This window comes from Sphaerodactylus townsendi, linkage group LG11 (assembly GCF_021028975.2).
Source record: "Sphaerodactylus townsendi isolate TG3544 linkage group LG11, MPM_Stown_v2.3, whole genome shotgun sequence".
Taxonomy (NCBI): Eukaryota; Metazoa; Chordata; class Lepidosauria; order Squamata; family Sphaerodactylidae; genus Sphaerodactylus; species Sphaerodactylus townsendi.
In genome coordinates this window covers 63,881,223-63,953,311 of record NC_059435.1, presented here as the reverse complement: position 1 = coordinate 63,953,311, position 72,089 = coordinate 63,881,223, and positions in this window count along the sequence as shown.

Below are 72,089 nucleotides of genomic sequence, written 5' to 3'. Positions count from 1 at the left end.
AAGCAACAGCCAATCAGAACAATCACTTGGTCTATTTTCCTCAGTACAAGTTTTATTTTAAATCAATTAGCAGACCTAGTCATTAGTTTTCTCCCTCTGACAGCAAAATCTTATTTTAAATTATTAAAAACTCAGATCAATTTCTTCCCTTCCCACAGCACATACACAAAAACACCAACTGGGGGCAGACCAAGTGTATTGTTCCTGCAAATACAGAAGTCCAGGTAATGCGGAGCAAACTGGAGACACAAGTCGCAGCTGACTTATGACCACTCCAAAGAGTTTTCAAGGAACATAATTAAATAGAGATGATTTGCCATCACCTTCTTCTGCAGACTCTTCCTTGGTGGTCTTCCATCTAATTAGCTTCTGAGGTCCGACAAGATGAGGCTACACTATACTAGAATGTATTTTAAATGTGATGAAGGGACAGCTTAGTAGAGGAAGTCCCAGACTTAGCAGAAACTGTACTGGGTCCTCCGCCACAAGCATTCCCCTTTACTTCTCCTGTTCCAGCTCAGCTACCCTACAAATCTCCTGAGCCGTTTAGCAGTCTATATTTTTAAAAAGTCCTTTAAAGGGCTAGAACAAGGGGAGGAACTGTGGACTTTAGCTCTTTCCCCTCTCCCTGTATCAGCTGTGAGTTGAGCATCTACATGGGTATTCCTGTCATTGTTATCCTACAGTTCCCCCTATAAGCCAAATCAAAGGAGGGCCCAAGAAGTCCTCAGGTCACGCTCAGGAGGAACATGATGTGATGCAGATATTCTTGTTTAAATTGGGGGCTTCCAGAATTCCATGTGGAGGGATATCTCCCATGTGGAAGCAGGCATATAGTCCCTTTCACAGCCTGGTTTTACATGTGATAATGTTAAACTGTTACCAGAATGATATATAGTGTCTGATCTTAGAAGTGAAGGGCAGAAGAGACAGACAGACGGAGATAGAGAATGCATCAGTCTCCTATCAATCTCATGCAGTTAGCAAGTCTGGTATTAAATTTGAGGTACCCAACAATTTAATTGTGACAGCAAACAGTCCTACCTTTGACATATGAATCTAAGCAGTAATTTGGATCTGCTTCTTCTCTAAGGATTGGAAGGCATGTAACCAACTAAAAGAAAATTCCTCCTGCCTAAATGAAAAGCCCAGTTTGTAGTGGTGAAAGTCCCATGAGGTTTTCAATTGGACTCTACATTAAAAAGAAGAGGAGGAGGAGGAGGAGTCTGGATTTATACCCCACATTCCCCTCCTGTAAAGAGACTCAAAGTGGCTTTAACTCCTTTCTTTTCCTCTGCTCAAAACAGACACCTTGGCCCTTTTCGCACGGGCGGAATACAGAGTCCCAGGGACGGCAAAAACGCCATCCCTGGGGAAGCGGTCGCACAGGAGCGCCGTGAAACCGCTGGTTTAAACCTCACTTGTTGAGCGAGGTTTTTGAAAAGCAGCGGCTTCCCACCGGCGCAGTGCAAAATGCACCAGCGGGACGGAGCTGCTTTTCCTGTCGCCTCCACTCACCTCTTCGCTCTGGAGGGCTGGAGGGACATGCCCACACTGCCCTCTGACCCCTGGAGGTCGGAGGGTAGCATGGGCATGTCCCTCCAGCCCTCCAGAGCGATGCTGGAAGAAGAGGTAAGTGGAGGGGACCAGAGGAGAGGTGGCTTTGGCTGGGGAGGAAGTTGGGGCTGCTCGCACACTATGGTGCAAACAGTCCCCAAGCCTCCACCAGCATAATTTATGCCGGTGGAGGTTCGTTTTCACCACTGTGCGGAAAGGGCCAAGCGCGGTAGGTGGGGCTTGAGAGAGTTCCCAAGAACTGTGAATGTAGGAGTGGGGAAACAAATCCATTTCACCAGATAAGACTGTTAGAATTAGACTGGAGGAGCTCTCCAAAGGAGCATGTTGTTAATTTCATGTTTTCACTCAAGTCCCATCATAGGAATATAAGAGATACCTTGCTGGATCAGACTAATGGTTCATCTAGTTCAGTATCCTGTTTCATACAGTGGCCAACCCTGGAGGGCTGACCCAGTGATGTAGCTATCATGGGACCAGGTGGGGAAAGGCGCCCCAGGCAGACGGCATTAGGGTCACATGGGGGGTGGAAAATCACCCCAAACCCCTCCTCCTCCTACCTTGCTCCTCCTCACCAGGCCCAGCAGAGGCCGCTGCTGGGCCAGCCTCATCCGACCAGACTTGGTGGAGGCCACTGCTGGGCACCCCTGCCCAGCCTTGCCACACCAGGCCCGGCGGAGGCCACTGCATACGCCCCACTGCTGCCTCACCAGGCCCTACCACCAGCTAAGGTAAGTGAGGTGTGGGGGTGCAGGGGGCGACGTGGGGGCCCATGTTGGGGGAGGAGAAAGCTCGGAGTCTGTCCTGAGCTCCATTTTCCCTAGCTACACCCCTGGACTGACAAGCAGGACAGAGAGGCCCGACAGTCCCTCCTAACACTGGTGCACAGATGTTTACTGACTGTGGAAACACCAGACTGATACAGTTGCTCCAAGAATGCTTCATAAAAAGAGTTTCTTTCCAGATCTTGGAGTTCTGAATTAACTGGTTTTCTTTCTTAAATGGAAAGAATGTATTAGGGATCCTGCACGGGTACTTTTGGGGTACTTTTTGTAAGGATCTCAGCCGTTCTTGTTTCCCTTACAGCCTAACCTGACCTTGACGGAGATTCTTTTGGCCGGGCGTCTGGCCAGGACCTGCACCAACCTTGTGAGAATGCTTATCTTGCTTTTGCATAGTAGAATTCCGTTCTCATGAGAGCGGAGACAGGGGATGGGTTAGTCCAACATTATAACCTACCTGTTGTTTGAGCGGGTTGCTCACATTTCCTGCCATGTGGATTAGTATTATGTGTGCTTTCCAGGATGTCTGGAAATAAAAGCGGACTTATAATCAAAAGCCTTTTATTTCTGCTCTTTGGAATTCCTTCCATTTTGGCAGGAATCCACCTAGCATTTTTTCTTTCTTTGACTGTGTTTGGATCTCTGGTGTTCTAACATGCAGAGATTGAGTACTCTTGACCATGTGGAGCCGCGAGTAGCCCCCATAGCTATAGGGGTTCGAGCCTTCCTTCAAGACTCCGAGGGGATCAGAGGATGATCCGGTTTAAACTGGTGCCTCTCTCCCGGCCTCGGTCCAGTTAAGTCTGCCTCTCTTCCCTTGGCGAAAATGGCTGATCGACATACGGTTCGCAGACCGTAGAGGGAGATGCATGAGACTTTGGGGATGCCATCTATGGATCGAAAGCGCCTGTTGACCGTTCATTTCCACCCGGCAACGTGGATTACAAAACCCAGATGGCAGCCAGTCCCTGAGAAGGAGTTTTGGATTATCTACCATTCACATACTGGCTTTAGAATCCATTGAAAGGTTCCTGGACAAATACCCGAGGACATTCCCAAGAGATCCAGCAATTGGCATAGCGCACGGAGCTTCGTCCCAAAGTTACAAGCGGAAGCAGGGGCGATGGCGAGGGTTGAATCGATGATAGGAAGAGGGTTCCACACCACCTGCAAAGCAGTACCAAACCGAAGGCCAGTGGCCGAATGGGTGAAATCCTTGGAGCAGTTGGAAGCGTGGAGGAAAAAACCATCAGAGGAGGGAACTGGATCCCGATCCCGAATCGTTACCCATATGCCCTCGAAAGAATTGGAAGGACAATGCAGTGGGCATGCTGCGGGGCCCGCCAAACTTACCTGGGGCCTTGGCCTTGAACACTATGGGAGGAGAATGAAATCTACAGCAAGGGACCGTGGTCTGCAAGCGGGACCGTGAAAACAACATAAAGGAAATCCAAATGGAGTTGGACCATTGAAGAGAAGCGTTGCGTCCAACAGTATCAACAGAATCTAACGATTCATGACAAAGTGCTGGATCAGTCCAAACTGGATTTACAAGCGCCAATGACGACAACATCAAAACCATCCAAACCCAGAGATAGACGGCTTTTAGCGTTCCCGCGGGCAGAAAGAGCTAAATTGGATGTCGAGAGAGGGGCAACACGCAGCGCGCAAGATGCCTTAACACGCAGGGGAAAGGGAATTGGCTGAGCGGGGGCAAACTCTCTGACCGGCTGGCATTGAGGCGTTGGTTAGAGCCCAGTTGGTGCCTACACCTTCACCCCGCGCGTGACCCTCCCTCACCTGCGGTGCCAACCCTCATGACCCGGTTCCAACTTTTTTCCAACCTGGGGCACCTCCTCAACCCAGCTCCTCCAGTTGCCCCTACCCTATCCAGTACAACAACCAGGTTACATGCAGCCTTTAACCAACATGCACCTAGGCGATTGAAGAGGGTTCTACAGACCCCCATCAGCTTCGTTTGGAGCATTTTTATCCAAACTTCCTTACTTTATTCTGCAACTCGATGCTCATATGCAAGAATTTCATGATCTATATGTCGTTCTGAAGCGAAAAAAATCACGAGACATTGGGTCCGGTGTTGGATAGGAGTAGCCGCTGAGTGGTTGTTTCTCTTTATGAATTGCAGGGCCGATACCCATACGGTAGCGGAGCTTCCTCAGCGTTGCGCATTGATTAAGATCCCAATGCTGAAAACGATACCCATCCGATACCAGTAAAAACCATCCAACAGGGCAGCAGCTCCTTTGCTGATTTGCCATTGAATTCAGCGCGGCAACCAGTAAACTTCCACCCGGTTTAGCCCGGCGCGCGCGTAATCACTGAGTATTTTTAGTAATGGATATTAAACCGTGAAACAGTGATCATATTGGCGGGATCCATAAGCGCTTGCCGGATTGGATGAGCTTCGGCTCGCAGGTTGCTACCCGTCTTGCCTATGCCGTGGAGGCGCATACGCCGAAACCAGCCAACATGCGGCGCCGTGCTAAACCAAGCCCGGCCGTGGCGGCCGAGATACCGTCGAGCGCCCATTAGCCGTTTGGGGTGTGCCTCTATTGCGGAGGTCCTGGCCACCTGGCTGCCAACTGCCGAAGAAGCCTCCCTCCGGGGGGCCAGCACTCCGATCTGCACCAAGCCTCCCGCATAAATCCAACCTGCACCAACTCAAGGATGGTCCAAAGCTACTTTTGATGGGATGAAGGGAAGAAACTGCGGCTTAGTCTTTCCAGCGGCACCCGTGGATCTTAATCCTTCTCCTGATCCAGTGAGTGAAGGCAGCGCCGGTACGGCTTCCTTAGCCAACCCCGAGTAAACATCTGGCGCATTTTGGCCTCTGCGCGGCGGACTCAGGTTGCTCCACTGTCTTATGAAACGCAAGTGGCGAACTGGTTTAGACCGAGTTCCCTTGGTGAAACCCATTCCTTTCACCCAAATGGGCCGGTAGCCCACTGGGTGGTGAGGTCGGCCGGTTCAAACCAACCCGGTTACTTCTCCGTTGCAATGATCATTGGGAAAAGATTAGTTTCATTCCTTGCTCCAGTTGCAAAACGCCATTGTTTTAGGTATGCCATGGCTACTTACACGAACCAACCTTCGTTTGGAAGGGCGATCCTTCAATTCTCAGATCCCCCTGCGGAATCACATGGATGGGGGAAGATCCCTTCGGTAGAGGGGAAGCAACCATCGCTACAGCTTTCAATGTACTGTAAAACCACTTGCTGGCGAAATCCCAAAAATATCTCAAATTATCGTCAGTAAATTAATGCAAACACTAATCAATGGTCTCCAACAAATATCCCTTTGCCCTTAGCCAAAGGGACCTCTTGGATGCCTAGGCAAAGGCGGTTACCAAATTGGATTGCGGAAGGAAGCTTATTATGCGTGTCATGTGAGAGAGTGCGAACATTTAACGGCTTTTAATACAAAATTCGGGCAATATGAATATTTAATAATGCCCTTGGTTAGCTGGGGCCCCAGGGGCTTTCATGGCCCTCATAAGCGAAGTATTACATGATTTGTACAAGGGGTAGTGGTATATTTGGATTGATGTTTTGATTTACTCACAGACCCTGGAAGAGCATGAGGCTTTAGTCCGGGAAGTTTAGCGTTTACCTGATAACTCTCCTCTTTGCCAAGTTGTCAAAATGCTGTTTTCCGCAAACCTTCACTTAGACTACCTGGGCTGCTCGAATATCCTCTAATGACGGTCTAGAAATGGACCGGCTAAAATTAGCCGCATTGGTTGACTGGCCTGCCCCCACCAATAGAAGGGGAATTGCAATCTTTTCTTGGAAACTGCTAACTTCTATGCATTGACTTCATTCCCATTTTGCCAAACTTGCCTTACCATCACTGATCTTTTATGCACTTCTAAAGGAAAGGGCCGTAGCGGCCAAACCGAGCCCCTTCCCTGAGAATTACGCGGGAATGCCAATTAGCGTTCCAGCAGCTGAAAACAACTTTCACAACTGAGCCAATTCTGACACATCCTGACCCTGAGCTTCCCTTTCATGGATTCGCGTGGATAGCCGGACCAGGCTGAAGCTGCCACTCTTACTTGAAAAATAAAGAACCAATGAGGAAGTGGTACCGTGTGTGCTTATTTATCCAAAAAAATTTCTGGTTCCGAACTAAACTGGACTGTCGGAGATAGGAAACGTACCATCAAACTGCGTTGAGCACTTAAGCCATTGGTTAGAAGGGCAGCACCCCTTTCAAAGTCTGGTCGGATCATAAAGAGATTTGGCTGCGCTTTCCACACCCTCGAAATGTCGCTAAACAATTACATTGGGCTGATTTTTTCTCTCGCTTTTCCTTTACGGTCCATTTTTTGGTAAAAGCAATAAGCTGGCTGATGCATTGTCCCGCTCCCGGGGAGGCCTTATCCCCAGGATATTCCGCACCCGTTCTCTCTCCCCTCCAACCCAGGATTGGCTGTCACCCGCTCACAATCCTCTACATCACCCCGCCCATCCAGCCATCGTCTCCCCTTCCTTCAAGGAACTCAAGGGAAGTGAGTTCGCGGTACCAACAGAGGAAAAAAAGATGCACAGCTTGGGGATGGTGTCTGGAAAAGGGGTGTTGAGAATCTGATCCCTACTCCCCCTCCAGCAGGTTCTTCAAGCATGCCATACGATGCTCATCAGGCGCTGGAGCGCCGGGTTTGTAGAAAACCGCTTCATCCTTCCCGCCGCCAGTTTTGGTCAGCTCTATGCTCAGGCGTTGAGTCTTACATTAAAGGGTGTTCCTTATGCGGGCAAGTCAATGCGGAAAGCCTCATGGGTTACTGAAACCTATCCCGTTGCCTCGACCTGGCAGGTTATTTCCAATGGATTTTTATCACTGACTTGCCGAACCAGTCAGGAAACACTGTTTTGTGGGTGGTGGTGGATCTCTTCTCAAACGAAGCATTTCATTCCATACCACCATACCTTCAGCTCCCAAACTAGCCGGTTTGTTCATTCAACACATCTACCGCCTACATTTCCTCTCCTGAGAAGGTGGTATCGGATCGTGGCCCTCAATTCATTTCGATTTTGGAAGGCTTTCCTGGAGTTGTTTGGAACCACACCAGCGAGTCGCGCCCCTACCGCGTTCAAAGTGGCGGGCAAGGCGGTGGAACGACATAGAGCAATATTTACGTTGTTATACAAACTACCATCAGGACAACTGGTGTAGATTGCTTCCGCCATGAGTATGCTTACAATAATGCAATTCACTTGGTACGCGAAAACCCATTGAGAAGTAGTCTCTGGCCGATCCTTCCGCCGTTGCCCCAGCTGCGGCGGAGGTAATGCAACCACCAGGAATTCAATCAATGGATTTTTTTGTCACTAACAGAGGCTGGAAGTCAGTTCAGTCTACTTCAGAAACAGGCTCAAAGAAACCCAAAGTTTCCAGGCAGAATAAACACACATCCAAATTCCCTTACGTGTTGGAGCTTGGGTTTTGTTGTCCACTAAAAACCTTCAGGCGTGCATAAATGCTCAAAGCTTGGCAAGAAATTTGTGGGTCCCTTTCAGATTACAAAGAGTGATCCAATGATGTTACTGCTTTCGCTTAGATCTGCCTAATTCACTAAGTAACATTCATCCCGTCTTCGATTCCAGCTTGCTCAAAGGAGGCTCAGCTTCCAGATGCAAGCGACCCTCGGAACACCCCCGCCAGTTATAATTGATGGACGCATAAGCATTATAGAATAGAGCCTTGTATCCCTGGACTCGCTTCACAGCGTCTACAATATCTGGTGTCATGGGGTTGGCTATTCTTCACAATACATAATCAATGGTGTATAGGAGAATGTCGATGCCCCTCTTTAGTGCTGCATTTCACCAAGCTTTTCCGGACAAACGAGGAGGGGAGATTTCTTTTAGGAGGCAGAGTGTAAGGATCTCAACCCGTTCTTGTTCCCTTACAGCCCTAACCTGACCTTGGCGGAGATTCTTTTGGCGAGTCTGTGGGACCAACCTTGTGAGAATGCTTATCTTGCTTTTGCATAGTAGAACTCCGTTCTCATGAGAGCGGGCGCAGGGGATGGGTTAGTCAACATTATAACCACCTGTTGTTTGGTGAGCGGGGTTGCTCATTTCCTGCCATGTGGAGTATTATTATTGTGCTTTCCAGGATGTCTGAATAAAAGCGGACTTATAATCAAAGCCTTTTTATTTGTGCTCGTTGGAATTCCTTACAGTTTGTAAGGATCTCCGGCCGTTCTTGTTTCTACATACAGCCTAACCTGACCTTGGCGGAGATTCTTTTGGCGAGGCGTCTAGCCAGGACCTGCATGGTAGGGCTGAGGGCAGGGAGGGATGGTTGGTGATGACAGACCTAAACACAACATTTTCATTTCTTGGGATATGGACAGAACAGACTTTTGTAATCAAAAGACTGTTTCATTAGTCTTTGGGTTGACCCATGGCAGGACCAGCACTAGTGACGTTTGGATCTCTGAATTGTTCTAACATGCAGAGATTGAGTACTCTTGACCATGTGGAGAGGCACGATAGCCCCCACTTAGAGGGTTTGAGCCTTCTTCCTTCAAACTCCCGAGGATCGGGGGATGATCCGGTTTAGCCTGGTGCCTCTCTCCCGACCCTCGGTCCAGTTCGAAGTCTCTGCCTCTCTTCCCGCTTGGGGCCCGATACGAGCATGGTTCAGATCGTGGGGAGATGCATGAAGACTTTAGGGGCTATCTATGGATCAGCGCCTGTTGACCCGATTTCATTTCCACCCGGCAGCGGTAGTGGATTACAAACCAGATGCAGCCAAGTCCCTGAGGAGTTTGGATTATCTACCATTCATGCTGACACCCAGAATCCATTGAAAGGTTCCTGGACAAATGCTTGCCGAGGACATTCCCAAGAGATCCAGCAGTTGGCATAGCACGGAGCTTCGTCCATAAAGTTACAAGCGGAAGCAGGGGCGATGGCGAGGGTTGGATCGATGATGGGAAGAGGGTTCCACACCACCTGGCAGTACCAAAGCCGGGAAGCGAGAGCGGCGAATGGGTAGAAATCCTTGCAGAGCAGTTGGGCGTGGAGGAAAAACCATCAGGAGGAGGAACTGGATCCCGATCCGGAATGCGTTACCCATGCCCTCGAAGAAGAAAATTGGGACAATGCGAGGTGGGCATGCTCGCGGGAACTTAAACTTGCCTACAGGGGCCTTGGCCTTGAACTGTATGGGAGGAGGAAGGCGCTGAAAATCTGCAGCAAGGGACCGTGAAAGTCTGCAAGCGGGACCGTGAAAATAGCATAAGGGAAATCCAAATGGAGTTGGACCCGTTGAGAAGAGAAGGCGTTGCGTCCAACAGTATCCAACAGAATCCTAGCGATTCACGTGACAAAGTGCTGGATCAGTCCAAAACTGGATTTACAAGCGCCAATGACGACAACATCAAAACCATCCAAACCCAGAGATGAACTGACTTTAGCAGGTTCCCGCGAGGCAGAAAGAGCTAAATTGGATGTCGAGAGAGAGGGGCAGCTTTGCAGCAGCGCCAAGATGCCTTAATACGCCAAGGAAAGGGGAATTGGCTGAGCGGGAGCAAACTCTCACGCCCGGCAGCGCATTGAGGCGTTGGTTTAGAGCTAGTTGGTGCTACTACACCTTCACCCCCCCCTTTGGCACGTGACCCTCCCTCACCTGCCCGGTGCGCAATCCTCAGCGGCCCGGTTCCAACTTTTTTCCAACCTGGGGGGCACCTCCTCAACCCCCGCTCCTAAGTGCCCCTACCCTATCCCAGTACAACCCAACCAGGTTACATGCAGCAGCCCAACCTGCTTATGCACCTAGAGCGATTGAAGAGGGTTCTGAACAGACCCCCCATCCCAGCTTCGTTTTACGATGGTGCAGCGTTATCCAAAACTTCCCTTACTTTATTCTGCAACTTCGATGCTCATATGCAAGAATTTCATGATCTATATATCGTTCTGAAGCGAAAAAATGTCTGAGACATTTAGATTGGTGTTGGATGGGAGTAGCCCGCTGAGTGGTTGTTTCTCTTTATGAATTGCAGGGGCCTGATACCGCCGCGATGGCGGAGCTTCCTCCAAAGCGTTAGCATTAGATTCAAGCAGAATCCCAATGCTGAAAGCGATGCCCATCCGATACAAAGTAAAAACCATCCAACAGGGCAACAGGCTCCTTTGCTGATTTTGCCCGTGAATTCCAGCGCGGCAACCAGTAAACTTCCACCCGGATGGCTGGCGCATGAAATCACTGAGTATTTTTTTCGAAGCAATGGATATTAAACGCCCCGTGAAAGCAGTGATCCTTATTCCCGGGATCCATAAGCGCTTGCCAGATTGGATCGAGCTTCGAAGCTCGCGGGTTGCTAACCCGTCTTTGCCTATTACTTGCGGCTGGAGGCGCATACGCCGAAACCAGCCAACATGCGAGCGCCGCGGCGCTTTCGAAAACCAAGCCCGACCGTGGCGGCCGAGACCCGCGTCGAGCGCCCATTAAGCCCGTTTGGGGATTGTACTTGCCTCTATTGCGGAGGTCCTGGCCACCTGGCTGCCAACTGCCCGAAGAAGCAAGCCTCCCCTCCGGGGGGCGCAGCACTCCGATCATGCACAAAGCCTCCGCGCCAAATCCATACCTGCACCAACTCAAAGGATGGTCCAAAGCTACTTTTGATGAGGATAGCCGAGAGAGGAAGAAACTGCGGCTTAGTCTTTCCAGCTGGCACCCGTGGATCTTAATCCTTCCCCTGATCCAGTGAGTGAAGGCAGCGCGCCCATTACTATTTTGACTTCCTTAGCCCAGCGCTACAGTAAACATCTTATCACCGCGCGCATTTTGGCCTCTGCACTTGTGGACTCAGGTTGCTCCACTGTCTTATGAAACCGCAAGTGGCGAGGAACTTAGTTGGAGCCGAGTTCCCTTGGTGGAAGCCATTCCTTTCACCCAAATGGACCGGTAGCCCACTGGGTGGTGAGGGTCGGCCGGTTCTAAAAGAAACCAAGCGGTACTTCTCCGTTGCAATGATCATTGGGGAAAAAAGATTAGTTTCATTTCCTTTGCTCCAGTTGCAAAGCACTCCATTGTTTTAGGTATGCCATGGCTACTTTTACTGCGAACCAACCTTAGTTTGGAAGAGGCGAATCAGCTTCAATTCTCAGATCCCCTCTTGCGGAGATCACATGGATGGGGGGAAGATCCATTCGGTAGGGGAGGGAAGCAACCATCGCTACAGCTTTCCAATGTACTGTGGCTCCCCTTGCTGTAGAAATCCCCAAAGTATCAAGACCTATCTAGGGGCTTTCCAGGAACAGGAGTCGCGATCAGCTTCCCCATAGAGATACCGATTGCGAAGATCCTGCTACAACCGGGCCCAATTACCTAAGGGGTAGGATCTGCTCATTATGAGTCCCACCCGAAGAAAAGGCTCAGCGCCTTCTTAGATAAAAAAATTTAGCCAGTCAGTTCATCACGGCCGAGCCACAAAACTTTACTACCCATGCAGCCCTGTTTTGTTTGTTAAGAAAGGGCCGGTTCGTTAAAGACTTTGTACTGATTGTCGTGGACTAAATGCTGTTTCCATCTCCAACAAATATCCCTTTGCCCTTAATACAAAGGGACCTCTTGGATGCCTAGGCAAAGGCGAGGATTTTCTTACCAAATTGGATTCTGCGGAAGGAAGCTTATTATGCGTGTCCGCGCGTCGAGTGCGAATCCTGTTTGAACATTTAACGGCTTTTTAATACAAAATTCGGGCCAATATGAATATTTAATAATGCCCTTCAGGATTAGCTGGGGCCCCAGGGGCTTTCACTGGCCCTCATAAACGAAGTATGTACATGATTTATTGTACAAGGGGTAGTAATTAGGTATATTTGGATTGATGTTTTGATTTACTCACCAGACCCTGGAAGAGCATGAGGCTTTAGTCCGGGAAGTTTTACAAAGTTTACCTGATAACTCTCCCTCTTTGCCAAGTTGTCAAAGGAAATGCTGTTTCACGCAAAGCCTTCATAGAGCTACCTGGGCTGCTCGAATATCCTCTAATGGCCGGTCTAGAAATGGATGACCCGGCTAAAGTTAGCGCCAGTGGTTTGACTGGCGGCCTGCCCCCACCAATAGAGGAGGGGATACCGCAATCTTTCTTAGGCTTTGCTAACTTCTCGCATTGACTTCATTCCCCATTTTGCCAAACTTGCCTTACACGGCTCACTGATCTTTTATGCACTTCTAAAGGAAAGGGCGCTAGCGGCCAAGCCGAGACCCCCCCCTTCCCTGAGTATTACGCGGGGAATGCCAATTAAGCGTTCCAGCAGCTGAAGCAACTTTCACAACTGAGCCAATTCTGACATCTGACCCTGAGCTTCCCTTTCGCCGATTCGTACGTGGATAGCTTGGACCAGGCTGAAGCTGCCACTCTTTACTTGAAAAATAAAGCAACCCAATGAGGAATTGCCAGGGGCTACCGTGTGCTTATTTATCCAAAAAAATTTCTGGTTCGAGGAACTAAACTGGACTGTCGGAATAGGAAGGAAACCGCTGCCATCAAACCGCGTTGAGTGACACCCAGCGCCATTGGTTTAGAAGGAGCCAAGCACCCCTTTCCAAGTCTGGTCGGATCATAAAGAGTTGTGGCTCGCGCTTTCCACACCCCCCTCAAAATGTCCGGCTAAACAATTACATTGGGCTGATTTTTTTCTCAAAGCTTTTCCTTTACGGTCCATTTTTTCCCGGTAAAAGCAATAAGCTGGCTGATGCATTGTCCCGCTACTCGGGAGAGACGCGCTCCTGGGATCATTCCACGCACCCGTTCTCTCTCCCCTCTCCAGCTAGGATTGGCTGTCACCCGCTCACAATCCTCTACATCACCCCCCCTACGCGCCCATCCCAGCCATCGTCTCCCCTTCCTTCCAAGGGAACTCAAAGGGGCGGGGATTATGAGCTGTACCAACAGAGGAAAAAAGATGCACAGCTTCACGGCGGAGGATAGGTGTCTGGAAAAGGGGGGGGGTGTTGAGAATCTGTTCCCTACTCCCCCTCGAAAGCAGGTTCTTCAAAGCATGCCATACGATGCTCATCAGGCGCTGGAGCGCTTACGGGTTTTGTAGAAAACCGCTTCATCTAACCACTGCCCTTGCCAGTTTTGGGTAGCTCTATGCATAAGGGGCGTTGAAGTCTTACATTAAAGGGTGTTCCACGCTTATGTCGCGGAGAGGCCAAGTCAATACAGGGGAAAGCCTCATGGGTTACTGAAACCTATCCCGTTGCCTCCCGACCCTGGCAGGTTATTTCCAATGGATTTTTATCACTTTGACTTGCCGAACCAGTCCGCGGAAACGCTGTTTTGTGGGTGGTGGTGGATCTCTTCTCCAAACGAAGCATTTCATTCCTTGCACCACCATACCTTCAGCTCCCCAAACTAGCCGGTTTGTTCATTCCAACACATCTACCGCCTACATTCCTCTCTCCTGAGAAGGTGGTATTATGGGATCGTGGCCCTCAATTCATTTCTCGATTTTGGAAGGCTTTCCTGGAGTTGTTTGGAACCACACCAGCGAGTCGCCGCCCCTACCACGCGTTCAAAGTGGCCAGGGCAAAGTAGAGCGGACGAACAGAACACTAGAGCAATGACTACGTTGTTATACCTAAACTACCATCAGGACAACTTTGGTGTGAATTGCTTCCCTTAGCCATGAGTATGGCTTTACAATATTGCAATTCGCGAAATTAGTACGCCCAGAAAACCCATTGATGAAGTGAAGTCTCTGGCGGATCCTTCCGGCCGTTGCCCCAGCTGCCGGTGAAGGTTATTCAACCACGCAGGAATTCAATCAATGGATTTTTGTCACTAGCTGAAGGAAGCTGGAAGTCAGTTCAGTCTACTTTTCAGAGAAATGGGCTCCAAGAAGAAACCCAAAAGTTTCGAGGCAGAATAAACACACATCCAGAATTCGCCCATACGTGTTGGAGCTTGGGTTTTGTTGTCCACTAAAAACCTTCCAGGCGATGCATAAATACTCAAAACTTGGCAAGAAATTTGTGGGTCCCTTTTCCAGATTACAAAGAGTGATCCAATGATGTTACTGCTCGGCTTAGATCTGCCTAATTCACTAAAAGTAACATTTCATCCCGTCTTCCATTCCAGCTTGCTCAAAGGAGGCTCCGCTTCCAGATGCGCTGTACGACCCTCCGGAGACTTGCCCCCCGCCAGTTATAATTGATGGACGCATAAGCATTATGAAAGTAGAGCGCTTGTATCCCTGGACTCGCTTCTTTACATAGCGTCTACAATATCACCGGTGTCATGGGGTTGGCTATTCTTCTGCGCAATACATAATCAATGGGTGTATAAGGAGAGAATATCGATGCCCCCCCTCTTTAATTACTGCATTTCACCAAGCTTTTCCGGACAAACGGCGGAGGAGGGAAAAGGGGAGATTTCTTTTAGGGGAGGCAGAGTGTAAGGATCAAAGCGTTCTAGTTTCCATACAAGCCTAACCTGACCTTGACCGGAGATTCTTTTGGCGGGCGTCCGGCCAGGAATACCGCCAACCTTGTGTGAGAATGCTTATCTGGCTTTTTTGCATAGTAGAATTCCATTCTCTCATGAGAGCGGGGGGCAGAGGATGGGTTAGTCAGCATTATAACCTGTTGTTTGAGCGGGGTTGCTCATTCCTGCCATGCCGTGTGTGTGTGCTTTCCAGGATGTCTGAATAAACGGACTTATAATCAAAAGCCTTTTTATTTCTGCTCTTTGGAATTCCTTACAGTTTTTTTACAGCTAAACTCGTAGAAAAAAGAACTGTGTAGGCATCATTTGATCAGCTTTCAACCCCCCTTTCACCCCTTCTCCCTTTTTTTCGTACTAAATGTGCATGTTGATAAAACACTAAAAAGAGAAATTTTGGTGTAATGTTTTTGTGTGGTGTTTTACCAAATGGAAAAGTGGAGGACAGAACCCCATATATTGCTCTGTGTTCCTTGGAGGAGATTCAGTGTAAAGTTTAATAGGTTTTTCCCACCCTCCCTCATGATTTTCTAGGTACCCCTTAAATGCAGTGGCAGGAACCTCATGTTGTAAAGTCTTGCTTTAATTTAAGGTTTGCCTAAACATTCGAATCATGGGACCTTTTGTAGGTCAGAGACCAGGGAGTGCTCTAGATACTATGATGGGACTTCCAGGTGATATTGCAACCCCTATGTTCAGAATGGGTTGACCCAGAAAGGGGTTGAGACTCAAAGCAGCAGAAGGCTTCAAAAACTGGTGAAGTTGGAGGAAGCAAGGCTACCAGGCTGGGACCTTGATTTAATTCTTTATAAGCTCTTAACACCTTGTTTAAGGTAACTGCAAAGTTGTTGGGAACTAGTGGGAAGGGAGTTGTTTATTTTTGCTATATTGTAAATGTTAGAATTTATTGTTTCAGGGCTTGCTATGTATGTAGTTGATGGGAGTTCTTTTGGGGACCTTCATCATCTTGGATCCCATTCACCAAGCCTCTGAAGTCTTCATAAGCCAACCACCAGCAGGAAGAATTGGACTTGGCATTATCAGTAGACTGTAAATATAAGGACTTGAAATGCAACCTGAAAGGACTGTAAATTGTTAATGTTAAATGTTAATGTTAAAAGTGTTATTTGTTAAGGAAGTAAACCATTTTGTTTTAAATTTAGTTCTTTGCAACTCCTTCCAAGTTCTGCCCCACAGAACCCACAGATAGAGGTTACAATATCACAGACCCCCAAAGTGCTCTGGAATTCCCACAATCTCTATGGTAAAGATAAGAGAGTTTGGGAAAACTGGTAGAGTGTCATGGATGCTGTGGCATGACCACCTAAAAAATGATGACAGAGTCAGCACTGTTCCCTCCCCCCCACCATCCTGTCCCAAGTTTTGCTCTCTTTTCTCCATTGACCCAACACACTGTTATTTTTCATCAAATTGCAGATTGGGTGCTGCTGGACTTGTGTGTGAGTGGGGGGGAGGGTCCAGTCCTGAGGTTAAAAAACCCTATATTCTTGTTTTTAGTCTCACAATGACTGTACAAGAATAAAGAAAAAATTATAGATAATTTAGCAGCTGTTGCAATTCCAAATTTCATTTAGAAGAGCTTGAAAGTATTATTTGTCATGATGGAATGTTATGTTTCACCTGATGAAGCCTCTTCTGAAACAGAAATGTTTCAATGATGGGCATTTTTACTTATATCTTTTAAAAATGCAGTCTTCTTAGACACAATTACACATAAAAGGGATTTTTAAATTGTTCATCACCTTGGAGACCCTACATTTTGTGTGAAAAGTGGCTTAAACATAAAAATAGAAGAAAAAAGAGAATACTGGCCTTCACCTCAGGAAAGGATGAAGGTTGCATTTATATTTCAGAATTCCAGCCTCCACATTTCTGGTTTCAAAGGGCTGCCAAATGCTATCATGCCTCAACAGAATTGAAAAAAGCACTACAATAAACAAGAAAACCCTCATTTGTGTACCAATTTTTGTTTTTGAAAACATGTCCTGCAACTAGAAGAGCACCGAGGTGCTTATAGAAATAACAAATAGAGCCACCACAATCAGAAGAGAATGTGGCCAGTAACACTTTCACAACAAGGTCACCTAAGTTGGCAATGAAGCACAAATATGGCATGTTCTTCTCTCAGAAGAAGTGTTCCAACACACTTTGTCCTGTGGGAAGTTCACTAAGCGACACAGTTTCCGGCTTCTATCACCACTAAGCTCCGCTTAGAATGTAGGTTTCTGCTACAGAAGTACCAGAGGACAGGAGCAAGCTTCACTGTGCGATTTAAAATAACCTGTTTTGTTTGCAGAGTATCCGACAGAAGTTTGGCCTATATAATGGTGACCAACTAGGTCACTGAGTACATGCTGGACCATGACAAATTGATTTTGAACTATCACTTATCTGCCTCTGTTGCTGTCAAGGAGGATACATCAGCGCATTTGATAAATTATTTACTAAATAGATAAAAGCACCCCCAACATACGTGCATGAACCCGCATGTTCATAGGGCCTCTCTTACCGCTAGAAAGAGGATTGATTGTCTCGGGCTACCACATTAATTAGGTTGGGGCATCATTTACAAGATGAATTTAATGAACTTCTATGAGGGTAATACTTCTCATTTCACTGTGGCATAGGGCAAGGAAGGCTGAAGGCAACCAGCATACACAAATGGAAGTGCATGATGTCTCTCTTTAAGTATTTCAAAGGCAGACACTTAGAGGAGGGCTGGAAGCTGTTCATGTTGGCAGTGGAGGATAGGACTCACAATAATGGATCTAAATTATGAGCATGAAGTTCTGACTGGAAATAGGGGCGGCAATTACAGTAAGAGTTATGCAACAGTGATATCAGCTGCTTGGAGAGGTGATGAACTTCCCCTCACAGGCAATCTTTAAGCAGTGGTTGGACAAACACTTGTCTGGAATTCTCTAGGTTGATTGTGCATTGAGCTGGGGGTTGAACTGGATGGCTTGTGTGGCCCCTTCCAACTCTATGATTCTATTATTCTGTATCCTACCTTACAGTGGGAGTTCCTCCAGCCATAGAAGATTTCCTCCAGTTTAAGTGACTCTTCTACTGGAGGAAGTTGTTGGAGGGAATAAATTGGAGGAAAACTTCTTCAGAAGCATTCAAACTTCATCTCAATGAACTCCCCTCCCTCCCCTCCCTTGCATGCCAACCCTCCCTCATTCCTCTTCCCTTGCATGTCAACCCTCCCCCTCCCTTCCCCTTTCTCCCTCCGCTAGGGTGGGTGGGCCATGTCAAGATGATGGGCCCGCTCCCCTCCCTCCCTCCCCTCCATTGCATACCATCCCTCCCCCTCCCTCCCTCCCTCCCCTCCCTCAAGGCTTTTAAACTCATACTAACACAGTACACTTCTAAAATAAATAATAATTAAATACCTTTATATAAATTAATATTGGCAAGGCAGGGTCCTTGCAAATACTTAAAACATTCCTCTTAATGCTAAAACATTCATGGTTTCAAATTTAGTACATGTTGGGCTGCATTTAAAGGTGCATAGACTCTACACAAGAGATTGGTTCCTCATACATGTATGCAGGTGAGGGAAGTACAATTGGAAAACAATTGGAGTTGGATTTTGGAAAGGGTAACCATACTTGTATTCTGATATGGTCAGATTCCCAGTACTGTGTCAGAATTCAGATTGGAAGGGGGCTGGAATTCAAATTTTGGGTGTCCATTATTTCTTATGGGGTCTTTTTCTAGGTGGGCGTTGTGGATGCTTTTCAAGCAAATGATTCCAAAATTACTAGTAGTGACTGTCCACTAAAGACCCCCAAAGTTTCAAGTGCATTGGATTGAGGGTTCCAATTCTATAGGTCCCTGAACAAGGTACCACAGTGCTCCTGTCTTTAGTGTTTCCTGTGTGGAAAAATCCCATTTTTTTCCAGGGCAAAGAGGTAGATAGTGAAACACAATGCAAACAGATTCAACAAGCCCAAGAGAACCAATATCAAATCAAAACATGAGGAAGAGCAATGTCAAAGTTCTGCTCACAACATGAGTTTGATCTCAGCAGAAGTTAGTTTCAAGGAGCCAGCTCAAGGTTGACTCAACCTTCCATTTTTACAAGGTTGGTAAAATGAGTGCCCAGCTTGTTGTAAGTGAAGTGTAGACGAGTGGGGAAAGCAATGGGCAACCATCCCATAAATATAGTCTGCCTGGTAAACATTGTGATGTGATATCACAATGTATTATATCAATAATGTATTTGTATTACATCAGGAACGACCTGGTACTTGTGTAACCCCCATGCTCAGAATGGGTTGACCCAGTAAGGGGTGGAGACTCAGAGCAGCACGAGGCAGCAGACCTCATGTAGTTGGAGGAGACAAGGCTACCAGACTCGGACCTTGATTTCTATAAGCCCTTATCACCTTGTTAAGGTAAACTGCAATATTGTTGGGAACTACTGGGAAGGTAGTTGTTTATTTTTGCTATGTTGTAAATGTTGGAGTTTATTGTTTCAGGGTTTCTTTTTGTGGTTGTAATGGGTGAGAGTTCTCCTGGAAACCTTCATCATGTTGAAGCCTGTTCATCAAGCCCTTGGAGTCTTCAGGAGCCAACCCACTTGCAAAGAAGAATTGGACTTGGCAGTATCAGTAGACTGTAAATATAAGGACTTGAAAATGCAGCCTGAACAGGACCTTGAAGTGTGGTGTTAAATGTTGATGTTATATGTTATGTGTTAAGAAAGTAAACCATTTTGTTTTTAAAATTTGTTGTTGCAAACGCATTCCAAGTTCTGCCCACAGAACCCACAGATAGAGGTTACACTTGCACAGGGAACTACATTCATCTTTACAATCTCCTATACCAGGACAGCAAATATACCATGTCATTTCCATTTTGTCTGAAAATAATATTTTACAACTTTGGTATGTACAAATGCCCTCCCTCCCCTTCCTTTCATGCCACCCCTTCCTCCCTCCTCTTTCCTTGCATGCCACCCTTCCCTCCCCTTCCCCTACCTCCGCTAGAGTGGGTGGGCCATGTCCAGATGCTGGGACCCCTCCCTCCCCCTCCCTTGCATGCCACCCCTCCCTCCAAAATCTGGTGTTTGGGTCATGGGCAACACTGCTGATGTTACCCTTTACAGAAAAAATTGTGAATTGTGCATATCAAGGGGATTGCATGTAGAGATCTCTCCCAGCATGTGAGATAGGTATGTCATAATGTATGAAAAAGGCTATCCACAAAGACCCAACTATATCCACAAAAAACAAATGTAACCGGCACCTACTTAAAGAACCTGGCCCTCTTATTTGTACCTGATGAGAATCAGTGGAGAAGAAACTCTTAAAGGTGACACAGGGCATAGTGTGAATTTTCGTATCACAATTGCACTGTAGAGCACCTTATTTAGTCAATATTACCGTTTGAACATTAAACAGTGCCTTTTCCTGTTTGAGAGTTCATGGATGCCATCAGCAATGTGTAGCAGTTGTTTCTCATGTTCCTTTCTCTCAATGCCTTTGTAGTTGTGGAACTGGGGCAATGGAAGATTTTAGGCATGCCACTATGTATAGGCCCCTTCCGCACATGCAGAATAATGTATTTTCAATCCACTTCCAATGCAGTTTGCAGCTGTGTGGAATAGCAAAATCTACTTGCAAACAATTGTGAAAGTAGATTGAAAGTGCATTATTCTGCATGTGCGGAAGGGGCCCTAGATGGCTCACTTTATGACAATCCGAGAATTAAGTTCATCAATAGGTTATTGCCCAGCATCCCAGAGATAACAAATCAAGAGAAACTAAAAATTTTGTTGCCCAACATTGACTCATATATATCTGAAAGAGGTGCACATTTTGCATATGCTGCCAGAAAGATCATATTGCAAGTGACCCAGCAAACCTTTTGTTGTTGGATACAGAGATCTGGTGTAATTTTATTTTTGTTCTAAGATTGTAACTTTAGTTTTTAACCCATATTTATAATTTTATTCTATCTATCTATCTATCTATCTATCTATCTATCTATCTATCTATCTATCTATCTATCTATCTATCTATCTATCTATCTATCTATCTATCTATCTATCTATCTATCTATCTATCAATTGTGGGTTTAAATTTGTTGTTTGTAGATTGTGATGGACTCGGGCCAATGCAATAAAATTTTCTACTGCTGGAATTATTTAAGAGCTGCCTCTGAGAGATTAAACCAATTGTGAGTGTTAGATAAGAAAGGAACCCTGCAAATACAACAGTACCCTTCCAACAAACAGGAGATGGGTGGCTAATATGAAGAATATGTGGGCTATGGGTAGAGACATCAATCTCTAGGTGGGGCCTGGAGAACTTATCCTATTACAATTGATCCCCAGATGAAAGACATTTGTTCCCTTGGAGGAAATGGCTGTGAGGAGGAGTTTGGATTTATATCCCACTTTTCTTTCCTGTAAGGAGACTCAAGGTGGCTTACAAACTCCTTTCCCATCCTCTCCCCACAACAGACACCTTGTGAGGTAGGTGGGGCTGGGAGAGTTCTGAAGATCTGTGACTAGCCCAAGGTCACCCAGCAGGAATGTAGGAGTGCGGAAACATCTGGTTCATCAGATAAACCTCTGCCACTCAGATGGAGGAGTGGGGAATCAAACCCAGTTCTCCAGATTAGAATCCACCTGCTCTTAACTACTACACCATGCTGGCTCTCAGCTTTGGAGGGTAGATGTTATGGCATTGTATCCTGCAGACGTCTTTTACCTCCCCAAACCCTACCACCCCCAGCTGCACCCAAAACAGGCAACCCTAGCTAGAGGCTTTTCTCACAACTAGATATCAGAGCTGACTAGAAGCCCACAATGAAGACGCATTGAGATCTGCCAAATTGGTCTGCTGATTAGCTTTCCTCCACTCATCCCACTGGAGAGGAACAGTGGAGCTTATTTGAAATGGTTCTTAATTAGATACAGAGAGATTCAACAGATTGATTCATTATTTCCATGCGCCACTGTTAATGTTTACCGCGGCTCTTCCATTTCCGGTAAATTAATATGCTGGTAAATGCTTGTACTAATGTCATTTTAATCTGGTTCCGTGTCGGTTGATGGATTTGTTCCTCCGTAGTCCTAAATACTATTTTTTTTTTGTTTTGGTTTTAGAGTTTTCATTTAAAAGAACTGGAGGAGAATTGGTAGGACGGAACAAGGGTTGGAGACATCAAACCAATCAGTGTCTTAGTACTGAGACTGACGTTTCTCCTCAGGGGAAATAGCAGAAATTTGTGCTGCTGGAGAATAGAAATTGTTTTTGGGCCTAGGTATCCCTGCTAATTCTAAAGTGAGTAGACTAAGGGGTATGAAGAAAAAGAAGAAGTTTAGTTTTATACCTTGCCTTTCTCTCTTGTAAGGAGACTCAAAGCGGCATGCAAATTCCTTTCTCTTCCTCTCCTCACAACAGACACCTTGGCCAATTTCACAGGAGGTCCCTGTGGCATGCTGGCAACTGAATCCCAGCTTTCTTGATGTACAAGGAAGTTACCTCACCTGGGAAGCAGAAATGGCAAGTGGAAAACTTACTTGTGCCTACGTACAAGGAAACTGCTGCATGCCTACTGCTCTTGGCTTTGGTTTTCCCCACAGAAAACAAGAGTACTTCAGGAATGTGCCTGTTGTGGTGGTGGGACAGCGAGGAGGTAAGCTCCCCTGTCAGCAATTGGCTCTTGTGAGGTAAATATGGCTGAGAGAGTTCTGAACAAACTGGGACTAGCCTAAGGTCACCCAGCAGGAATGTAGGAGTGCGGAAGCAAGTCTGGTTCACCAGATAAGACTCTTCCGTTTATGTGGAAGAGTGGGGAATCAAACCCAGTTCTCAAGATTAGAGTCCACCTGCTCTTAACCACTACACCATGCTGGCTCTTTCTATTTTGAGCAGAGCTAATGAAGTTATGAGATCACTGATCCGCAACCTTTTTTTAAAAAAACTTCAGCAACTGAAATACCTCTTTTGCTTGGTTTTAATGCCTAGGTTTCATTCCATCCTGGGAACTCCTTACAAACCTTGGGAAATGAATCTTGTTAATTTAATTACGGATTATTTAGTGCACTTGATCGGAAACAAGGATTTCCCTTTTGGTTTAAGAGGGTATGAAATAAAACCACAGGAGTTTAGGATTTTAAATCTCAGTTTTAATTAAAATCAGATGCCCTATGCTTCCGATAGCTGATCTTTGCCCTTGAATAAAGCTGCCAGCTTCCCTTCACTGTTCCTATTTCTGTGTCTCCATCAGAAAAGATACAATAGGAGGTGGGCAGGGCTGCCTAATGCTTGATTGATGGTTTTACAGCCCAATCTTAAATTGAGTTACTCCTTTCTAATAAACTTTGAGGTCAATAGGCTTTGGGAGTGAGTCCATTTAGAATTACCTTGTTGATTCTCCATTTGGTTTCATTTCATTGGGCTCGAACTGTTTGTAAACTCAATTGTCAAGCCCAATTTCTGCAACAGCCTCCTCCTTCATATGATGTCAAATTTCTCATTCATTTTATTTTGACTTGGAAACCTCTGGTTCAAATTCACATCTTCCTTCGGCAGATTGATCTGTTTGCGTGGGTCTGCACCAATTTCTATTCTTCGTACACATTTTTTTCCCCCTATCAGTTTGTGTGCATCAATAAATTAGTTTGTTTTTTTTTCAGGTGTTGCTTCTCAGTGGCAAGCCAATTGTCATTTGAAGCACAGGGAGTTTTCCCATCATAGCCCTGAGATCAGTGTTCTCACCTAATTTAGTGGTTCTGTGTGTGTGTGGGGAGGGGGGAGGTGATGTCCAAGGGCATGATGGTTCCCACCGATATGTTTTCTGGCATCCACTTGTTTCCCCCTGCAAAATACCTCTTTCCAAAAGCAAAGGATCACTCCTTGCTTCCCTATACAAGAGCATGAGTTGCTTTGGAAGATTCCCAAGAGGCATTGTGTTGGTTCTGCAGCCCCAGTTATAGGGGAAGACTTGGTTTAGAACCTCTCAATATTTGGCAGTTTTCTCCAAGACAGCTATTTTGGGATTGCCCTCCATCCTATGGCAGATCTTTGGAGATGGTGTTTTCTATCCTTTCTCAAAATTCCGCACAGCCCAATAACAGCACCCTAGAGACGGTAAAAACACTGCCCCTGGGCCCCTGTTTGCACAGCAGGTGCTGCTGCATTGCAGCAGCGCCATGCTTGTGCCAGCCAGGTGGCGCGAAAACGCTGCTTTTGAACCTCGATCAATGAGCAAGGTTTTTCAAAAGTGCTGTCTTCCACCCGTTGCCATGCGAACAGCAGTGGGTGGAAGGTGGCATTTCCCCCTCCCCACTGGCCCCAAATGGCTCTTACTTCCTGTCACCTTTCATCATGTTGTGGAGGCCAGGGGACACGCCTCCTGGCCTCCGACCCCAGAGCCATTGCTCTGACCATGGGGGCATGTCCCCTGGCCTCCACAACGTGACAGAAGGTGACAGGAGGTAAGAGCCATTTGGAAGCAGCAGAGCCTGTGCGAAGGCTGCGCCGTTGGCTGTGCTCCCAGCAGGACCAGCCATGCGAACAGTCCCGGGGGATACATCGGAATGAACTATGCCGATGCACCCCCGCTCAGATGATTGTGCAGAAATGGCCAACAAGTTTGGCGGTCCCTTACCTAAGCACTGAAGATCAAGTATGGCTAGTATTGCCAGTATCTAGATGGTAGAGATCTCTTATTATTACAACTGATCTCCAGGTGATTGAGATTAGATTGTCTGAAGGCCAGTAGAAGAGCTAGGAGTTCTGATCTTCCATTGGTAACAGTACAGTTGTATTTCTTCAACATCATATGTTATATGTTCTCAGGGATCATCCCAGAAGGTCCTTAAACATAAGCATCAAAGGACTTCCCTCCTCCAGGTCAGAAATCACAATTTCAAACCCAAATGTTGTTCATATTTTCTTTTAGACAACTCTAATGTTCGTTGTACTATATCATTTCCTTGCCACCTGGTCTCCAGATGCAACCAATGAATGCAGCCTATGATGCTATGGTCTCCAGATGTAACATGAATCTGGCCTAACTTATTTTGACTCAATTCAGCATTTGAGATATTTGCCACTTTGTGAGACAGTTTCTGAAAAATCTGCTAAAAGCTGCAAGTAAGAAAAAATAGAATAAAAGGGGGGGGAGCAAGCTTTTATTTCGTTTTCTAGTTCTGTCAGCATTAAAATGTCAAGCTTATTTGTTCTCCAAGTCTGACTGAATTAGGCCTTTGTCTCTTAAAAGCTTTAACAGTTAGCACTGGCTGATTCTGCTGTGTTTTGTTTCCTGAAGTTCCTCTACTGTTTCCCATGGAAATGTGAGTATTTGCTTGGTGGGTCATAATCAGCCAAAGATACAACTGGTCAGCCCTCTATGTGAAGGCCATGACTGTGGCTCTGAGGACATGCTTTGCAATCAGAAGGCCCCAGGTTCAATTCCTGGCATCTACAATTTGGGGAGAGGGTTGCAACTCAGTGGTGAAACATCTGCTTGGCATGAAAACAGTCCCAAGTTCAATCCCCAGCACCCCAGTTAAAAGGTAGTACCTGAGACCCTGGAGAGCTGCCACCAGTCTCAGTAGACAATACTGATGGACCAAGGACTATACTGATGGACCAGTAGACAATATGATGGACCAAGGACAATACTGATGGACCAGTAGACAATATGATGGACCAAGGACAATACTGATGGACCAGTAGACAATTCTGATGGACTAAGGACAATACTGATGGACCAGTAGACAATATGATTGACCAAGGACAATACTGATGGACCAGTAGACAATTCTGATGGACCAAGGACAATACTGATGGACCAGTAGACAATACTGATGGACCAAGAACAATACTGATGGCCCAGTAGACAATACTGATGGACCAAGAACAATACTGATGGCCCAGTAGACAATACTGATGGACCAAGGCTCTGATTCAGGATATGTCAGCTTTGTGTGTACATATGTGCAATTTAAGGGGTCCTGATCTGGATGGCCCAGGCTAGTCTGATCCTATCAAATTTCAGAAGCGATCACTCCCCGCTTAATAAGTGGGTGTGAGTCCACCAAGTAATACCAGGGTTGCTTGCTATGCAGAGGAAGACAATTGTAAACCACCTCTTTTGGTCTCCTGCCTTGAAAACCCTATTGGGTCACCATAGGTTGACTACAACTTGACTGCACTGTACATACATACAATTAAAGTACCTAAAGCAAGTGGTGATGGGAAAGACCTCTGTCTGCTTCAGATTGTTATTGACTGCCTTGCTAGTTAATAGTATGCTAGATAGGCCAGTGGTCTGACTCAATATAAGGCAAGCTCATCTGTTCAGACCCACAGCCACAAGGTGTTATCAATAAGGAGTTTGAAGACAGCAGTAATTAGCCTGTTCAGATAACATTCTGCTCAGCAAGTGAAGATACTTTATAAAGAGTCAAGCGAATGAATCTGTTGGGTCTTCCTTCTACCAGATTCGCCTTCAGAGAGCAACCAGGGCCCCCACACTGTTGTTATCCTTTTCCACAGTGTGACATTCCCTGTGGAAACCCCAATGCCGCAGCAGCTGTCTATCTAGTGGCATTAAAAGGCCATTTCCCCTGTCTTTTCTCCATGGTGACCATTTTTTCCACCCCCACATGATAAGCGTGTGTGTGGGGGAGGGGGGTCTGGATTTTTTTTTAAATTGGCAATTGGCATACTTATACACTACTGTTTTATCACTATATGTCATTCATAGTGATAAACATAGTGATAAATCCTCAAAAAACACCATTGGTAGCATAATGGAGGAAGGAAATGACCACTGCAGGATTTTCCTGTCCACACAGCAGACCATCTGACTTGGTTGCAGTCTTTCTTACAACATTGCAGCAAGGCAGGCTTGAGAAAGATTGCAGCAAAGTCAAGCAAAACCCAGGTGGTGCAGGGAAATATCATGATGCTGTCTGTGGTGAAAATGGAGGACAAAAAACCTTCTCAAGAGCATGCAAACCTGGGCAAACACCACAGATGCAGTACTGCAGTCCCAACTCTGCTCACATAGTTGTATTCAGCTGGTTCTGCTGATTCTGGCAGACTCACCAGAGAGCAAAATGGGTGGGTGGGAAACAGCCTCTGATGTTTTTGCTGTCTGGAAAGCACCTGGAAGCCTCTTTTTAAGATGTCACCCAGATGTCTTATCTTGGGTGTGTGGAGTGAAAAGAGGCAGAATTGTCTACTCAGAATTGTCTACTCAGTATAGTCTGCTCAGACTGGAAAAGAGGCAGTCACCTCCCCACCACGTCCCACAGATGTCTTTTTTGTGTGCTGTGCAGTATAGACCTTTGTTTTGGGTTTTTTTTAAAGATGGTTAGTGTAAGAGTAGTGTTCAGTGCTAATTAGTAAAACTCTGTGAGACTGAAAGAGTTAAACCCCCATTCTCCTTCCTATGTGGTTCCAATGTGGGGTGTGATGTGGCTGCAATTCAGGTTCAGGCATTGTCTCTCCCACTAGGAGTCTGTGTACCATCTCATCCAATCAAAAGTCTCTCCAGCTAGGGCCTTCCATTGAAGTTAATGGTGAATCAGACCCCTTGTTCATTAAGGTCAGTATTGCCTACTCATTCTGGATATGGCACTCCAAGGTCTCAGACAGAGGTCTTTTACACTACCTCCTACCTGATCCTCTTGACTGGAGATGCCAGGGGTTGAACCTAGGACCTTCTGTATGCCAAGGAGATGTTCTTCCTCAGACCCACAGCCCTTCCCCGCTTCTGCTAGGACTATAGCTCAAGATCTTCAGGCCACTCTGTCCACAGCAGAAAGGGAGGTCTGGCCTCAAAAACAGTATGAATCAGTATTCTTCAGACAGAAGGACATGTGGGGAGGTTATGCCATGGAGGCCTATGGCTGGGTTATTGATGTTGCTCCTTTGTTCATTGTCAAGCTACCTTGTGGTCTTAGTGTTTTGTTGCTTGTTTGGCTGGCCTTTGTTAGCCACCTTGAGCTCATGAAGACGATGAGAAAGACAGGCCATAAATATTTTAATTACTGAAGAACTAAGATGCTGAGAAGAACAGATTTCCCTGTGTCTGAACTTTTTTGGCCCTTAGCCCTGAAGCTCAATGAAGTGACCTTGGATGAGTTCCTCTCCCTCTGCAAACCCCCCATGGTTTTGATGATCCTCAGAAATAAAAATCACCCCCATCTATGTATACAACCCCCTACTCTTCAAAGGAAATGTGTAATATAAATTATTTGAACATCTCACATTTAAGTTCCTGACTGGTTGTATTCCAGTGAGGATGAAATGGGAACAAATAAAGGCAGACAAACATGGGAGGCAGACTCTGATATGAGATCATTGTTTTTGGAACAGAGATGTAAATGCCATCCAACTCTGAATTATGCTATACTTTCTAAATATAGTATGTACCCTAATTTCTTTCTTTCTCTCGCCTTCTCCAGAACTGAATGTGTGTGAAAGAGACAGACAGGAGACCCAAAGGTGAATGAGAGCAAGGCAAGGAAGGAAAGATACTGATTAAAAACCAAGGTATAATTTCTTCAAAAATGCATTTCTTAAATTGGGAAAATTGCTTCAGTGCATAATCATACGATTTCTCAGTGGTACTTAAAAGTGAATTATAGGGTGTTTTCCTTCACATTCCTGGTACCAGCAGAGCAACTCCGTCAGTTTTGCCAAATGCCAATTGGAATAATCACAGAATAGCCTTCAGTTCAATTATAAATAACCTCTGAGAACCATCAAATGAGTCACTCTACCATGATGGCATTCCATAGCAGAATGAACATTTTTGTTTTGCATACACATCATTACAAAAGCATCCGCCCTCCCTTTTGTCAGGCAAAACTTATTCCTGTACCTTCAAGTTGGTCTTGAATCTACATATGAAAAACACAATGGAGGGTCTGTAGACAACAATACTCTGCGATATGGTTGCTGCTGGAAACAATAGAGGCAATCAACTACAACATTAAAATTGGACGAATTCTATCCCTGAGAAAAATGAAAATCAACGAATTAACTAACTCAGCAACTGGAAGCTAAGCTGCGATATATTGCAACTCAGCAAGTGCAGAATTCCTCTTTCTTTCTTTCTTTCTTTCTTTCTTTCTTTCTTTCTTTCTTTCTTTCTTTCTTTCTTTCTTTCTTTCTTTCTTTCTTTCTTTCTTTCTTTCTTTCTTTCTTTCTTTCTTTCTTTCTTTCCAATGGAGTAGATTCTGGGACAAAGCCAAAAATTGAGGTCTTTTTGGCACCAGAAGATCATGAAGCTGAATCGCCCACTTCTTTCTGGCTTCATCAATAATATTCCATGAGAAGCTGGAGAATCCCTCGACCACAGAGTGTTTCAAACTTGACCAATTAAGGGCAAATCAAAGGGAGAAAATTCCGCACTGGGCTAAATGACCTAAGAGGACCTTTTCATCCACATTGAATTGCTCTGTTCTATAATTGTCCAACTTTCCCTAGGACTTCCTTCCGAATCGGAACAGTCTCTTTTCATGACTCGCTCTAAAGACATTGGCACCGTTCTATCGCTCTTAGCACATTTCGCTCGGCAAATGTTTCATGAGTGTTGAACGTGAAAGCATGGCTTCTTTCCAACTCTGTCAGTAAATCATTTGCGAATGGCATTGGAGAGACACTTTAGAGTGTTGTAATGGTAATTGGAATGGAGAATGCTCATTCTTTGCTTCCTTCCCATCAGCCTCCGGAAAGTATCAGGTGGAAGCTTCTGGAAGGAAAGGATAGACTTTCAGGTGAATAATGTACTCAAAGTCTCTGACAAAAGGAGGGGGAATGATACATATTAAGTTGTTTGGTACTGGAAATCTGAAATATCTTCTATGAAGTTGTGATTTTTAAATATTACGTATGACCAAACTATGGGGAGGGAGGCAGCCCAGCATAACCCAATCTGGTCAGATCTCACAAGCTAAGGAGGGTCAGTACTTGGATTGAGACATCCAAAGAAACTCTGTAGAGGAAGGCACCTCTGCACCAGTGGTGGGATCCAAAAATTTTAGTAACAGGTTCCCATGGCGGTGGGATTCAAACAGTGGTGTAGCGCCAATGGGGCTGGACGGGGCATTCGGGGGCATGGCCGGGCATTCAGGGGCGGGGCATTGCTGGGCGGGGCTGTGGCAAGGATGCAGCCACTGCGCCGGTCCTTGGGTGGGAAACAAATGCACGCAGGCACAGGCTGCCACGCGCCTCCTGCTAGACTGCTTCAAGTTATGCGTGCTACTGCTGAGGAGCAGAGGAGGGGCGTAACTAAGGCAAAAATCACGTGGCAAAATCACCAATTAGTAACCCCCTCTCGGCACACACAAATAATTAGTAACCTACTCTCAGGAACCTGTGAGAACCTGCTGGATCCCACCTCTGCTCTGCACCTTAGTTACCTTGAAAACTCCTTATTGGGGTCACTAGAAGGCAGCTATGATTTGACAGCACATATACACACACAACCAAACTATCAGAGAATTCAACCACAACATTCAGGGTGTAAGGAATTCCATAGACGCAGAAATAAAAGGCTTTGGCAATGAAAGTCCATTTATTAAGACATCTTAGAAAGCTCAAGGAGTACCGCGCCGAGAGGTGGCAGGGAATGAACACTTCACGCCAGCGAAGCACAGGTTATAATACCATTCACCCCATCCCACCCTTCCTGATTCCCATGGGTAACGGAGACTTCATCTCAGCGCCAAGAAGATAAAGTCTCCGCCCGATGCACATCTGGCTCCTATCGCCCGGCTGTAGGAGATGCACTCAAAGGTTACTTCACCATCAACACCATTGAATCCCTTTACACTCTGCCTCCCCTTAAAGAAGACCCTTCCCTTCCCAGGTTTATCTTGCGAAAGCGCGGTGGAAAGCAGAAATAAGGGTGGGAGCTTCAATGTTCCGAATAAAACCCATTGATTATACCCAAGAGGAATATCCCACCCAAGAAACTAAATATTGCAAGCGCTGTTGCGATTAAGCGAGAGTCAGATAAAAGCGTCCAATTTCGTGAGTGCTTGTGCGCCATCATAATAATAATAGTCGAGGAGGGGCTCTCCGGCGGAGTGCGTGCCAGGCATCGGAAGCGGGAGTTTCCTTCCTTTGAGCAAGCTGGAATGGGGCAGACAGGATGGATGTTACTTAAGAGAGTTAGGCAAAATCTAAGCGGGCAGTGACATCATTAATCACTTAGTAACTGTTGAAAAGGTCCCACAAATCTCTTTGCCAAGTTTGGAAAATTTATGCACGTCTCTGGAGATTTTTTGTAGATAAATATTAACCCAGGAGCCCACACGCGAGAGGGAAAATTCTGAGCCGGGTGGTTTTATCCGCTTGCAGTTTTAGGAGTCCGGTTTTGCTTGCATGTAAGTATGGTCTGGACTCGACTTCCATCCCTCGACTAGGATGGAAATCCATTGTTGGAATTCTGGGGGGGGTCCAACGCGGCTATAGCGGTGTAGCGTTGTGGTAACTTGGCGTGGGAAGGAGCGACCAGACACGAAATTTCAAAGGGGTTTTCTTTGTGTACTACTATGAACGCCATTATTGTAGGGCTCCTTAAGCAGAACGAATAAGCCTCGCTTAATTGTCTTCCCGTGGTAGTTGGTGCGTAACAAGCGTGAAATACTGCTCGTTTAGGGTTCTGTTAGTTCTCTCCGTCCTTCGCCCGTCTACTTTGAACGCGTGGTAGGGGCGGCGATGCCGGGCGAAGTGACTCCCAACAATCCCAAAAGCGCTTCCAGTAACTTTGAGATGAATTAGGGGCGGTGCCGGAAAGACGTTTCCTTATGCCGGGGCCCGGAATGGAGACGGTAAACATAAGTTGAACGTAAACAGCCATTGCCAACTTAGGAACAGAGGGGAGGGAAGCACATGGAATAAAATGGGCTTGCTTTAGGAGAATAAGTCTACCACTTATAAAACAGTGTGTTGCCATGCACTTTAAGACAAATCTGTAATGAAATCCATGGAGATGACTTCCCAAAGGCGGGAAGCTACGGGAGAAGGTTTCAACAGTCCATAGGGCTTTCGGGATGGTTTGGCTTCTGCACAAACCCGAGCAGCCTTTAATGTAAGCCTCAATGTCTTTGCGTACTGATTGCGCCACCCAGAAGACTGCCGGCAAGGGCTAAGGGTGCAAGAAGAGTTTTCAAAAGCCAAAATGTCCAGCCCGAACGGGCATCGTGGCAAGCTTCAAGAACTTGCTTGCTGGCGAGGGGAGGCATCGCGTGCCGCATTAACATTCCCCTCCGCCAAACTCCCATTCTCCAAGCACGCAATTGGGAGTCCCCTTCCAGCCGCTGGGGGCTCATGCATTCCCCGCCTCCTCCAATTCCCGCGCAGGAAAGGAGAGAGAGACGAGACTGGGAACGAAGTGGAGGGGAGGCCCGGACGCTTTTGAGATCGGTATACGTGACAACCAACCCAACTGGGAGGAGGGAAGAGCGGTCGCGTGGAATCGTCTCGCAAGTAAGGCAGCTCCACCCCCCCTCCCCAGGTAGGCGCTTGAGCTGCGTCAGCCAGTTTGTTGGTTTTCCCAGGAAAAAATGGACTGTAAAATGAGAAGCGAGAAAGAAATCGCCCAACGGGGTTGTTTCTGCGATGGACATCTTGAGGGGGGGTGGAAAGAGCCGCCAGGTTTTGTATGATCCTACCAAACTTGAAGGGATGCTTTAGCTCCCTCCAGCCAGTGGCCAAGTGGGGAGAAGTGCTGCTTTGATCGGCCGCAGTCTCCTTTGTCTCCCACAGTCCGAGTTGAGTCTCGGCACCAGAGAATTTTTTATGGGACAAATAAGCGCCACACGGAACCAGTCCTACTCATCTTTATTTTTTCCTGCAACAGGGGCTGCTTGAGAGTGCTTTTGTCCGGGAGGCGTCCACGTGAACCACAAGCGGGAGATCTTGGGTCGGAGTGCTTTAGGATAGGGTTCAGTGAAGTAAACGCAGATTTTAATAGCTGGTGAAGGCTGTTTGACATTCCTCAGACCCAGTAAGCAAGGGGGGCCCCGGGCGGACAGTGAATCTTTACCCACCTTAGTCGCGTAAGAGGTCTGCCAGAGGGAGAGTCCAGTTCAGCAAAAATTGGGGGTATAAAATCCGCGAGTAGAAATTAGCAAAGAACCAAGAAAAAAAAGCGGCCACTGGAGTTCTTTTTTGCGGGTTGGTGGGGGCAGGCCAGCTTGGAGGACTGCATCAATTTTGTAGAAGCTTAGGATCCATTTTAAAGCCCTCGGGCGGTGATCATTAACCCAAATAGTCAATGGAGGTCTGATGAAACAGCATTTGGAGAGTTTGGCAAAGAGAGAGTTGTCAAGCCAAGCCGCTTCAATACCTCTCTCGGACCAACATTTCATGCTCTTCCTATAGTTTAGAGTAAATTCAAAACGCCATCTAAATATACAACAACTCCCTTTGTACAGTAAATCATATGGAGAACCTCGCTGATGATAAGGGCCATGTGAAAGCTCGAGGGGCCCCACTTAACCCGAATGGCATTATTAAATATTCAAACTGTCCAAACTTTGTATTAAACGCAGTCAGGTGTTCATATCCTTCAGCAATTCTGACTCTGTAGTAAGCTTCTCTCAAGTCTAATTTAGTAAAATAGCTCGTCCTTTGCCGAAAGTGCATCTTAAAAGGTCCTTTGATCAAAGCGCAAAGGATATTTACGGGTTGAACAGGGAGACCGCATTTCGAGACTCCTGGATAATCTGTGCAAAGCCAGTCAAAGATCTCCATCTTTCTTTTGACAAACAAAGCGGGGAGCAGCGTGTGTTTGCCGGTAGCCCGCCCGTGTATGAGAGCAGCGAAAGCAAGGTTCTTGTCTAAGAAAGCACGAAGTTCCTTCTCCCTCATTGGGACTCAATCGCGGTAGCATTCACACCCTTGGGCAGTTCGCCCAGCCTGGTTGTATGACAATTTTACGAAGTCAGTGTCTCTAGTGGGAGTTGGCGAATTGGTCGCATTCCTGCTCCTGAAAAACTCTGGCTAGATCCTGATATGCAGGTGGGATGTCAATAGAATGGGAGCAATCACTAGAGGAAGCCAGAGAGGGGGAGAATGTCAGGAGGCGTTGGATTTTCTTCCCAATTCATGTGTTCACCGCGGGGAGAGGGGTCAGTGAATTCTAGGATCCTTTCTTTCCAAAATGAATTTTGGTTCATGTAACAACAACCAAGGCATGCCCAAAACTATGGAGTGTTTGGCCACTGGTAAAATGAAACTAATTTTCTCCCAATGGTGTATAGCGGAGGAGAACGGCTGTGTTTTGAATTGGGCGGTCCTTACCGTTTCGAGGGGGCTGCGTCCATTTGGGTGAATGGTATAGGCTTAGCCAGGGAATTCGTCCAGACCTAGCTCCTCTGCCACCTGGGGCCGCATTAAGCAGTGCGTGGGAGCAGCCGGAATCCCACAGGGCGAGGCTATAATCGCGAGAGTGTTTAGCGGGTTGGCCAGAAATGCTTGAACAGTAATGGGAGGCCTTCACTCACGTCAGGTAGGCCCCATGTCCATGGGGAGCTGAAGAAAGACAGACAGCTGCTTCCCCTCCTCTGGGTCGCTAACCGGTCACCGCTTTGAAGCGAGCCAGTGGGAGGCCCGGCCCTGACCTAAGTGGTGGTTTGGCAGGCCAGTCTGTGAGCTGGAAGCGGTTAGTTTTGCTTCTGGGACAGTTGGCTAGATGACCTGGCCCTCGCGGTAAAGACACAACCCAAATTCGTGACGGCGTTCAGAGGTGGTTTCCCGGTAGAAGCGGCTGGGCTTGACTTGGTGAACCGCGGTAGTGGTTTTTTTGGTGGCGGCCTCCTTGTGCAGCGTATTCCAAAGCGAGGCGCCCACTTGAGACCCCAACTGGATCCAATCTGCAATGGTACGAGAACCCGATTAAAACACAGTTTCACGTAGCTTGCTATCCACAATCCGAGAAGTATTAGCATCTCATGCGTTCAGGCCACTCAGGAGGAAGTCGAGCAGCTTAGCCGCCGCAAATTCACCGGACAAATTCTGCAAAGCGGTGCCTTGCTGGATAGTTTTGATGGTGCGGATAGCTTCATTCACCGGCGCCTGGATCTTGGCTAGCGCTCTCAAAGCTTGGAGAATGCGGGCACTGTCTTGAGAGTCCTCATCCTGCAAATCAAAACAGTCACTTAACCAGTGGGCTGCATGCATCTAGGACTGAGCCGATGTCGTATTTTTTAGCGTTCAGACCGGTAGTAGAGATCATCATAGTCTTCCAAGTGGGCATTGAGTTGCAAGATGAAGTAGGAAGTTTGGAAGGCGGTCCCCATCAAAACGAGGCTGGTATCGAGGGGGGGCGTAGCCCGCTCGACGCTCTTGGCCTGCTGGGGAGGTGGTTGCGCTGGCTGAGCAGGTTGGGCAGGCGGCTGTTGTACAGGGGGGCTGGAATCGGGCTGGCGGTGCGGCTGGCATTTGAGTTAGCAGGACCCAGGTCGTGGCCCCCCCTGGCACCGGCATGATCAGTAACAGCATAGGTTCCAACTTGGGCCCTCTGGTCTGCTGCCTCCTTAGTTCCCTCTCCCAGAAACGTAGCTCCCTCTCCTTGAGCCAGTGATGCATCTTGAATTAGCATGCACAAAGCAGCTTTTTTCTCGCCTCTAATTTAAGCCAGTTCGCCCCGTTTAAGGGCTTCAGTAGGGAGTTCACTTTAGATGCGCGAGAGCCTGAACGCCGCTTTGGCGTTGCCCGTTGTAAATCCAGTCTGGACTGTTCCAGGACTTTATCATGGACTGTTGACAGATTCTGGAAGTATTACTTGCCGTTGGAATGATCTTTGGCACGGTCCAACTCGAGCTGGACTTCTTTGCGTTGCTGTTCGGTCCCCTCTGCAGGGTTTAGCTCTTGCTGCAACTGTGCCCGCTCCTCCTCCCATAGCTGGCGCTCACGGTTCCATGCCGCTTTGGGCATCTCGGTCGCCCTACTTCCTCATCCCAGTCTTCTCTCGATGGGAGAGCGGTCCGGCTGGGAATGCAGGCTTTCTTGACTCTTCGCCATCAGGAAGCGGCGAGCCCTCGAGACACTTGCAGTAAGCATGCAGCCACCGGTGGCTCCCCGAGGCACCACCTCAGGTCGCGGTCGCCCGGACGGGAATGGGAGTCGATTGGGAAGCGATGCACGGATACCCCTCCCAATTCCAGGTTGAGTCGGTGTCCTTTGGGCCGGGCCCCAGTGCTGTGCCCGCGGTGGTTCCTTGGGAGCATCACCAAAATACGAAGTCCAGGAATCGCTCAATGGATTCCTGGGTTGCAGCATGAAAGGTGGGTCAAGCCCGCCTCCTCCATGGCGAGTTGCATCTGAGGTTTGTAATCCACACGAGAACGGGTAGAGATCCGTTCCAGGCGCCGATCCATGGACGGCGCCCCAAACGACTCATGGAAGTCCCCATGGAAATTAGATCGCCGCCGTCCACCGCCCCTCTGCTCCAACGGAGTAAAGGAAGACTTCGTGCTAGATCACGAGGGGCGGGAAAGAGCCACCAGCTGCAGGCCCGTTCTCCTGTCCGGTTTCTCTAGATCCAGAAGGGAAAGGTCGGAACCCTCTTTGGGGGCTACGCGCAACCTTCCGCGAGTAACATTCAACCTCTCCATCACCTGCTAGAGACAAGAGGTCCACTGCACAAAGAAATATAGATGAATTAGGTTTCCTGCCACAATGTAAGGAATTCCATAGACGCAGAAATAAAAGGCTTTGGCAATGAAAGTCCATTTATTAAGACATCTTAGAAAGCTCAAGTACACGCAGTGGCAGGAATGACACTTCCCGCCAGAAGCACAGGTTATAATACCATTCACCCCATCCCCCCTTCCTGATTCCCATGGGAACGGAGACTTCATCTCCCGCGCAAAGATAAAGTCTCCGCCGATGCATCTGGCCCATCGCCCGGGCTGTGGAATGCACTCAAGGTTACTTCACCATCAACACCATTGAATCCTTTACACAGGGTCTGAGGAAGGAACCATTGTAGAGTCAATCATAATAGAATGGGGAGGTTGGTTCTGGACTCCCACTCTATTCAGTGGTCTGTTGTGAGTTGAGGGGTCTTTTCAGTTCCTGGGATCTCAGTGCCCAGTTTTGACTGGGACCATGACACACTTTATCCTTCCCCCGATGCCATTTTCTCAACCAGAAACTGTCTGGAGGTATTGTTTGCCCCATTGGGGAAATCCATGCATATCCCAGAAGCATGTGGGGTTTTCCAGTGGACCAGATAACTCCACCCAGGATCATTTCAGTTCACAAACATGATGCAGAGGGGATGGCTGAAGATCCTTCTTCATGTGACCCTAATTTCAATTGGGCACCCCATGTGTGGGCACTATGGAGAACCTACAAGTCATATCTGACTGTTACATAGGTTGGAGATGCAGTGGCAGGCCCTGCATGTGTACTGTGTAATGTTTTATTATTTATGTATTATTTGATTTATAGGTTGCCCTTCCCTGTTAGATGGCTCATAACAAGCAAGTTTACAATTAAAATCAGCAATTCCAATATATACTATTAGTTAGCAAAGCAAACACTCAACCCGAGGGACAAAATGAATTAATAGAAAAATGTAACATCCTTAAATTAAAAATCAATGGAAACACACTAAAAGGGAAAAGGGAAGGGGGTGAAGAGGAAAGGGAGGCCAGCCGTGTTGTGAGTCATAGGAGCCCTTGACAGGCACAGAAAGGAAAAGGAAATATTCAGCATCACCCCTTATGAATGGCAGATGAGTTCTCTGACTTTGCCAAGCTTGGAGAGCCAGTGTGGTGTTAGCAGTGGTAGTGAACCTTTGGCACTCCAGATGTTATGAACTACAATTCCCATCAGCCCCTGCCAGCATGGCCAATTGGCCATGCTGGCTAATCAGACCTCTTTATCTGGAGTGTAAAATCCCTACGGCGTTAGTGGTTAAGAGTGGTGGTGGACTGTAATCTGGAAAACCAGATTTTATTCCCTTCTCCAAATGAAGCCTTCCCCAGGTGTATATTGTTGGGAGGGGAAAGGAAGGTGATTGTACACTGCTTTGAGACTCCTTAAAGGTTGAGAAAAGCAGGATATAAATCAAGACACTTCTTCTTCTTGGTATAAAGATTGGGAGCCTAGTGTTTTGTTCTTGACTAGTCCACAGGGTGATTGCTTGATGCCTTTCAGATTCCACTGCCAAGCTCATTCCTCTATGTTCAGTCCCATGTCTCCAGCAACTGACCTCAGGTCAGATCCCTGAGTCAGGTCCCACACTTCAGGTCTGGATGTGAGTATGGTAGCTAGCCACAGCCACTGTAAGGCACTCACGATAATGACGTTTATAGGATGGCTACACTACAAGTTTGAAGGGCAAATTCTGGGTAGATTCTGAATGACACACGCCTAGGAATGTTCTTAGGACAGCACACCATAGTCTTGCTGTTTGGGATAAGGACTGGGTCCTTGTCCCAAATATTAAACATGAGAGATCTGGGCACCAACCCAGGGGCGTACCTAGGCAAACTGGCCGAGGACAAAACCACCAGGTTTGGCGCTGACCTGGCGTATGGGCGGCCACCCTCCCCCACCATGACCAATTTGGGCATTTGGGGTTATTTTTGGTGTTTTTTCGGCCTGCAGGGAGCGCATTTAAAGCTAGCTGCACCATGATTTCAGGGTACCATCCAGAGACTGTCCTGATGATACCACCCAAATTTGGTGATGTTTGGTTCAGAGCAAAGTTATGGACCCCCCCCAAAGGGGTGCCCCATCCCCATTGTTTCAATGAACTAACCCTGAGATGGGGGGCTACCCGGTGAGGACAACTAACTTGGTCTCTGAACATAACTTCACCAAACTTGGAAATGGCATCATAGAGCAGTTAACAGATGATACCTGAAATTTTGTGTCACCAACGAAAATACATCCCTTCCAGGCACCCCAAAAGTGCCCAAGATTCTTTGTTTTGCGGTGAGACTTTTGCTCCACTGCGGCTAATGAAAATTTCTGAGGCAGGCTGCACATTTTGAAGATAGAGGCACCAGACTTTCAAGGTGGCTCAGGAGGCATCCTGCTAATTGCATCCAGGCTTAGGGCCTTTGCTTCTGTCAATTTTTATGGGCCCCCCAAGGCTTATTTTGTTTCCCGGCTCCTGCATGAAGCCTGCTGGGTGAGTTCTCTCAGAACTTCTCAGCGCCCCCACCACCCCACAAGCAAAGCTCACCAAGCTTGGATGCTGTGCTCAAGGCCTCTTGGAGCCACCTTGAAGAATCTAACCACCCCAATCAAAATGTTAATGATCTACTTACACACTCAGAAATTCCCAGAATCTACCGCCATCAAGCCCATGATGTGCATGTTCTGTGGTGGGAAAAATTATTTTCCCCACCATAGACTTCAATAGGGTTTTCTGTTATGCCCAGCTGGCTCTGTGGAAGAGGTGTCAACAGGAGGCACTGTGGTAGTGAAGCAAGTTTTTTTTTCTCCTGGGCGGGGGCACTTGTTTCCTGTAGGGCTGCTGGTGTGAGTCTCCTGAAAGGAACCAGCCAACTTTGCTAAAGTTTGCCTGTGATGGCCGAATGCTGTGTGGGCATCAGGTTCACCTTCAACTTCGGTGCCCACAGCGACACCATAACTTCCACACACATTTTAGCAAATTTGGCTGGTTCATTTCGGGGAGACTCCAGCAGCCAATGCCCCACTCAGGTAACATCCTACCACCAGTGCCTCACTGTTCAGCCTCTACAAACCCATCTGAAACATAACGGAACTAACCAGTGAAGCTCTATGGTGAAGTAATTTTCCCACCACAAGCAACGAGAGCCTGGCAAATTCTGGGGGGAATTTCTGAGTGTGTAGCTAACTACATTTTTGAAGATAGAGGCACCAGACTTTCCAAGGTGGCTCAAGAGACCTTGAGTAATAGCATCCAAGCTTGGTGAGCTTTGCTTCTGGGTGGGGAGTTAAGAGAGTTTTGAGAGAACTCAGCCCACGGGCTTTCATGTGCAGGGGGGGGGAAACAAAAAAAAACTTTTGGGGGCCCAAAAAATTGAACCCCCACAGGCAAAAGTCTCAAACCTGGATGCAATTGGCAGGATGCCTCCTGGAGCCACCCTGAGTCTGAGTTGCCTCTATCTTCAAAATGTGCAGCCTGCCTACCACACTCAGAAATTCCCCGTGGCTGAAATGTAGCAAAGTCACTGCCAAACAAGAATCTTGAGCAAGCTACAGGTGCCTGTAAAAGGTGCTATTTTACAGCTAGTATTCTTCAGGGTATCATCTGTGCTGTCTCTCGATGCCGCAAGTTTGGTGAAGTTATGTTCAGGACTAAAGTTATTGTTGTCCCTCAGGTAAGATAGCCCCATCTCAGGATTAGCTCATTGAAAACAATGAGAATGAGGCTGCTGAGGGTCCATAACTTTTCTTCCCCTGAATAAACATCACAAGGCAGGTAATCATCGAGACAATCTCTGGAATTAATGCAATTCCCAGTGCCGCTATTGTAAAAATATGCGCCCCTGCAGGCGAACGTCAAAAAAACACTTTAAAATGTAAAAACATACAAACGACCCTGAAATGTTGGCCCCATTGACCAAATGGGGGGCACCCGGGGATAAAGAGTGCCCATGTCCTAGGTAGGAACGCCACTGCACCAACCCGAAGAAGAGAAGGAGGGAAAAGGAAACGAATTTCAGCCTGCTTAAAGTCAAAGGACCCCATGGCCCTGAGTAGTAAGGCTGTGGTACTGCCGTCAAAGAGTCCTGCTCCGTCCTGAGTTCAATCCCAGCGAGAGTGCTCAAAGGTTCGCTCCAGCCTTCCATCCTTCTGGGGTTGGTCAAAGGGGGGTGCCCGAAGTTTAGCGAGATAGAAGCTGTAGATTGAGCTGAGGGGAGAGGAACAAGCGGCAAAACCACCCATAGAAACCAGTCTGCTTAATAAAGCGTGAGTGATGTGATGTCACCCCATGAAGTGCATCCTGCCTTTACCTGAGTCGAGGGCTTAAACTTCCTTGCTTTCCAGCACTGCAGGTCCCACTTTTTGAGAACAGGGCTTCTGAATGTGACATCGAAATCCTCCAGCAAGTTATCATATGACTGCTATGAAAAGCTGCAACTTCTTTCTCTAGAGTAAATTCAGCTACCCCCAGGACAGTCAGGACTCAGGATTCAGTTGCTTTTTAAGAGTCTGCATGAAAACAGAGACATCCAGTGTGGGAGGAAAAGGGTATTTCATCACTGAAACGTTCTTTGTGTCAAATAACAATGGATGGTTGTAGCTGATGGTATGTTTTCCTTCGAGCCTTCTTTCCAAATCAGCAAATCTCGGCTTTTCATGGCTGTCTGTTATAGATGTTTACACATCTTTATGGTGTAAACTCCTGGAAAAACTGTAAAGCTATATATTTGCCTGAGAGCAAATATATTTAGCATGTCATTCTAGATTGCACTGTGCATTTTGTGCCTCTTTTCTCTATTTGCAATCAAGTAATCATTTGCTGTCATTATGGGCCTTACAACCCTCTGAAGTAATTTACATTCTTGACAGTCACTTACATTGGAACTGACCGCAATTTTCCTTTGATTCAATCATCGTGTACAATGTCTCCTCCTTTATTTAAAGACTTGTGTTGTTTCAAGGGCTGCAAAGAGCTAAACTAAGCAAATTTATTTATTTTATTTTTTGATTTGTATCCTGCCCTCCCCTGCATAAATGAGCTCTAGCTGCACTTTTTGCTCAATAAGAAAAATCACACCTTTTGCTCAATAAGATTTCAAGTTATGTCACAAAGACTGAAATGCAGGATCCGAATAGTCCATACAAAATCACTTCAAAATAACATAGGCCATTTCATGGCCTCCTATACCATGCGGCAAAGTTGCGTGAAGAATGAAAACCGTCCGCCATAGTACGTCGCGGCCCGAGAATTAACCAAGAAAGGAGCAGCCGCGGGAGGTGGCTCTGCGCGGAACGCCCTCTTCCCCTTCCCTCCCACTTACTTACTCGTAAACAATGCGTTAAGGTCCTGCTGGCCTCCCTAAAAGCCCCGCCCACGCTGCCCACCAATGGGAGGACCCAGCGAGGAAGACTTAGGAGGCCAGCAGAATGACGACAGCTAGAGGTAGATGGAAAAGAAGAAACAGCGTGTTCCGGTGCTGTTAAGCACCGGCGAAGGCGCTGTTCCTCAAAACAACCCTTCAAGGTTGTTTTTTAGAAGCATTTCAGCCGCCCTGAGGGGGGAAGGGCAGCCAGGTCAGCTGCTGCATTCAGCAGCCCTGTGCCGAAACGGCAGCCTGGGGGGTGGTGTTTTACGCCCGTAGACGCCGTTTTGGCCCATCTTGAAGCTTGACCATAGACAAGAAAAGCAGGCCACCATAATAGTACATAGTCAAATAATTTATCTATCAAATCCTCTGGAGTAGTCAGCTGCTTTAATTTGGCACCTAAATGGTAGTAACTGGGTTTGATTTTGAATTTTTCATCCTGCTTTTTCTTAACCCAAAACCCCCGTGTCAATTTTGCTTGCGCATCTCATGCAAAGCGAACATGGGCTTTTATTTCCATGCCATTTTCTCTTTCCTCATGCTGGATTTTTACCATCAAATGTTTACATTTCTCCATAGTTTTTATCAAAAAAAATAGATCAACATCTTATGTACATTAGATATACCTGAACGTTTTACCTGTAAATGCTGTATTCGTTACATATAAAAATGTACAACATGTTTACACAAGACAAACAAATGTACTTTCTCCTGGACTGGCTGGTGTCTTTACCATTACATTCACAGATACACTCTAAATTCCTAAGAAATTGATAAATGAGCCATTGGCATCAAAGATCTAAAGATTTCACGTTTGAATCCTAATGCCTTTTTAGTCACTGAAAAGCAAACATATGAAAGATTCACAACCTAAGAAGAAAACAGTGACTGAAGAAGAAAAATAATGTCCTTCATTAGAACACTCAAAAGGATTCTCCTTTGACCTTCAGATTCATCTTGGAGAACTGTGTTGGTCTGAAGCAGCACAGACAAAAAGTTTAAATCCAGTAGCACCTTTAAGACTAACAAAGATTTATTCTTGGTATAAGCTTTCGTGTGTGTTGGTATCTGAAGAATGTGCATGCACACAACATTTATACCAAGAATAAAACTTTTCTGACCTTCAGGTACATGAATGAAACTAAATTTTTATTATCACATGACAATAATCTTTATTTTCTTCCCATTTTGCTATATTGGATAGGCCTGGTGGATGGTCCATATTTTCCTCATTTCTGCTCTGCAGTCTGTTATTTCCATCAAATGATGCCCATATTTCTGAGGTTTGTCTTTCTGAGGGTAGCCCACCTTGGGGAATTCTGGGAGAACGGTGTATATCCAGAGGTGGGATCCAGCAGGTTCTCACCAGTTCCCGAGAGTGGGTTACTAATTATTTGTGTGTGCCGAGAGGGGGTTACGAATTGGGTCTGCTTTTCCTTTAGAAATTCCATTTGGTCCAAAAATCATAAAAGTCCTGTTGTTTCCTATGTGGCTGGTTGTAAAGGTAAGCGGGATAATTCTCCCTGTTGGGCTGTTTAAAACATGGTGTTCTAGAAATATGGTAAAAGTTCCTTGTTTTTAAGGGAAAGTATCCTTCTTTGATTTCTGAAAACAAAATTAAGTATTTGAAAGTATTAAGTATTTGACAGGCAGTCAATTAGAGGAGAAGTAGTTGTTTCTGTTGGCAGTAGACGATAGGACTGGCTATAATGAGTTTAAATTATGGACAGAAAGATACCAGCTGGAAATTAGGAACTTTTTTTTTATAGTAAGAGTTTTTTACAGTAACAGAGAAATTATTAATGCCCTGCCCCGGAATGCCCGGCCACGCCCCCATTGTGCCCCGCCCAGCTCCATTGGCGCTACGCCACTATTTGAATCCCACCACCATGGGAACCTGTTACTAAAACTGTTGGATCCCACCACTGTGTATACCTGAATTATTTACCCCTTAACACGAGTTCACATTCCTGTTGGACATGTGAGTGCTTTGGGAATTTTGAGAATAGGTGGTGGGAGCCACAAATGGCTGCCATGAGGGCCAGACAATCTCAAAGTGCTTGGAGGTTTTATTAAATGTCGAGAGGTTCCAAGGATCTTCTTATTAGGGAGGCAACAATTCCAAAATGGGTGCTCCCTGCAGTCACAATACCTGCTTATTTGTTCAGGAGCACCTCCTACTGCAGTGACGATAAAGGAATGCCAGAATTGGCTCTTTGCTTTGAAAAAGAGATGTTCCATTAAAACAGCAACTGAGAGCTGGAGAGACATTGGTGGTTGCCATGGCACCCAAGAGAGCTACATTAAGGGTGACTGACAAGAGATTTAATGTGTGTGTGTTTTTGTGTGTTTAATTGGGTCAATTCAGATTTCACAGTCACCCTATATGAACTGGGCAACCCAAAGGGCCCTTTATCTCTCCTCACTCCAGCTGCCCTCTGCATGGCTTCTGTGACCCTGGAAGTGATCTTTCCAGGGGTCAGAGGGAGCTGCAATCGAGGAGAATTTGGGGAAACTTTATGTGCCTTCCATGTAGATGTTTGGATGCTACCTACTGTATTTAGGAGAGATGTAAATATTCTATTTGCGTTATTTAAGCCATGATGGCTCAATCACATATACAAGTCCTTCTTGTTGCAGCTGCCAGACATAGAAATGAATCTGAGTACCAAATATATTCTTTTTTATCCCACCCTTCTTCTATGGAACTGAAAGTGGTAGGCTGTCCAGCTCTGAGCTGACAAATACCTTGAGATTTTGAGGGCGGGGCCTAAGAAGTGTATGCTCTGGGGCAGGGGTAGGGAACCTGCGGCTCTCCAGATGTTCAGGAACTACAATTCCCATCAGCCTCTGTCAGCATGGCCAATTGGCCATGCTGGTAGGGGCTGATGGGAATTGTAGTTCCTGAACATCTGGAGAGCCACAGGTTCCCTACCCCTGCTCTGGGGAGACCTCAGTCCCAAAGCAGCTATTTGCTCCAGGTGATCTCTGTTGCCTGGATATCAGTTGTAATAATGGGAGATCTTCAACTATTACCAGGAGTGAGATTCTGTGTGGTTTCCGGGCTGTATGGCCGTGTTCAAGCAGCATTCTCTCCTGACATTTCACCTGCATCTGTGGCTGGCATCTTCAGAGGATCTGATAGTAGGAATGGAAAGTAAGTGGAATATATACACCTGTGAATAACAATATAGCAAGGTCAATAGGTGAGGGCATCTGAATAGAAGTGGCCTGGCAAGTGAGTAACAATGAAGTATGTAGCATGTGAGTAACAATGAAGATAGCAAGGTCAATAGGTGAAGGCATATGAATAGAAGTAGCCTGGCCTTTGTTCCTTTTGATTGTATATTGTCTATAATCATCCTGCGTTTGTGTGGAGCTGATTAGTCACTGTCTTGACTCTAGTGTTTTTCAACACTGGCAGTCAAGTTCTGTTCATTTTCATGGTTTCTTCCTTTCTGTTGAAATTATCCATGTGCTTGTGGATTTCAATGGCTTCTTTGTGTAGTTGACGTAGTGGTTGTCAGAGTGGTCCAGAATTTCTGTGTTTTCAAATAATATTCTGTGTCCAGGTTGGTTTATCATGTGTTCTGCTATTGCTGATTTTTCAGGGGGTTTACCAGGAGGTTGGCAACCCTATAGAGTGATGATGTACCACAGGCAGCCAAAGATTGGGAGGAAAGATGCTGATTTGTCCATGACCACCCATTGCACTTCACAGCTAAGCAGGAATCTGAACCAAGGGAACACTACATGAGCTCTCTAATGTCAGATTTATTTATTTATTGAAGATATTTCTGTGGAAAACCAAAGAAACGATAGATGGACAGCATTGCTGAAGACATGAGTGCTGTCAACCTTACCCCAAAAATGCCCAAAATCGAAATATTTGGCGAAAAAAATGTCAGTGTTAACCCCCTTAAGGGAAATGTAGCCCAAGAAGAAGATTTAAGATATGTCTATGCCTCCTCTTCAGAGTCTTGCTAGAGGTGGATTAAAGCGCATATCACAATATTTAAAATAAGCCATGAAAAACATGCCATTAGACATAAGCAGTATTAAAAATTATTCATAAATCAAAAGCAGACCGTTAAAAAGCTGGTAAGATAAAACCTTTAATTAAAAGCTTAAGTAAAAAGATGTGTAACAGGTGTGCATATAATGCATGTAGAACAGAGTATTGGAACACTCCTGTGGTAAAAACATAAATGTAGAACACTATCACACTGGAGTGATAAACAGGAGAAAACCCATCACCTGGGCCCCTTCTGCACATGCAGAATAATGCACTTTTAATCGACTTTCAATGCGCTTTGCAGATGGATTTTACTGTGTGGAATACCAAAATCCACTTGCAAACAATTGTGAGGTGGATTAAAGTGCATTATTCCGCATGTGCGGAAGGGGCCCTAGATGTTTTGTTCTTCTACCCAAAAGTGTTTTTAGTAGGGAGAAATAGTCATTCATGCAATCTTTCACTTGCAGTATGAAGTGGTACAAAGTCCAGTATGATGGTCTCAGTGTTAAATTGGTAGTGGGGAGACCTTGATTTCATCGCTCCTTCCAGTCTTGAAGCTCACTGAGTGATCTTGGGGTAGCCATGATCTCTCAGGCTAAATTACCTGGCATGGTAGTTGTGAGGATAAAAAAAAAAGTTGTGAGGTGGGAATGCCACACACATTGCTCGGAACTCTCTGGAGAATGACTGGGATGAAAATGTAACATGTGTAACACAGATCACAATTCCTCCAACTTGGGGCACATGTAGCAATTGGTAAAAGCCAGAGTGTTGTAGTGGTTAAGAGCAGTGGACTCTAATATGGAGAACTGGGTTCAATTCCCCATTCCTCCACTTGAAACCTGCTGGGTGATCTTGGGCCGGCCACAGTTCTCTCAGAACTCTATTTCCATGCAGGTGTACAATACCAAACCTGTGAACGACTCTTGCCTTGAAAACCCTACACACACACACACACACACACAGAAAGAGAGAGAGAGAGAGAGAGAGCAGTATAGTAGACAAGATTCTACTGTCCCTTTCTGGAGAGTCCAATTAAGGAGCTAGAGCCGCGTGTTGCTGTTTCATATTAGCCCAGTCAGAGTATCTGTCTGTCAATCACAATGGCAAATCAAGGACGAGAAGCAGCATATTAAATGCCGAAGCCAGGGGACCACACTGCTAAGACGGAGAGCTGGATAATTGGCAGTGCTACGCTGAGCGAACAAAATACCTTCTTTATAAAAGAGCTGCTCCACTCCGAGAATAATTTGCCAATGCATGGGTTTGGAAAGTCAAAATGAGTATTCAGCTGAACACAACGGCAAAATTAAATGTTGCCATTTAAATTAGATTGTATTTTTTGCCGTCCAGTTGCTGCTCACTTATGGCAACCGTAGGGTTTTCAAGGCAACATACGTTCAGAGGTGGTTTGCCATTTCCTGCCTCTGGTAACAACCTGGAACTCCTTGGCGTTCCCATCTAAGCAGGGCCCACTCTGCTTAGCTTCCGAGATCTGATGAGATTGGCCTAGCCTAGGCTATCGTGGTCAGAGCTGCCATTTTGATAGCCAACATCAACATTTCCTGGAATAGTTACCACACAATATGAATAACTGGGGGAGGGGGGAGAAATAAGCTGCGAGCACAAGAAGAAGACTTGCTGTCTTTGTCATTACAGACCGAAGGTGACCAAAAACAAGAAACCGCATGGGAGCCGTTGAAAAAATATTTTTTGAATAAATTTGATACCAGTTTACCATAAAAGTTTAATGATAGATGGATAGATGGATAGATGGATAGATAGATAGATAGATAGATAGATAGATAGATAGATAGATAGATAGATAGATAGATAGATAGATAGATAGATAGATAGATAGATAGATAGATAGATAGATAGATAGATAGATAGATAGATAAATTTGCTACCACTAAAATTGTACCAAGTAATTCCTTCATATATTATGTTTATATAATCGTACTCAAGATTAGAGTTAGATTAGTAAATAATGCCAAGATGATAGAATAGAGTATTCTGAATTAGTCGTATTGTAAGCCTTTTTAAATTTATCATAATATTATGTTATGATAGATGCAGTGGTGTAGCACCAACAGGGTGAGAGTGCGTGACACCCTGGGTGGAGCAATGGCGGAGGCATGGCTGGGCCATGGAGAGAGTGTGGCGGGGCATTCCGGGGCATTCCGAGGCAGGGCAGGGTCGGGCAGTGCTGCGGCAGGGGCACAGACCCACAATAGTGCTCAGTGTGTTCAAAATAGGAATGTGGTCTTTTTCATGTTTTTTCACTGCTGCATATGTCTTCCTATGTTAGCCATGTTCGCTGCTGGTTCCCAATTCATTTGTTTCTTTTATGCAACTTCTATACTATTTTTACACTGTTGATAGGCAGTTGACATGAAAATAATGTCAATAGTCTGGCACAAAAGAAACTGGTAAAGGCTTATAAAGAAAGACTGGGATCTCAGGAGACTTGCAGTATGTTGTACCATGGGGGTTTGCCTATGCCAGTCTCAGATATAGCAGCATGAAAGATTCTGCCAATCTTCTTTATATTCTTCTTTATATTCAACTGGGTTTGTCAGCTCCAGTTTGGGTAAACTCCTGGAAATTTAGAAATCGTGACTGAGACAAAGCAGGGTTTGTCAATAGGAAGGAGCTCATCAGAGATATGATATCACTCTAGGACTTCAACTGATCCTAGATTCCATGGTATACCATAGATTTTGTCTTCTGAACCTGCCATTTCCTTCAGGGGAAGAAGAAAAGAAGAGAGGTTAAAATGGGGAAGGGGATTAGCTCATTATGCTTCCTTCTGTTACAGTATTTCTGATTTAGTTTTCTCAGTTGGGTTTAAAAAGAGCTATGCATCTAAATCCACAAGCTGGAGGATATGTCATTAAGTGGCAAATCAGGGAGTCCATAGGCTAGCTAGGACCAACCAGTAGTTTGTGGGACTTATTTCAGTGGGTTACCAGCTGTATCCAGTGGATGCCACAGATAATAAATACCCAAGCAGTATAAAGAGTCACACTTCCAGATCAAGAATTCCAGATCAATAGAAATTTGAATCCAAAAAAGACAAAAATGTGGTTGTTCCTTTAGTATAGTGGGTTCACTGCATGCAGAGAGTAATTATGATAAAAAATTGAGTTTATGGCCTATTCACTGATTGTGAGTGAAGAGCTGATCATTCAGTGAGGTATTTAGATGCATACGTGTGAATCTGGGGCCCCATCTACACATGCAGAATAATATACTTTCAATCCACTTTCAATGCACTTTGCAGCTGGATTCTACTGTGCGAAATAGCAAAATCCACTTTCAAACAATTGTGAAAGTGGATTGAAAGTGCATTATTCTGCATGTGTGGAAGGGGCTTGGGTGTATTTAATTTGATTTCACACAGCCACCAGCCATCTGCCTGTGCCATTCCTTCCTGTCTGAATTTTTTGAGTTGTTAATTACTACTTAAGTATGCCTGTGTGTCTTTGGTGTCTGCCCAAGAAATCAGCTAAGCTCGTAGCCAATTTTTGCAGTCACTTTTTTGAATACGTGCGACTGACTGCCCAAGTAAAAAAAAAAAGCCATCACTGCAATCAAGACAATGTTGGTCATTCAAAGGGTACACAACGCACAAACCAACAATGAACTGCAAGTGACTACATACTTTACGACACCACTTGGTCAATTAATGATTTAGCCATGACCAAAAGGATACTTCTTCCCTGGTAAATGTAACGATTTAATTCTTAGACTAGGCAAAGCTGCTGCAAGTACAACAATCTTGAGCCTGTAGTATATGACTACTGCATGATGCTATACTTGAGACAAAGTTATCCAGGGAATTAGGAACTCGGGTTGTATGTAATCTAGTAAAGTACGTTCTTTTGCTGATCATGTTCATGCCAAAGTTCTCTGCATGCCTAGCAGAGAAAACCCAGCTGCGTAGTCCATGCAAAATTACACTGGGCATTTATAGAATTAAAGAGGAGAGTAAAATGGATAATCTGTTTATAAAGATGTACACCCAGACAGTGAAAAATACAAACCTTTTGAATAGCTCAATAAAGCAGAAGGACCTCAGACTGCCAAATAAACATTCATTCAGCAAAGAGCCCGCAGATCATGCTGACAAATTGACCTCTATTACATAAAGCAGTGTATAATTTTTCAAACCAAATATACAAAGGATAGGTCAAAGCAGATGGGCTGAATTTTGTGAACATTTTAGCGCTATGCCTCTTATTTTGGCAAACTGAGGGCCATTCAAAAAGGTGTGAAAACACTGGCAGGCGTTTTGGATTATATACACCAGCTCACAGCTTTTTCAGTTCTGATATTTCTGTGCTTTAATGGAACTGTAAAAAGAAATCAGGTGAAGAGCAGAACATTATGTCGCCTCAATAACATTACTATGTAGGCCAATCTGATTGGCCAGGTGGCTCCATGATATCATAGCATTTGCTACCTAGCACTAAATTGGGTGGGATCACACCTTGGGGAACAACCATTTTCCAGTAAATTTTGTACAATAGACCAGGGAACAGTGACTGCTGCAAACAGGTCCCCCAAAATGTGTGAAAGTAGAAGACAGCTGTTCAGGATGTTCACAGACCCACATGACTCAGCTCTTCTAGAGAAATAGTGCTGGATAGCATCCATATTTTGATGGTGCATCATTCTAAACTCCCCCCTCCCAGATGTTCTCTCCTAATGGTCTCATGTAGATATTAAACAGCACGGGAACAAGACATATGTATGAGGGACCTCACAGCATAGATTCTACAGGGTCAACCATCATTTCCTCAGTACCACTTTCTGGTATTGGATAGATAAGTACGTATATTTTGGAACAGCAATGGGCTTACTGAAAAATCAAACCTTGTAAAAAATGGCAGAGACTCATATGAAGACCATGGACCTGGATGGCCCAGGCTGGCCCAATGTCATCAGATCTCAGAACTAAGCCAGGTCAGCCCTGCTTAGTTTTTGAATGGGAGACCACCAAGGGAGTCCAGGACCACTACGCAGAGGCAGGCAATGACAAACCAAATCTGAACATCTCTTGCCTTGAAAACCCTACAGAGTCATCACAAGTCGGGTGAGACTTGATGGCATAATCCATCACCAACATGGTGCTATATGACATGGCTGGCTATGCAAAACCAGCTGACTGGAAAACGGTTTGAGGATCACTCTTGAGTTTTTAAAAGACAAACAAGATCTGGGTACTTCAGTTATCTTGAAGTAGAATTCTCTTTGTACTGGTTTATGAGAAAATGAAGGTGTCATATACTTATACACCATTGATCCTCCTGAGCCCTTTGGGGGTAGGGTGGTCTACCAAATCGAATGGATAGATGGATAGATGGATGATAGATCGATAGATCGATAGATCGATAGATCGATCAGCGTGTCTACTCTGGCTAGGATTGTTCAGGGTCTCAAAGAGTGAAAGGTCTTCCACAGCACTACTTGTGTGAACCTCAGCACTCCTTTGTTCAAAAGAGGTCCTTGGTGTGACTTCATTTCATAAATACAATTGCCTTAAACATTATTACTCTGATCTAGTAATGTGCAATAGCTGGGGACCTGGAGACCTAGACCTCACTCGGATACCACCCCAGGGTCACCTTCCTGCGTCCCTAGGGTGGCAGGCCAGACTTTAATTGTGTTTTGTTCTGTAAACTATCAGACCTCTGACCTAAGAATGCGGTGAGGTAAGCCCTCCTCACACAGATACTCCAAAAGAAGATTTGTTTTCTAAAGCAACATAAGGTTTAAAATTTAAGCATTTGAACTTGAAGTAAGGGGAATCAGTAGGCAATTAACACCATGAATTACATCCAGGCAGGCTCCACATAAAAGTTGTTTAACGGTTACCAAAAAAATGGCATTAGCCTCAATCACCTGAACAGGTGGTAATTGTTTCCCCTGTATCTGAAACAGTTCCCTGTCAGTCTGAGGAAATCTAAGAAGAAGAAGAAGAGTTTGGATTTATATCCCCCCTTTCTCTCCTGTAGGAGACTCAAAGTGGCTCACAATCTCCTTGCCCTTCCCCCCTCACAACAAACACCCTGTGAGGTAGGTGGGGCTGAGAGAGCTCCGAGAAGCTGTGACTAGCCCAAGGTCACCCAGCTGGCGTGTGTGGGAGTGCACAGGCTAATCTGAATTCCCCAGATAAGCCTCCACAACTCAAGCGGCAGAGCTGGGAATCAAACCCGGTTCCTCCAGATTAGATACACAAGCTCTTAACCTCCTACGCCACTGGTGCTCCTAATAGAAATTCTTAACCACCAACTCTATTACTGACCACCTCGCCTTCTCCTCCCAAGTCCAACTGTCCCTTTTTCTAAAGCTTGCATCCTGACTGTGCTTTGGAACCCTCACCCTGTTGACACACACAGCAAGGCATAAATTATGTTAATAATTCTGACTTGTGTTGGGAATGAGATACCGTGTCTGTGTACAGTAACTATGCAGTGGCTTTCAGCAGAAGAAGATGACATAGCATACCATCTTGCTTTGTAAGTGTGATTCAGCTCGTTGAAAAGAAATGGGGAAACCTGAACCGCCATGCTCAAAAATGGGGGCAGCCAGCTCTTCTACGTGTGTGAGGTTGGGGAGGGCACCTGACAGTTTTGAATTAGCAGGGTGTTTTTTTAATGTGGCTACTCCACAGGTGCTTTAAAGTGGAGAGGGGACAACGGATTTTTATCCTGTTGCCATGCGCTATTCATCGCGAACTGTACTACGGCTACGTTTACCTTCTCGTCTGCCTTCCTCGAAGGAAATCAATTCCAGGTTTTTTTCAGCCTCTGCTCTTATGAGTTTCTTTGTGCTCTTAATCATTCTGGGATGCCCTTCGGTACTCCCTTCTGCTTTCTGTAACATCACGGTGAAATGGTCTGAGCGAAGCTTCGAGAGGGCATTCCAGATGAGGGCAACCCGTTGGTTGAAACAAGGGCTTCAGAATTACTTCCATATTATTTTCCATTGCATTCTCTCCTCCCCCCATCCCCACCCCACCCCAACCCCTTATCCCAACATTTGGTTTCCTTTGTTTAGGACTGCAGCTGCAGCCTGAGAAAGAGTCTTACATGGTGATGTGATACGACAATTCCAATATCCCTGAACAATTTCTCCTTTTGTATGCCACTTTGCTGATGGTAATGTCAATAGGGGAAAAAAAACCCATTTTGCAATAACAACATGACGGCTGGAAAAGCAGAGACAGCAAACACGATTAGGAAGGCCATTTCCTTTAACTGGCTTTTGCGAGCAAAATGTTAACTCCCAATTAAAGTGGGAAAGGAAGCAGAGAACCCTCAGAATCCGCAAAGAACCGGCCAGATGTCGTTCACTTGGATTTCTTTTCATTCCGACTTTGTCATACTGCATATATTTTTACTTCATTTACACCCCCGCTTGTCTCCCCAAAGGGGACCCAAACTGGCATACAGTAGTCAGCTCTTCTCCATTTTATGCTCACAACAACTCTATGAGGTAGGCCAGGCTGAGAGTATACGACTGTCAGCTCATAGTAAAACTGCCCCCAAATGTGGAACTGCTATGGTCCCTTCCGCACATGCAGAATAATGCACTTTCAATCCACTTTCAATCCACTTTGCAGCTGGATTTTACTGTGCAAAATAGCACAATCCACTTGTAAACAATTGTGAAAGTGGATTGAAAGTCCATTATTCAGCATGTACAGAAGGAGCCTATGAACGAGCTCAAGTTTTTCCTTGGCTTATTCTCACCTTCACTTATCTCAGGGGTTTGTGTTGGGGTTTTTTTGCTCCAGTTTTAGACTGTAACTTCCTCAGGGCAGAGACCGGCATTCTTGTAATTTGTAAGTTGTCATGCATATCAATAGTACTATATACATAATATGTTCAGGTGGTGAAGATATAGGCCATTTATGTATACGCTACTTACTCTGTGGCTGTTTGTTTAGCAGTGGATTTTTCTCATGGTTTTATGTTTTGCACAGGGATTCCCCCTCCTCCAAAATATCCCTAGCTGAGCTGATCTATAATTTTGCTCATCCACTGCGTCCTTGTTTCCGTGCAACTTCCATTTTGGAAGATTGCCTGCTGCCTTTCTTTGGAGGGGTGTGTGTGCCATCTTTCGTCTAGCATTACTTTATTTGACCGTGCCAATTTTGTGTAAACTTCACAGTATTAGAACAAGGGGGAGAAAGAGGAAGCCCTTCATATTGTTCTGAAAGGGTGGCCTGAACAGTGGAAAGAACTGCGGTGGGGTGGGGTGCGGGGAGGCAGAGAGGAGCAAGAAAACCCAAAGAAAGCTTAATGCAGTGATCTCCTTTGCTTTTCCTGCAAAGGGAGGGAAACAGTCACACTTCAAGAGCTTTCAGAAACCGCAGGGATTCTCTGATCTGAGAGCTCTATGAGTTCTGAAGGGGTGGGTGGGAAATATATGCATAACTGAAGGGAACATATGCTTGAGGCAAAAGAGACCACAAGTGCTTAAATGGCCATATACTGCTCACTAGTGATCGTTCTTACAGAGTTACCCTGAGCTATGCCCTTCTATGCCCACTGAGGTCCATGAGCTTAAGGCCCAAATAGGTTATACCATGTTCCTATGTCTGTCATCGAAATGTGACACCATTTTAGAGTTTCTTTTTTTACATTTTCAGAAAGCCGGATGGAAGGAAGGTTAATTCTGCTCCACCTCCTCCCCCCACTGCTTTCAAACAAGCCAAAACAGCTGAACTCAGGGCTGCAGTATCGTCCATAATACGCAAGTATTATATCACATAATTGCCACCAGGCAAATTGAAATAAGTAAACAAACAAATATTCAGTATTAACTCTGGATTGGAATTGTTTTGGGGTCAGGGCACTGGCTGCTGCTGATTTGGAATTCCATATCCTTTTTGTTTCACCAAAAAAAAAAAACATTTTAACTGCAACTGCAATTTGCAAGGACAACACAAATGTCCATAAACAAGATAAAAACAATAGCAACTGTGCACAGTTTGACAACACAGATTAAAAATGCAACCAAATGTGCCAACACAGTTGACCTTCCACTAAATGCCCTCTGAAGCACAGTTATTTTGCATGCGTGCATTGCCTTAGCTGGAATTGGAGAAGATAAAGTGTGATATAAATGTGTGTTGAACCAAGCATGTAGAACCAAAAAGACCATGAACAAAAATATCAATAAATATAATAAGATACTGAATAGGGAACATTTGCTCATTCCTACCGCTGGGGAAGGGGATGTAACATTTCCCTCATACATGATTTGTTTTTCTTTAGCTAGTCAAGCCTTCACCATCCACCCTGTAAAATACACGGACACGCACCACACACACACAAACAGACACGTTCTTCCTGGGAGGCAAATGGAAAGTTTAGGGAAGGGGACTGAATTTGGGAAAAAGGTGTGGCCCAGGTTTTATTTTGGGGGTTCACATTCCCCACTCAGGCACTTGTTGCTGATCCTGGGTCTCTTCTCATGAGGGTTATCAATTCCAGGTTGGGAAAAGCCTGATGTTTTGGGATAAAGACTGTGGAGGGTGGTAGTGAGGAGGACAGATACCTCAGCAGGATGTGATGTCATACAGTGCACCTTCCAAAGCAGCCATTTTTTTTTTAAACAGAGGAACTGATTCTTTTAGTCTGGAGATCAGTTGCAATTATGGGCGCTCTCCAAGCTCTGCCCGGAGGTTGGTACCCCTATCTGCCATTGTCTTGCATTTGGGTCTTAAACTCTGTTCTCTCCTTGGGGACTGTTCTAATTTTGAAAGGGGTTTCTTCGCCGACCGCAACATTTGCGAGCCTTTGAAATCCTTGCAGCTGCAACCAATTGTTGAAATGCCGTATCTGTTAAGAAAAACATAACAGCTCTTACATCTTTATGAAACTCATTTTGCCCATTCGGGGCCTCTTCCTTGCTCTCCTTTATCTTCAAGAGGAAGATAGTGCTGTCAAAAAGGGTAAAAACATATATATACAATGATCTGAAAATAAATGCCATGTCTTTATTAAATTTTCCTTTAAGTGCTTTCCAGAAGATACATCCCGTTCGATGGGAAAGCAAGAAAAATTGCCACAGACGAGCTCGCTTGATGTTTGAAATGAAAATATGTAGTGCTACTGACACAACACTTTAAAGGACTGAATATTTTAATTATGTTAGAAAGTAAAAGCAAATTTCCATTTATCATTAGCACTGTCATGTCTATGGCCCAGTGGAATGCTGCACATTTATTTGCTGGCCGTGGTCAGTTCATTTATCTTCTGGGGAAGCTTAACCTTAAGATAATACCTCATATTTTCTCTCTCCTTTCTTGCTACAGGTTAGGAGGGTGATGGGGTGTGTAGGGCTGTCTCATAACATATTAATCCTTGCCTAGGATCAGTTACTAAAAATCAGCCTAACCAACTCTCCAAAACCTGGGACAGAACCATAAATCAGAAGAGACAGAACTGGATTTGGTGATCAACTGTTTGTAAGTTTGCCAGCTCTGGGTTGGAAATGTTGGAATAAGCGACTTCTGCATGCCTGGACACTGGGGGGTGCTGTGTATCTCACTCTAACTGTGATGTTGCCTCTCTTGTTTGCCCTCCTTGACTGGGCCAGGAGACCGCCCACTAACTTCCTTTCTTCCCCATGCTAGCCTCACTTCTGCTCTAGCCTTTGACCCGAGCGCATGGTCAATGGCAACCTGCTCAGTGGGGCCTTTGCCACTGCAGCATCCTCTCACCTCCACACACTTGATGGTGCGTTAGTTGTGCCCACTTGTCGTAGGGAAAGTAATCTCTTTAGACTAGGGTTCTTTCTATCTACCTTTTCTTGGAACAAAGTTGTGAACTGAAGATGATTGAATAAATGTAAGTTTTACCTTTTACATTTATGTCTCTGGAGAAGTTTCTGCATTCACACACACTACTGGGCACACCCATGACTCTAAACGAAATCTAACAGGAAAATGACTAGATATTTTGGAGGTGGAGTCTGGCAAAGGAGAGGTTTATGCAGGGGAGGGACTGGGTGTGGTGGTGGTATAAAGTCATAAAGTCCATCCTCCAAAGCAATTATTTTCTCCAGGAGAACTGATCATGGTTGTCTGGAGATCGATTGGGTAAAAATTAAGGGGGAGAGAAACAACAGGGATGTTATGGGGGTCTATTACAGATCCCCAAGTCAGACTGATGACTTGGATGATGCAGTCCTGGAACTTTCAGAAAAGAGAGAGGTAGAAGTCATGGGAGCTTTCAGTTATCCTGATATTTGGTGGGAGTCAAACTGCCACAATCACTAAAAGTCAACGTGGGTTTCTCTAAAACAAGTCATGCCAGACTAATCTTACCTTTATATCGAGTGGCAAGCTTGGTAGACAAAGGGGATGCTGTGGACATAGCACACCTTGATTTTAGTAAGGCCTTTGACAAGATGCCCCATCATATTCTTGAAGCAAGCTATTAAAATGTGGGCTAGACAAGTGGGTATGTAATTGTGGCTGTGTAATTGGTTGACTGGCTGAACTCAAAGGGCGGATATGTAATTGGTTGATGGGCTGAACTCAAAGGGTGCTCACTCATGGCTCATCTTCACCCTGAAGTGACTAGTGGGGTGCCACAGGGTTCTGTCCTGGGCCCAGTACTATTCAACATTTTTATCAATGACTTGAATGATAGAATAGAGGGCATGCTAATCCAATTCAAGAATCTCTTGAAAAGTTCTGCCTTAAAACAGAAATTACAGCAGAGGTGGGGAAGCTTTCTCACTCCTTCCAGAAGGTTGCTCTGTAGGGCCAGGGCAAGCTACAGAGAAAGCCTACGAGCAGGCAGGGACACAATGCACCTAGCAAGGTATGGGATAACCAGCAGCTTGCTGAGACGGTACTGCAGAAGCAGAATGTACTCATTGACTGACTTATACAATATATTTGTATCTCTGTTCTATATAATCCAGTATCTTCTGCAGAATACAGAATATTCTGTTGCTACGTAATTTATTCCATGAGACTGAAAACAAAGGGATTTGTTGTCTTCCAGTGATAGTTCTTTCATACATGAACACTGTAGCCTTCACAGCTAGAGGGCTGACTGCGGTGCCAGTGCGAAGAGCTGATTCACGGAGCAGATTATAGCTATGAACCCTTGAATGCTTAAGGATCAACCTGCGGGAAAATTGTCATAAACAGCTAGAACAAGCAATCAGTGGTTCTGAGGAAGTACTGTTGGTGAGATGCAAGAAACGGGCATGTCCATCTGGATAGCTTGTACACAGAAGACACTGGATTCAATAAAGAGTTGGCATATATTTATTAGAAACGGCTACAGAGGATTTCACTTAACTGTGGAGATTGCAATGTATGGTGTGCTGTACATTGTATATCGAGCATTGCTGGAGATTTAAAGGGACAGTGCTATTTGGTATAACATTAACACACTTTTTGTCACAGTGATGTTTAAGACAGTAGCCTGATTGCAACCATTGTGGTATTCATTCACACATGAAGTCAACCATGATGTCTGTGCGTTCAGGAGTGAGTCTATTAGGAACAGAAGAGAAGGACTTCTCAGTGGCAGCCAGGGACATCATCAGTGCTTACCGAACGTTCCCCTCACTTCATAATACTATCTGAGGAAACAAATATCTCACTCCTCCCAGATTTGACAATGGCTGTCCGCAGGACTTACCCACTATGTACTTATTTATCAAACAGTTTTCACACCTCCTTGTGTAAATATTAGCTCAGCAAGCCAAGGCAACGATTAAGATTAGAGTCAGTGTGAAAAACCACACAAGGCAGGAAGTTTGGACTTATTCTATATCTGGCTTCTGGGTTTAGCATGATTCATATATTGCCTTTGCTTGCCCAGGAGGCCAGCTTTTTTGACCAGCCGCTTCTTCTCTGCCTTTCAGGCAGGTCTGTTCTGCAGGCATCCATGGTTAATAATATTTATTTGGGCACTATGAAAAAATTTCACGTGTTAAAGCATGCAGATCAAGGCATCCTTAAAAACCATAGCTCCTGGGGCTGGTTCAAAAGTTGGTCATAGAACTCGAATAAGCCAAGACTCCAGTTCTGGCCATTTTCTTTCTGCCTTTAAAAAAAATGAGTTCCCATAAAAATATTGATTCTGTGGCTGGGAGATGTTTACAGAACTGCACTTCTCCTCCTTGAGTCCTGTTGCAAAAGTCTTGCCTTCAACAGGCTGCCTGTTAAGCATTCCAAAAGACTACCATTGGCTGAGGAAAATAAACTGGAGCAGAACAAAGTCTAAACACGCTGCTCCAAACCAGCTCATATTATTAAAACACCTTCACTGCTCATTCCCCTCGCCCCCAAAGGTGTGTCTTTTATAGAAATGACAACGCTTCATGGTTTTTAAAAGGCATGGAGGCGATCTCCGTGTTTTGACCCAAAAAGCTCCCAAAATGTAACCAAGTTTGTCACTTCTTCAACAGTGGCATGAAAGAACTGAAGATCATCTTCCTCATACTTAGCAGATCCAGACGAGTTTCTGCCACAATGCATCACTGAAATAAGCATAATTATGAGGAAGAATGCAGGAACACAGGGAGCAATCCTCTGTGTGTGTGTGTGTGTGTGCGCGCGCGTGCACGCGCACGCTACCAAGTCACAGCTGACTTATAATGACTCCATAGGATTTTCAGTACAAGAAATGCCTGGTAGTAGTTTGCCTGTTCTCCAGATTAGAGTCAGCCACTCATGTGGAGGAGTGGGGAATCGAACCGAGTGCTCCAGATTAGAGCTGCTCTTAACCGTTATAGCCACATTCTTCTAGCATTTGAAGCAGAAGAGCTACAGTGCACTCCAAAGCATGTCTATTCAGAAGTAAGTGCCCTTCAGTGGGGTTTACTCCCAAGTAAGTATACAGCCCTAGTCAGCTATACTTTCCCATCATATGCAGAAGTCTGAAAATCAGCATATTTTGAGTCTGAGGCCCCTTCCGCACACACAAAATAATGCGTTTTCAAACCACTTTCACAACTGTTTGCAAGTGGATTTTGCTATTCCGCACAGCTTCAAAGAGCACTGAAAGCAGTTTGAAAGTGCATTATTCTGCATGTGTGGAATGAGCCTGAAAGTAATCTCGTTTAAGCAATGGTATCTTAGAGGAATGGACCTCCATGTTGCTCACTGTCAGAATTTCCATCCTCACTTGTGTTCAGTCCACAGGTATTTATTTATCTCAGTTATTTCTATTCTGTCTTTCTGTAGAAAAGTACACAAGATGGCTGAAATCCTTCCCCCCGCCCCTAAATCCCTCCATTAAAATACAAAACAGCAATACAAAAATCCATGAAACCACAGTGCTAAATACATAATAGGCTAGCAGAGGTAAACAGTTAATCCATTCACCTTGTAACAATAACAGCAAAATCCTGAGCTGAGGTGGATGGGAACAGCGTCGGAACAGCGCCCGAATGCCAATGTAGGTGGGGCCAAGATGCAAGTGTAACCCCCATGCCCAGAATGGGTTGGCCCAGAATGGGTTGACCCAGTAAGGGGTGGAGACTCAGAGCAGCAGAAAGGCTGAAAGAGCTCTTTGCAGAAGACAAGGGTACCAGACTCGGACCTTGATTTCTATAAGCCCTTAACACCTTGTTAAGGTAATTGCAATATTGTTGGGAACTACTGGGAAGGTAGTTGTTTTTGCTATGTTGTAAATGTTGGAGTTTATTGTTTCAGGGTTTTCTTTTGTGGTTGTAATGGGTGAGAGTTCTCCTGGAGACCTTCATCATGTTGCAACCTGTTCATCAAGCCCTTGGAGTCTTCAGGAGCCAGCCAACTTGCAAAGAAGAATTTGGACTTGGCAATATCAGTAGACTGTAAATAGAAGGACTTGAAATGCAACCTGAACAGGACCTTGAATTGTAACGTTAAATGTTGATGTTTTAAAAGTGTTAATTGTAAAGAAAAGTAAACCATTTTGTTGTTTAAAAATTGTTGTTGCAACTCATTCCAAGTACTTCCCCACAGAACCCACAAGCTGAGGTTACACAAGCACCTGTACAAGGGCGGGCATTACAATTGGGCATCGTGGGGCATCACAGCAGCTGGGCGCCAGTGGATTGGCCCCTCCATCAGCGTAAGTATCCCAGAGAGGCAGAGGTGGGATCCAGCAGGTTCTCACAGGTTCCCAAGAGTAGGTTACTAATTATTTGTGTGTGCTGAGAGGGGGTTACTAGTTGGTGATTTTGCCACGTGATTTTTGCCTTAGTTACGCCCCTCCTCTCAGCAGTAGCACGCAGAATTTGAAGCAGTCTAGCAGGAGGTGCACCGGCGTGCGTGGCAGCCTGCGCCTGCGTGCATTCATTTCCCACCCAAGGACCGGCGCAGTGGCTGCGTCCTTTGCCACAGCCCCGCCCAGGAATGCCCGGCCACACCCCCGTCGTGCCCCACCCAGTCCCATTGGTGCTACGTCACAGTTTGAATCCCACCACTATAGGAACCTGTTACTAAAATTTTTGGATCCCACCACTGCAGAGAGGGCATTTACACTTGCAGATTTGCCCCACCCCCCACCCCGGATTGCATTGTAAATGTCAAATAACCAGCAATCACGAAATTGGAATAAGATGGAAGCAGTAACCACAGCTGTTCAAAGTGGAAAAAATAACAGCAATACACATCATGGACTTCCCACGGGGGTCCCCAGACTGGGGATGGGCTATGAGGCTTTTTGGTAGAGGTCATGTTTTTCATGCAGAAGGTCCTGGGCCCAGTTCTCAGTATCTCCAGATAAATAATTTCCGGGAGAAAGTATTGGAGAAGATCTCTCCCCCACCTCCCTTTCTGTCTCTCACTCTATGATCCAGGAGAATCCTGGCCCGTCAGATTAGTTACTACCGGTATTGAACTAGGAGGATTAATTGACTCAGTAGGGGGCAAAAATCCTTTCAGAATAATTTGATTTACTTTTATCTTTGGAAGGTTAGATGAGCTTCTTTCAGCAATGAGTGCACTGATTTGGGGTGACAATTAATCCAGGAGGTCCAGCATGGTTTAGGGCAGGGGTAGGGAACCTGCGGCTCTCCAGATGTTCAGGAACTACAATTCCCATCAGCCTCTGTCAGCATGGCCAATTGGCCATGCTGGAAGGGGCTGATGGGAATTGTAGTTCCTGAACATCTGGAGAGCTGGGGGGGGGGGGGGGGGGGGGGGGGGGGGGGGGGGGGGGGGGGGGGGGGGGGGGGGGGGGGGGGGGGGGGGGGAAGGGGGGGGGGGGGGGTGAGGGGTGGCATGCACACACACACAGAGGTCCTACATATAGGTTTGTGGAATAACAGAGGAGATGACAAACCCTATCAATTGCCTTCGAAAGGTCAAAGGTACCAAATAAGGAGGCTCTTGGGAGATCCAAGAGTTAACATGTTTTGCTCTTTGTAAAGAATAATGATCAAGGGCAACTCTGACAGATGTAGCATCTCCAATGCCTTTTGCTCTGAGTAGAGCCACCGGGGCACACAAAGGGCAGCAGATTCGGTTAGTATGACAGCAAACAAAGAGGGGGGAAATGGAGAATGGTGCACGAGCAAAAAAATGAGGCAAATGTCACAGGCGCTGGGGAGAGACGCAAGCAGACAGAAGACTTTCAAGTACAATATTTTATACATGAGCCCCCCCCCCCCCTTGTTTAAAAAGATCGGGACCAGTGTGGTGTTGGGCTTAAAAGGTTGAACTAACATTGAGAAGGCCTTGGTTTTAATCCCCGTTCTGTACAAAGGTTCACTGGGTAATCTTGTGCTAGTTATTCTCTCATAGCCTTACCTCCTTCACATGGCTGTTGAGGAATAAAACAGTAGACAGGAAAAATAGGAAGAAGAAAAAGAGCTGGTTTTTATACTCTTCTTTTCCTTTAAGGAGTCTCAAAGGAGCTTACACCATCTTCCCTTCCCCTCCCCACAACAGACACCTTGTGAAGTAGGTGGGGCTGAGAGAACTGTGACTTGTCCAAGGTCACCCAGCAGGCTGCATGTGGAGAATTTAAGAATTAAACCCAGTTCTCCAGGTTAGAGTCCTCTGCTCATGTGGAGAAGTGGGGAATCAAACTCATTTTCCAGACTAGAGTCCATCTCTCTTATCCATCAGACTACACTGCTCTGAACTCCCTGATGTAAAGATAGGTTACAAATGGGAAGGACAAGCTGTTAGAAGCAATGCACCAAGGATGCTTTGACACAAATGTGTATATATTCAGAGGAATGGTCTTTGATTGTTGGCCTAAGTGGTAGGCCTACCAGTTGCCTACTAATTGTGAAGAAACTCCTGGTAACTGTTGCCAATGCCCACCAATGCTCATCTGGACTGCGGGGGGCAGAAGGACTTGGCAAAATGGAGGAGGGACTGTGGTGATCTATTGTTGGTTTACTTCTGGTACAAACTGGAAGTGCCAACATCTCACCAGGGAGATGCCAGTGTTTCACTAGAAGTGATGCGGTGACAAACATTGCTGCCCCCAGCAGTAAGTATCCATCTCCACCCATTTCCCTCATGCTAACTGGCCAGCACCAGGCCATACCATGCAATACCACTACTGTGGCCAACGAGTCTGGAGAAAAATGCCTGTCCCTTCACCAAAGGTTAAATGTAGGGTTGCCAGCTCCAAATTGGAAAATACCTGGAAATGTTGGGGGCGGAGCCTGAGAAGGCCGGGTTTGTAGTGGGGTGGGACTTCAAAGGAATATCAGAGTCTGTCTTCCTAAGTGGCCATTTTCTCTAGGTGAACTGATCTCTGTCACCTGAAGATCCGTTGTAATAGTGGGGGATCTCCAGCTATCACCTGAAGATTGGCACCCCTAGTTAAATTAGATGTTATTTACCAGGACGTGTTACCAATCTCTATGCCATAAAAAGTTTTATCTGCCTAGCTGCACACATTACGCCACTACAAAGTGGACAAGACATATGTCCCCAGGCCAGATGGCAATCTTCGATATCACCAGCCCTTCTTCTGTGCAAACCATGCATGAGTTTGAACTGAATGGCAGTTCAAACTCATGCATGGTTTCTCAGAAATGTCCCATTTTATTCCATTGTGCTTACTCGCAAATCAGGGTTTATGTTTGTAGTGCTTCAAGTGAAAAGGTGTGAGGGTCACTTGCACCAGGATGCTTCAGAAAGGAGAGAAACAGAGAGGAACTTTGCAGTGGGAGAGGACATACTGACTGGCTCATGAGCTTGTCTTGCAGTTACTCTGGGTCATGCTCAGGCAAGAATTCCAGGCTTTCTTGACCAGGTTTATCTCCAGCCAAGGATCTCCCACATCTGTCAGGGTGAAGGAAAGTCCAGCTGAGTATGCAGAGTAGCAACAACTGCTCCTAAGCCACAAAGATACTACCTACACAGGTCCTCCCCCACTACCTCCTCCAGCCAAACTAAAGTGGAGCTGAGAGGGAGCATGATGTTAAGAGATGCACAGAGGCTGAGGCTTTGCAATCACCGTAGCAACCACTGCGGCCAGGCTGGCTACAGCGCAACGGCCAGGTATCTTTCAGGAAGAAGGCTTCCTGCGCTTCTGCATCTTTATCCAGAATGAGATAAATGATGTTTGACATCTCTTCGGATGTCCTTTAAAAATAAACACTCCTCGGCCTTAGGATTCTCTCCTGTGCCAACCATCTGCTAAGAAATTGCTGAGGAGAGAGACAGGTGAACATAGTATATTTGATATCTTGTCAGGAAGAATTTCCAAAGCTGTTTGTGTTGCCAAGCAGTAAACACCACAGGTGAGATGTGTGAAGAGACAGGTGAGTAATGATGGTCTTCTTTCAGGCCTGCTTCACTCTAGTATGAAATTTTATGAATCAGTCAATCCATCACCATAAACCCCGAGAATGATGCAGTAAAGCCACTCTGAACAGCCCTCGCTAAGTATCCACGCAAGAGATACCAAGGAACACAAACACAAAACCCATGGAAATAATGTGGAAACAAAGAACTCACGGGGAGACTACGCATTCTGCACAACACAAATAACACAACACAAATATAAAACATTTCCTGCTGGAATTCCGCACAGATTTTTCCTAAAAATGCTTTATTTTGAGTACGTTAAATAGAATTCTTTCTCCCTAAGACGTTTTCAAAATGTTCCCTGACTGCTGTGTAGAAAGCAGGAAACATTTTCTTTTTCCCACCTGACTTACCAGATTCCACTTTCATTTTCTCGGCAGCTTGCAACTGCCATTTTGTGCTGCTGCTAAGGTTCTGCGTGCCACTGACCATTTGCTGAATGTTTCTGACAGAGGTTTCCTCTGCTTACAGCCCATGATTTCACTGTTTAAAGTACACAACTAAAGTTAGTTTGGACTGGCAATCCCGCACATGTGCAGTTTTTCCTCTTTTTCTTTTTCTTTTTGTTTTCAATGACACATCTTTGAAGTTGTGATGACTTGATATAGGAAGCTCAATATGTGCATATGTGAGTCGTCACAGCTTCGAAGATGTCTCATTGAAAAAAGCTAATTGGAAGCAAGACAAAATGACAGTCACAACAAAATGGAACTGACAAGCTTCAGGCGGCAAGTGGGGAAAAGAACCATTTTGGCCTGAAACGTTTTTTTCCCCCAGCTCTCTAAGGGACAAAAAGGCCAAAACGGTTATTTTTAAAATGTCTGCAAGACATTTCAGCCCTATCATGTGATTTTTATTGTGCAAGCCTCTGGCCTATGGTATTCTGGCACATGCCAGTTGGGATGCTCATTGTGTTTTATCCCTTGCTGAAGTTACACATATCTGAAAACAAGGTAATTATACACCAGATTAAATTAGAGCCAATATTAACAGTAAAATCCATGATTTTTGTTACAAGAAAACATCAGGCCATACAGGATATACGGTTTTTCGTTTACAGACAATAATATCTATAAAGGTCATTTCTGAATGTGTTATTTTTATAATAGTGTTCCTATGTTTGACAACTGAGGAAGGCCGAATAAGCCAAAACATGTATGGTTCTTTGTTGGTCACTGACATAACTGTATTACCAACAGTGTTTGGGATAAGTACAACCATTTCCACTGATTATTAAATACCATGTGTTTTTAATTAACTTTCTTGTAAACATTGGATAATAAATATATTTATTTTGGTTTAGATTTTATTGTTTTCAGCTCAACCTTAGTGGTTCCACGTGCTATTCTGGCACTTGCCACTAGGGGTGCTCTAACAGCCACTAGTTTGTTCACCAGCCGTTCGCTGCTTGTGAACAAAGAGCTGATTTCCAGTGATCAGTTTGCAGTTCCTGAATAGTTTGAGCCTGTTTGTTAGATTACTTATCAAATATTCAGACAGCGCCATGCTGTGAAATTGACAGTGCATTTCACAGAAGTCAATAAGAGTCCTAATTTCCGGCTTCCCCCACAGACCTGTGGTCACTGCATGCCGCTCAAAACCCAATGGTACAGATTAACAGTGAGCAAATCAAAGTCAGCTAACAATTAGAAACACTCAGGCCCCTCCGCACATGCAGAATAATGTACTTTCAGTCCACTTTCACACTTTTTTTTGCAAGTGGATTTTGCTATTTCACACAGCAAAATCCAACTGAAAAGTGCATTGAAAGAAATTGAAAGTGCATTACTCTGCATGTGTGGATGGGACCTCAGTTTAAAAAAAAATCTAACATTTTAAACAATTTAAGCCCATTTTATCAAGATTATCTCACATTCATATTTTAGCATTTATAGCGTAGTGGGATCAGGTAATTTTGTTTCACAAACATGCAAACACACATGTAAGACTTTTGTAGAACTTCTCTGGACAGGGAAGAAACAGCTAACTCTGCCTTCCGCCAGCAAACCATGAAGAGAAGCTGTTGCCTGCCCCCCTGGACCTCCCATATTAAGGTTAGAAGCTCCCACCCACCTTCCTTGCCCTTCACACTGTGGTGTGGTAGGGCAGTGAAAAGGACACAGCCTCCTTTTCATTTCCTGGCGGGGCAGCAGTGACTTGAGGTGATGCCAGCTTTCCTCACACCATGGTGTGGTGACAAGAGGGAAGGAGGATGAGATCCAGGTTGGGTCAGGCCAGACCCCATCCTAGCCTCTTGAGAGGTGGAGAGAAAGAAAGACCAGGCTTCCTGTAGTTATTCACTGGCGGCATCGGGCGGGGGGGGGGGGGGGTCCACTTGCCTTGGCAAACCTGGAAACTAAAAGCAGGTGGCTAGAGGCAACTGGGTTAGTGGGAACCCCTCCATTTCTAGTTCCTAGCAATCATTCTGGCAAGGTCTCAGAGTTAATCTGTTCTGAAGAAGAAGAAGAAGAAGAAGAAGAAGAAGAAGAAGAAGAAGAAGAAGAAGAAGAAGAAGAAGAAGAAGAAGAAGAAGAAGAAGAAGAAGAAGAAGAAGAAGAAGAAGAAGAGTTGGATTTATATCCCCCCTTTCTCTCCTGTAAGGAGACTCAAGGTGACTTACAAACTTCTTGCCCTTTCTCTCCCCACAACAGAACTGTGACTAGCCCAAGGTCACCCAGCAGGAATATAGGAGTGCAGAAACACATCTGGTTCGCCAAGCAGGTGTAGGAGTGGGGAATCAAATCCGGTTCTCCAGACTAAAATCCACCTGCTCTTAACCACTACACCACGCTGAGCTAAATGCTGAAATAAATATTAGCTGCTGGGTAGAGCTCATACTTCCATAAAGAACCCCACTGAACTCTGAATGACTCAAGACAGCAAAGGGATATGGCTGAAACATCTTGAAGTTCCCCAATACTGACAATAAAAGCAATGAAGCTTGGGTTGACAACCTCTCCCATACCCTGTTTCCCCAAATATGAGACATCCCCTGAAAATAAGACGTAGTAGAGGTTTTGCTGAAGTGCGAAATATAAGGCATCCCCCAAAAGTAAGACGTAACAAAGTTTTTGTTTGGAAGCATGCCCGACGAACAGAACACAGAAAAATAAGACATCCCCTGAAAATAAGACATAGCGCATCTTGGGGAGCAAAAATTAATATAAGACACTGTCTTATTTTCGGGGAAACACGGTAGTTACCACTGACCTCCAGACTGCAGGCATCAATTGCCCTGGAGAAAATGTCTGCTTTGGAAGATGGACTCCATAAACTTATAATGTGCTAAAGTTCCTCCCCTCCCGGAAGTCCACCCTCCTCAGGTTTCACTCCCATAGCTCCAGAAATTTCCAAACCTTGGGTTGGCAACCACAGCCACTGGTTTTTGTTTGAGTAAACATGGCAGAGTCTGTGCATATTCCGGGTCCCAGGTTCTTCCCAGCCTTTCATTAAGTTTCCAATGCATTCTAAAGCAAATTATATTAAAAGCAGCTTTCTCACCAGCTCAATCAACCTCCTTGATTAGCAGAGTTGGCTTGTATTTGCTAGACACTCGATCTTGCAGTATTTTTCTGCTTTTTTTTCAGATGAGTTCTCGCTCTCAGGTATACGCTTTTTCAGACACAATTTTTTTTCAGGCGCTGAATCTGAATCTCATTCATTCGGATGCTATAAAGAGTAATGCTGTAAACAGAAAGGAAGACAAAACACAATGCAATGCGGCCATCCCAAACTTGACATCCCAAAGATGAATTTGATATCAGCGTCTCTGTTAATTACATTTGTAATGGAGTTCTCAGGGGTGAAAATAAAATATGGGCAAGTGAGATTTGCTCTTTGGTTTTTATTGAGGGCAGGAATCTAACATACTATTAAATCACCTACTTAAGAGCAGTTTAGCAATTCTAGAAAAACTAATTAAGACAATGACTTATTTAGCTTTCTAGCTTCTACAGATATTGAGCATCGGGAAGCACTTGAATGGAATCATGAATGAGGTCGCTATTGGAAAAATAAAAAGGTTTACCCAGTTATCATTTCTTTCAGGCTTCATTGATCCACGGTTAGGCCTTTTCCACATCCACAGTTTACCACAGATTTTCACAGTGGTCAAACCTTTTGTTTTGAAAATGTTTTCTGTGAAATTATTCCACATATCCTTCCCCTCCCCCTCCCACACATACACACTGGTCATTTTAGGGGTTATTTTCCCCTTGTCCAGAGGTGAGATCCAGCAGGTTCTCACCAGTTCCCGAGAGTGGGTTACTAATTATTTGTGTGTGCCGAGAGTGGCTTCAAGTTTCCGAAGGCCCCCGTATATAACACTCTGGTCACTCCATCTCCAAAAAGAAATCGTAGAGTGCAGGAAAAGGGCAATTGAAATGATTGTCAAAATGTAGCCATGTTAGTTTTAATAGAAAAAAATAGGAAACTCCAGTTGCATTTTTGGAGGGCTTTTTTCATTTATCGAACATGAACTTTCACCAGATGCTAGTGGAACTATCAGCTGGAAGCTGTGGAAGTCCATAGGTAGAGGATTATGTAGGAAGTCTTTATGGTGATTTATTAAGAAGCACTATGATTAATAACACTAGCATAAACCTTCCACCCACTGGGTGCAGCTAAGAGGTTCTTCAGAATATGATGGTGTAGGTGGTAGCTTATAAAAGCTCATGCTTGGCGTGTGTATGTGTGTAGATATTTACATCCATGTTTCATGGTGCAGATTGGTAAATTGAAATACTGCAGGCAAAGCTCTGCTCACGAATTCAATCCTGACGGAAGATGTTTTATGTAGCCAGCTCAAGGTCGACTCTACCCTTCGTTCTCCTGAGGTCTGTAAAATGAGTACCCAGCTTTCAGGGGATGAAGTGTAGATCTGGGGAAGGCAGTGGCAAACTACCCTGTAAACAAAGTCAGCCTAGTAAACGACTTGATGTGACATCATCCCAATGGGTAAGTAATGACCCAGAGTTTGCACAGGGAACTTTACCTTTACACACATACACACACACAGTGAGAGAGCACAAAAGATTCTGCCAGATTTTATTAAAATGAAGAAAGGGCTGGAGGACTTAACGAAGGCATAAGAGTTTAGGGCTTTTCGATTCAAGATGAGTAGCATGATGGAGGCTTATAAAATTATTCCTAACGTAGAAAAAGTAACTAGAAATAACTTTTTCTCCCTTTCTGCCAAAAGTATATATATATCAGGGTCATCCAATGAAGCATATTCATGTAGTTCACTTCTTATCGTACCATTTTTATCCAAGGACTCAGGACACCATATATCATTCTCTTCACCACCGTTTTATCATTGGTGAGTTCCACACAGCATATTTATAATGAGTTGCAGTCATTATAAATGACCCCATTTTCCTTTTTCCTGTTCGCATGTGTGCCATTTATGCGTGCAGGAAGCGATTTGAGCCCCTGAAAACAATTCAGATTGTTTTCTCACCTCCGCACAAAAATGCCCCTCTTTTTTAAAATTGTTGTTTACAACCCCTGCGTAGCTGCCAATGCATACGGTAATGAACCCCTGCAGCCATGCTGATTGTCTCGCAATCCGATCGGCTGCACCTGTGTAGCTTCACATGTTCAACAGACAATACAGAGAGAGAGAGAGAGAGAGAGAGAGAGAGAGAAACTTGCAGCAGTGGCGTAGGAGGTTTACAGCTCGTGTATCTAATCTGGAGGAACCGGGTTGGATTCCCAGCTCTGACGCCTGAGCTGTGGAGGCTTATCTGGGGAATTCAGATTAGCCTGTACACTCCCACACACGCCGGCTGGGTGACCTTGGGCTAGTCACAGCTTCTCGGAGCTCTCTCAGCCCCACCTACCTCACAGGGTGTTTGTTGTGAGGGGGAAGGGAAAGGGGATTATAAGCCCCTTTGAGTCTCCTGCAGGAGAGAAAGGGGGGATATAAATCCAAACTCTTCTCTTCTTCTTCTTCTTGCCAACAATGCCCAGGCAATAATCAATGTGTTGCTATAAATCTATGAGTTACGTGGCAGTCATCCTGCCATGGGGGTGGGGAATATGCTTGGAGGACTTGGGACATGGCAGGCACTCAGAAAATCAGACTGCAATGTGCTGGGCAAATTGCATAAACTGGTGGGTGGGTAGATTCTTTCTGAAATGGTGGGTGGCGGCAGCAGCTAAAGTGAAAAGGTGGCAGGGAAGAAAATAAAAGTGGCTCGCGTGGGAGGCCAGGATGTTGCAAAAAGATTGCTGGTTCAGTGATTTTTGCAAAACCTAAGTTGGGAGAAATATGACAGGCCTGAGCCATTTGGGGGAACAGAACAGTTTAAAGTTCTTCCCCAAAATGTTATATATGTAGCATCCTGATGTCATTATATTTGTGCCATCACCTAGCAAGCTTTGGGCTCAAGTGGGGATTTCAGCTCAGGTCTCTGACATCCTAGTGCACAGGTGTCAAACTCACGGCCCTCCAGTTGTTCATGAACTACGATTCCCATCATTCCTTATCACTATAGCCAATACTCATGTTGGAAGGGACTGATGGGAATTGTAGTTCATGAACATCTGGAGGGCCGTGAGTTTGACACCCCTGTCCTAGTGTGTCTCTCTAGCCACTACACCACACTGGCTCCTAAAGCTGATAGCTAATAGATTCAGAACTGACAAAAAAAATTTCTTCACACTTGTGGGATTTATTTTCAAGGGATGTAGAGATGGCCAATAGCTTAGATAGCTTTAAAAGAGGACTGCAGAATTGCAATGAAGGATAGATTTATCAGTGGCAATTCTCCATTAAACCTAATGAAAAATCCAGGTTCAGAGGAAATATAGCTCTGAATATCCAGTTGTGGGGGTGGGGGTGGAGAAACATAGCAGAGTTTGAGCTTCAGTTCCACTGTATTTGGGGCTGCTAGGCTGCCTCTGGGTAAAACAGTATACTGGATGGTTTGTTCCAGCATGGCCCTCTTTACATCGTTCTGTAAGTGGTTCAGGGGAAAAAGAATGGAGGAAATGACCCAAAGAAGGTGGACTGAAAACAATGAATCGATTAATGTGTGTAATTAATTATTTCATTGATTGTAGATGAAGAACATGTGTTTCCAACAAGCTTTTAATTAGAGTTGCTTGCTGGAGAAAGGAAGACATTATCAAAGGTTATCTATGCAAATCTCTCAGTTTGCTGAATAGCACCAGCCTAGCTCTGTTTGCATGCAACAAAGGTTATGTGCACAGCATGTGGCCCTCTGATGGCAACATTTCCCCAGCTGTATCAAAGGATGCATCCATCAAGTTCAGCAGGGCTCAACTGAACATTGTGAGGAAGATACACGTTCCTGGGTGGGCAACTCCCAATCTTGCTTCCATATGCAGGTCTCTCTTGT